The following is a 72,089-nucleotide window of genomic DNA, read 5'->3' as shown; positions in this document are numbered from 1 at the left end:
AAGTAGGCAAGAAAACCACCAGGGAGAGCTGTTATGTCTGCTCACTAATCCCTTATTCCATGAGTGCCTCAAGAATGTTCATAGCAACTGAAAGACCAGCAGCAAGAGTCCAATGCCTCATGCACCTATCCATGGTTACAACCCCAGGAAGATTACCGCTGCCGGTAATAGTGCTGAAAATCAGCAAAATTGCAGCAGATTTGCCCCCAACTCAGAGCTAAGGGTAAATCCGCCAATCCCATAATTTGGCAGACCTTTTAATGCAGCGGTAATAGCGTTACCACCGCATTTAAGGGTTACCGCCAAACTCATGATGCGGCAGTAACTTTTGACATGATGAACAATTACTGCCAGTTAGACTAAGCTATACAATACATAACTGATGGGCTCCTGAAAAGGAGACAAAACACTAACACTGAAAAAGCTGCCCTGCCTGAAGAGGGGGTTGAAAGAAATAGGAGAACCAGGATGTTGGGAAAGACCACACATGCTCGTGTAGGGCCATGTATACACAGAGTTGGGGTGGACAGATGGAGTAGTAGGAAGAAAAGCAAACATCCTAGTACAATCACCAGTGAACACAGTACAAGCACCCAGGTGCCTTTGGGCCAGGCGCGCTATACAAATGAAGAAACACAAATACAAGGAGAAAATGACAAGTGCCTGAAAGAATGGGATGCAAGTGCTAAAGTGCTCACCTGGGTAGACAATGAAACTGGGCCGATGCCCATAATACCTCTGAAGAAACCAGCATTATGCTACAAGAATGAAGCAGCAGTAACAGATGGAGATAACGTAGAATGTCGGTAAACAGAAAAGCATCCAGGAATGAAGGTCGGCACAGCAGTACTGATGGACCACTACTGGGCGTGTGGATCCAAGGCATATGAGAAGCTGCCACCAAAATGGGGAGGAGTTATCTTGTTGGTGCACATCACATCATTTGCGTTCTGTAATGCTTAACTTGTACCTGGTCTCTGCGCCTGGACCCTCGTGTGACTGATGCTGTGTGGGCTGCCGGTGTGGCTGCTAGAGCATCTCCTAAAAGGAGGCTACAGATAGGGTACAGATTTTACCCAAGGATACTCTGTGTGGTTGCCCGAATTCCCCCCTTAATCCCCAATTCCCTTGGTGTGTCCCCTATGGGTGCTGGGCTCACTTGCAGGTAAATGAGTCTGGGCTCTCCATCATGCTGTCAGTTGCAGGGGCGCTATCTTCAGTGTGCACTGCCAGTTACTTCACTGGTTTCATGGCCCAGACTGGCTGATGACAGTTTGTGCTGTATATGGTGGTTTTGCTAGTGTCCGGTGGCCTTTGGTCCCAAGGGTGTACTCTAAGGCCTGACTAATGTCCTTGTAGCTGGATTGCGCTGTTCCTTGATTGTCAGGATACAAGTTCTGCTTCCCAGTAATCTTTTCAGTATGCTGACACAGCAGTTTGCTGTGCGAGATGAGCCACGTTTTTCTGGAGTTCTAGCTGTCACTATAACAAATCATGAGTTGAGCCACGTGTTTCTGGAGTTCCAGCTGTCACTGTAGTAACACACACTGTTCTTTTACAAAGGTAAGCATAGTAAAAGAAGTAAACAGCCGTTTGATGTCTGAATGCGCTATGTGCTTGCCTTTGTTGGTGTCGTAAAGTTGTCTCCCCTGCTGCAGATGCTGGCCGGTGACAAGCGTCAGAGCAGTGAAGAATCTTGTGCTGGATTGAGGGATAAACTGGCGCTGATGAGGGATGAGCACTGGAGCGCAGAAGAGTCTGCGAGGATCCAGTGATGCCTGTGGTAAGCATTCAGACTTGTAAAGGTCTCTGTTGCTGCGGTTTGCTCCTCTTTAATGCTCTTTTCGTTTCCTTGCAGGTCGCTGGAGTTTGCACGTCGCTGCAGTTCACCAGTAAGCGTTAAGCTGCCAGTGCAGACTAAGGCGAAGCAAAGCTGCATGCATGGGAGTGGCTTTTATAGCTAACCATTCCAATTAGCTAGATGTGCACTTCCTAGTGATTTCCCTGGCCCGATAGTCGGCCATCTTGATGGAACCAGGAAGTTTGTTACCATTCTTGCCTCCTGAGTTTAATAAGCACATGTGCACCATAAATGGGTCCAACTGGCCCGTACACCAGTTATCCTGAATCTGGGGGCGCCCTTAGTGTGTAATTGAGTGGGCAGTGCTCACCCTCGATGGTGGGGGGGATGTGCAAGGGTGGGGTAGTTCTGAGAATGGTCATGACACCTGAACCATGATGGTTCCATTCAGATAGACATTAATGATTATCCTAGAAATGGCAAAGAGGTCAAGGAGGACCTCCCAGCCGGTGCCACCAGTAATGAGAGAAGTGGAGCAGTCAGTGCAGTCACAGAGTCTTTTTCCTGTTTCCTTGCTTTCCTGGAGGTGGAGCCTCCATTCTACAAAAATTTTTTCATCCCGCAGTGCGGGCTGCGGAGTGGGACTCGAGTGGAGCAGTCAGTGCAGTTACAGTGTATTTTTCCTTTTTCCTTGTTGTCCTGGAGGAGGAGCCTCCATTCTACAAAATGTGTTTCATCCTGCAGAGCGGGCCGCGGAGTGGGACTTGAGTGGAGCAGTCAGTGCAGTCCGTGCACGTTCGGGCCTAAGGGGCCGTGAGATAGACTGCATGAACTCTTTTTGATTTAACTACCTTGTCTACATCAACAAATTAGAGGTAACACACCGTTCGTTTTCTTTTATTTCTTCCTCATGTTTGCTGTGCTCCTGTTTGATTACTAGACGTTTTGATGTAATCCTTTTGAAACATGTGCTCCTACTTGTCTAAAAACCACATATCATTCTGAATTCTGATATTTGACTATAGTCGGGGTGCTTCTAAATGCTTCAACTCAACTATTGCATGTACCCGATTGATCCCGCATCAGAACCTGAGGCAACTGCGTGCCATCCTACGGCTTTCTGAATTACAGGGGCAATTAGTGCAACAGGTCTGTGCACTCCGCCGCTTTCTGGCTAATTTAGGAAAGGTCATACGGAGGAGCCTCAAACTGCAAGCGGACTAGGAGCTGGTAGTTTTTCCAGTGCAGAGTACAGTACCGACATTAGTGGGGAATTCTAAGTCGGTCTCAAACTCTCATCTCTGCTTTGAGAACTACAGTGCTGAGAGCAATACATTTTCAACTAATTGTCAGCACGGAACCATGGGGACTGCAGGCATACTGCCTTTGACCCACAACTTCTATATCAATTGAGTTGTGCAACCTCTGGCCAAAAATGTCAAAAACGTATAATCTACGGAGCACTCCTCAGGACCTGGGCACCTCTGTCTCAACCTTCGATTATACTATAACCTCAGCCCACTCGAACAATCCGGCAGAGAAAAGCACCTTTAAGCGCTAAAAGTCTAGGGGAGGCGTCTTTATTCCGCCTCAAAGTGTCTACCCCTCAGACTGTTGATCACCTCCTTGCCCTGGGCTTCCAGAGGCATTAGCTTCTGCAAGACAAGAAGTTGGAGCATCAACTCCGCTTAGTCACCCACTACGTGACCTGCTCCCAGCCAATTTAAATTATACTTTAACAATGTCCACATTGAAAAATACCATTGGAAGTCTGTTTCCAAGAGGTTTAAAAGATTTCCTTGAAATGGAACAGGAAATATCTAGCAAAGACCAGGGCACTGCATTACAGGGAGGAGAATCTTCACAAAAGGCTCACAATAATATCGACTTGCTCGACGAAGAACTTTTGGAACTTGAAAATCGAGCCATGATTGAATAATCATTTGAACTGAATGCTCTCCGTACGACCTCAGAAAAAGATGCCATTTCAAACCATCAGTTTGTTAAATCCCTGGTGAGAGTAATAAGCCCAGTGATGAAAACCAATCCACCTGGTATGAAGAAGTCACATGAACTTGTACCCACTACATAAATGGCTCTGAACTTCGTTTTAACTTCTTTGGTTAAAGTATTTGAACATTTTAAACTTGAAGTACAGCAGCAGGCAGGCACTTTGTTGGAAATCACAAAAGAACTGGAACTGAGTGAAATTACAATGGTGGCAATCAGAACCGACACAATGACCGAGATTTTGGGTGAAATGCACTTAGCTTTAAGAGCACAATCGTCCAAACTAGATCAATTACAGAAAAATGGATGGAGGCCAAGGAAGAGATTAGGTCTTTATCTGAGAAATTCGATAATCTCCCACAACATTCATCTGAAACTAGCCATGTGCCTCCTGAGAACATTACTTTGGTGGATGAGATGGCTGATAATCCTCTTTCAGTTCTGTAATGGAGGAGTTCCTGCGTCTAGCACAAGCTGCTGAGACTGCACCATCTTGTGATATTTCAGTTTAGGAGGTGGAACTCAATCCCTCTCTGGATGCAGAGTTAGCAGTGCAGCCCCACAAAACGAAATCCAATGGGAAGACCAAAAAGCAAAAGAAAAAGGCAAACAAGACCCTATTTGAATCATTAGCCACAGCTGGTGGCAAATTGCAGAAAACAAGATCAAAGATCCGGACGACAGATACAAATCGTTTCGTCAAAAATCTGAAAGGGAAATCTATCCCGGATAGGGGTGTAGATCGTCCAACAGCCCCAAATGTTGGAAAGGGTAAAAAGGCTAAAAAATATGCCAAAACCCAGAAACACCTTAAGGAAGTGCCTTTGGAGGAGGGGGCGAAACTTACAACTGCAGTGGCTATTCAATCATTCCTGCAAGCAAAATAGTCCCCATCTTCCTGAAGGCCGCCCTCAAAGCAAAACAGATTAAACCTACGTTAAAACTTGCACCAATTTTCTTGAAAGCAGTCCCAAAACGAAGCTTAAAAAAACTAAGCTTACTAGTATGGCTGAAATTGGACCAAAGCATTCTGCTGACATCTGAACCAAGTCAACCTGCTGGAACTGACCAACATCTTCCAGCAAACCTTGGAATTGTATCAGCTCCTTTACAGAGACTGGGGGCTGCAGGAGGTGGGCCCAGGTCAACAGATCCCAGCTGCTACCCATTTCCTAAAAGTAAATCTACGGATAATCGGCATACAGCTGTAAAAACATCTGTACAAGATTCGGAGCTTAAGGTGTATATTTCAAGAAAACCTGCGGATGACTTTGGAAAACCCCCTTTGAATCGTTCAGCTATTTTAATGGAAATGAAATCAATTTTTTCTCGGTGGCCGCCACTCAAGCCTGGAACACTCTACCCCCCTCCTTGCGTGATATTATTGATCACCTTGTCTTCCGCCGGATATTAAAAACTCTGCTTTTCTAACTATTTCCTGACAGCATGTCTCTCCCTCCTTAGCGCCAAGATGCCTCCGGGCGAACGTGTGCTTACACAAATGCCTACAACATAACATAACAGGTCGCCAATTTTTTTGACTTTCTGCAAGGATCTGTCTGATTTTTTAGTGGAATTTGCCTCCCAGTTCCCTTCAGATCAAATCATAATAGCGGGAGATCTAAATTCTCAATGTGTAGATGTCAAGGATAAGATATCGGGTAAAAATAAAACAAGCTCAAAGAATGGTAAAATCTGGTTAAACTTCATGAGGGAATGGGATCTCTGGTTGCTTAATGGGATTGTGAGGGGGGACCTTTCGAGTGAACCTACTTTGCACAGGGGAGGCTCTTTTTCAAAGTTAGACTACATTTTTGTTACCAGAAGCATCTTTGATGGATGTTTGAAATTCGTAGTCACCAAAGGGAACAGAGATGATCATGATATGCTAATGGATACGTTGTCCTGAGAAGGGGGTGAATGTTCCATCTGCCGATCATGATGAGGTCTCAGTAAATTCTGCTGGCAATCGCCTAAGAAAATTTGACAGAGGGGGCTTGACTCTAATTGATAATCTGAATGAACGAGTCAAGCAGCTGTCGAACTGTCAGCTCTCTCTCTGTTGTGAACCAGCTAGGTTTCAGGCTTTCTCGTTGGAGCTAAGTCCCCAAACACAGGTGTTCCATAAGCATTAATAGGACATTGAAATTCAAGAATAAAAAAGAGGCTGAAACGTTACCAGAGGGCAATATTAAAAAAGAAAGGCTTTGATAAAGAGCTACTTGAAATTCATCTTAGGGCTTTCAATAGCGCATATAGGAACTGGTTTCATTCTCATAGGCACCTAACCTACTAGCAAGATGGTGAAAATATGTTGAGTGCCCTATCTTTTAGAAACTCTAGAAACTTTTGGGTTCAAGCAGGCTCTCTCAATAATCAATCTGCTGATGGTCAGGAAAGGATACTACAGGAACAGGTTTCGGTCAGGTATTTCTCAGATGTTTATGGAGGTTTGGAAATCTTGGTTCCCAAGACGGAGGTGGGAGGTGTTTGGTCTCTATCCTTCTCCTGTGAGTCGATTGAATAAATGATCAAGAAGTGATCTACTTCCAGAGCGGCTAGCCCAAATGGGCTGAGTAATTACATTCTAAAAATGAACCCTGTGTCATGACCACTATTAAGGGCCACAAGTGTGCCACAAGCAAGCACCCACAATAGCCCTAAGGGCCTTAAAACGTCTGCAAAAGGGCTCCTAGAGCCAGTCCTGGCGCCTCTGGAGCCAGGCTCATATACTGTAAGGAAGACACATAGCAGGTTTGCTTTCAATTATAAACATGGGAACTTTAAATCCAACATGGAGGCCACCGCATAGCTCAGTTCTTCAGTTCTTAAGAACCAAGCCATGCGGTCTAGTGCTTTAGGTGTGGCTGGGTCTGGAACTACTTTGCCTGGAACTACTTTACCTGGGCTATTTAAACCACACCCAAACAGCAGAACACGCTTCGCGTTATTCTGCATCTAGCAGCGTGACTCTGTGATGCTGGAAATGCATCAGAGGGACAGGGCCTCTGAATCCTTGTCCTTTACTGCTTTTTATCGTGTGTTCTGTCGTGTTTTCTGCCCAGGAGTCCATGTGGGACTCCTGGCAGTGGAGCTCTCTCTTTTGGTTTGGTGAACAGACCCATGGGATACCCTTATGGCACCCATGGGTAGGGGTACAACCCTGTGCCCCTAGTGTATGTTTTTGGGCATCTGTGGGTGGCCCACAGAGCAGGGTATGGGCTGGTGGCAGCTCCATGCTGAATTTGACAGGTGCTCTGGGTGTCCTCCATTTTGGGATACCCAGGCCCTGCCATTGGGATCAGTTGATTCCTGATAGGAAACAAGATGGCCCCTGTGGCCTCTTGCTTTCTATTGCCTGTTACCTTGTTTTCCCAAAGTCCTGGGAAGCCCTGACTCTGTCCCTGCCCCCTGACTGGCTGTTGGGTGGAAGTTCCATATATGGTGTTGTTGTGAAGGCCAAGCTAGACTGACTGGAGCCTTCCCAGTGACTGTGTGTTGTGGGTACCTCCTGTGGGTGGGACCTGGGTGAATGGAGTGTGTGACCAATATACACTCCTTGTTGTGGTTGTCTGGTTTCTGGCATGAGAGACAAAGACTGAGACAGCCCTGCCCGAAACTGGCCTGAATGCAGTGTGTAGTGTTGAATGGCTGGGTACTTGTCCCAATCCACATTCCTTGTTGTGAGTGTCTGAAAGGGAGGAGTGTGGCCTGAATGCACTGTGTGCCTGATTGGCTGACTGCCTGCATGAATGCCCTTCTGTATGATTGGCTGCTGAGTGTGTGCCAGCAGTGTGAATGAGAGACAGAATAGTATATCTGGGGACCTCTCACCAATGGTAATTGTTCAGAAGCGTTCTGGAGTTGAGTCTCCACTCTAAGAGTAACTGGAACTGCTGATCCTCGACGTCCAGCTGGAAGAAGAAGACTTGCTGTTGCATTTGCTTCGACCGATCCGAAGGCTGCCGAAATCGTCGAAGACTGACCCGAGAGAGGACCTGGTAAGGCGCCCTCTTCCCGTGCTCCGAGGGACCATCGAGCACCGCTCCATTTTCGCCAAAGCGCCCTGGAAGTCAGACCCTCGAAAGGCTGCCGACCCGAGACGGGACCGCCAAGGAGATCGAAGTGAAGCACCCGGACATCGCCGCCGTCGAAGTCCATTGCCGTCGACCAGGGTTCGCAGGTTTGTGTAACCGCTGGAGGCCCGTCAAAGTTGTGTTGCCCAGCCTTGGGAACCACTTGACGCCGTGCCGCCGACGACCGGAGCCGTCCACTCCTTGCCTAAGAACATTTGAATCGAAGGACTCCCTCGTCCGCACCGTCGACCGCTTTATCCTGCCGGAGAAAGTCGAGGACGACCAACGCGCCGAGGAGAAACCTACCGGTGGGTTTCCCGCCACCCAAAGACCACAAAGACTCGAACGGCTCGACGCCCTTGCTGGGCCTCCGTCTCCACAATCTTTGCGGTCCAGAACTATTGTCACCGAGATGCCCCGCACGCCTCTGCCTTGCAGGACGCCGATGCTCCGACGCCGACGAGCACCGCTCGGACGAAGCTGCCGCCTCATCGACGCCGTTCTACCCTGTTTCTTGTCGGACGTTCGACGCCCCGTGTCTCCCGCTTGAAAGGGAAGGCATTCAAAAAGGACCGTCGATTCCCCGCCGCCGAACGCCGAGTTCCTCGACGCTTCTCGACGCCTCTCGACGATCCGTGACTCCCGCTTGAAAGGGGGTCGCTCAAGAAGGATCTGTCGACGCCTCTTCGAAGAACTCGACTCCACCAGGTACATTGGGGGGGTAAAAACATTATAGGAGGGAATAAGACTTGTAGAACAATATATGGACTGGGCTTGTGCTATATCTTTATTTTACAGGTTTCCCAGGTGGGGGGATCTCCACACAGAACTGTGTCTAGTGGTAGGGGCCAGTATTCTGCCTATTGCTCAACCATCTTATTTTCTCTCCTCTCTCTATTGCTGGTTTCACTCTATTGATCTGTGTGACATTGTTACAGTATTGTTGATGCACTTTAACGAGATCTAATACAAAGGGTGGTACCACTGTAGAATTGTATATATTTGCCATTGTTGATTTTCCTAAGTACAAAGTGAGTTATTATGATAAGTGTACATAACCTTGAATATTGATTATATAAAGACTGTGTTCTAACCGATACAGTGTGTGGACATTCCTTTGTGGGGGCTTCGGGACTACACTGTACTTAAGAACCAGCCTGCATCACCTCCTGAGAAGCTAGGCCTTGATTGCTCGTCCATTGCTACCGTAATAGAGAATCTTGGCTGGGGTCTTCTGCGCCTCTCTTCTACCATATAGAGAGCAGAAGTACAGACACCCCCCACCGGTCCTTTACAGCTGGTGGCAGCGGTGGGATGCTTATGGTTTTAAGAATCAGTGTATAACCGTGCCACTTACAAAATATCTGCACTTTATTAAATTAAGGTTTAGTTGTGTACAAGATAACTGCATTACAAACAATGGAGTCTATTGCAAATGGCAAATTGACTCGGATGAGCTTGGAGGCTCTCCAGAGTGCTTGTGAAGCCAGGGAGTTAGACTTTGTGGATACGTCTAGGGCTGAGCTGATAGCTGCCCTGGTGGACTACCAGACTGATGGTGAAACTCTTGATGAGGGGGGGAATGCAACCAATGAGGACTCTGCCCCTGGGGTTTCTGCTGAATCTGTTTCTGGGAATGCCGCCATTCCTGCTGCCTCTGTTCCAAACCCCAGCAATTCCTTGGAGCCTGAGTTATTAAGGATGAAATTGGCCTTTGAATACCGCAAGTTGGAAATAGATGCTGAACTTAAGAAAGAGGAGTTGGCTCAACAAGTGGAGCTCAAGAATAGGGATCTTGAACTCAGAAATAAGGACCTTGAACTCAAGAGCCAGGACACTGAATGTCAGAGAATCCAGCTAGAGAAAGCTAGAGTGGAGACTTCAGCTAAAACCAGTGAGAGTGTCAGGTCCCCAGCCACCAAGATTATGAAAGATTTGGTTGGTGTATTTGTGGAGGGTTCAGATATCCTCCAATGGATTGAAGCGTTTGAAATGGCTTGTGCGATTCATGATGTTGATAAAAGAGATTGGGCTAAGTGTTTGTTAGGCAGAGTGCCTCAAACTGGATATGACTGTATTCTGAAGCTGAGTGTGGAAGAAAGGGGTCAGTATGAGTGTATGAAGTCTGCTTTGATTGCCAAGTTTGGCAAGACACCTACCCAATACCTTAGAAGGTTCAGGGATTTTAAGAAAAGAGAGAATGTGTCTTGGGTTGACTGGGTGAGTGCTGCGCACATGAACATGATGGGGTGGATCGATGGATACAAGGTTAAGACTTTTGTTGAATTGTCCCACCTCTTGTTTTTTGAGCATTTTTCTGAAGCCTGTCCACCAGAGCTGCGTCAGTATGTGGCTGACCAGAACATTTTGGACCCCTTTAAGCTGGCTAGGTTGGCTGACAAGTGGGTCTCCCACCGAGTGTCCCCTAAGGACTCCAGTGGGAAGGACAAGGACAAAGAAAAGGGGGCCTCTCAGAAAGCTGAGGAGTCCCACAAGCAGTCACAGTCGGGTAAACCTAAACCTTCCTCTCCCAAGACCCAAAAATCTAGTGGGGATAAGTCATCTGTGGGTGGGAATAAGAGTAATGGTCCACCTGCTGCAAAGCAGGCTCCCAGTGGTTCCCGTACCGTACCCCGCACTCCTGGCACTTGTTGGGACTGTGGGGCTCTGGATCACAGAAGGGGTGACTCCAAGTGTAAAGGTAAGGCACTTGGAGTACAGGCTGTCAGCCTCACCTACCCTTACCCCGTGTCTGAGATGGAGGCCACTGTCCTCCCCTCCTCTACCGGGATCACATTTGGTGCTCCGGTAGAGATTTCCTTAGTGTCCCTTGGGGCCTGGGACCAGTATGCAGAAGTACTGGCGACCACCCCACAGAACACCCGTAGGTTTTTGAGAAGTGTCCTCTTGAATGGCCAGCCTTCTACTGGTTTGAGAGACACTGGGGCAAGCATGACAGTGGTGGACAGGACCCTGCTCAAGCCAGAGGACTATGTAGGTGCTCCTCTGAGAACCACCAGGTTAGCTGGTGGGCCTCCCAAAGTATCGCCTGTAGCCTTAGTCACACTCATGATTGGAGACAAGACAGCAAAGCTTCCTGTCCTGGTTCAGGACAATGTCCCTGCTAACATTCTGTTAGGAAATGATCTAGTAGAGTTGGGGTTGATCTTGGATGGTCTTCCCATGACTGCTGCTGCAGTCACTAGGTCACAGGTGACACCGGGTCTGGCTGTGAGTCAGGTACCCGAGCCAAAGGCGAGGCCTAAGGCAAGAAGAAGGAAGACCAAGAAGGCCACTTCTGTGGAGGGAACACCTTCTCTTCCTGCTGTTCCGACAGCACCCATTGGGATCCGGACGGGCTGGGTCCAGAGGAAAACCCAAACTTAACTCCTGTGGGAGAAGAGACAGAAGACTCTCCTGTGGGAGAGGTTCTCAACCCGGAGGATCATCCCGACCTTCAATGCTTGTTAGCTGAAGGGGGACCCTCCCGGGCAGACTTCTGTAAGGGACAGAGAGAGTGCCACTCTCTCGAGGGACTGAGGAAACAGGCCCTGTCCCAGGCACAAGGAGAAGTGCCTAGGACATTCCGGATTTATTGGGAGAGTGAGCTCCTTGTTAGTGAGCCCACTAAGCCTGAACCTGGTGCCCTCAAGAGGTTGGTGGTACCCCAGGTTTACAGGCCCTTCCTACTGCAGTTGGCGTATGAGGTGCCCTTGGCTGGTCATCTTGGGACCAAGAAGACTAAGCAGAGGCTCTCTGCCCATTTCTACTGGCCACGGATGGGAGTAGAGGTGGAGTCCCACTGCAGGACCCGCCCAACTTGTCAGTTGTCTGGCAAGACTGGAGGCAGTGTCATTGCCCCACTGCAGCCATTGCCAGTGGTTGGCACACCATTTGAGAGGGTGGGCATCAACATCGTCGGTCCCCTTGACCCTCCCACTTCAGGTGGACATCGGTTCATCCTGGACTTGGTAGATCATGCCACCAGGTACCCTGAGGCAATACCCCATTCGGACTGTTACTGCCAAGGTGGTTGCCAGGGCTCTCCTGGGCCTTTTCACCCATGTTGGATTCCCCAAGGAGGTTGTCTCTGACAGAGGATCCAAGTTCATGTCTAGTTACATGAAAACCATGTGGAAAGAGTGCGGGGTAACCTACAAGTTCTCCACCTCTTACCACCCCCAGACCAATGGTCTGGTTGAGAGATTTAATAAAACTCTCAAGGGCATGCTAGGGGCTTTGGAAGAACCCCTAAGGAGGAAATGGGATCTCCTTCTGCCATGCCTGCTGTTTGCTTACAGAGAGGTACCTCAAGAGGGTGTTGGTTTCAGCCCCTTTGAGTTACTCTTTGGACATCCCGTGAGGGGGCCCCTCGCCTTGATCAGAGAAGGCTTGGAAGCCACCCCTCCAGGTCCCACCAAGCAAGTGGGGGACTATGTGTTAGGCCTCAGACGGAGGATGACACAGATGATGGGTCAGGCAACAGCAAATCTCAAGGCCAGCCAGGAATTGAATAAGTACTGGCATGACCTTAAAGCCTCGCAAGTGGATTGGACTCCGGGACAGGAAATCCTTGTGTTGGAGCCTACCAAGCCTAGAGCTTTGGCAGACAAGTGGACTGGACCCTTCAGGATCATCTCCAAGATGGGCGAAGTCAATTATCTGGTTGACATGGGAGCCTCTGGGGTAGCTCCTCAGACATTCCATGTCAACCGGCTCAAGCCTTTCCACCGGCGAGCAGAAGTCTCATGTCTCTTGCTAGCTTCAGGGCAAGAAGAGGATGAGAGTGAGCCCCTTCCTGATTTGCTGCATAGCAACCCTCAGGATGGCTCAGTGGAGGGAGTACATCTCTCTCCGGATTTGACAACAGAGCAACAGAGGGCCTGCAGGGCTTTGCTCCAACAGTATGCCTCTCTGTTTACACTGACGCCAGGCCTTACACCGTGGTGTAGGCATGAAATTGACACTGGTGACAGTGTGCCTGTCAAAAGCAGGTGCTACCGTATGTCAGATACCGTCAAGAACCACCTCCAGGCTGAGGTTGCCAAGATGTTGGATCTGGGTGTTATTGAACCCTCAACCAGTCCCTGGTCCAGTCCAGTGGTCCTTGTCCCCAAGGCAAGTTCCCAGGCGGGTACCAAGGATTGGAGGTTCTGTGTGGACTACCGAGGAGTCAATGCCGTCACCAAAACTGACGCGCACCCATTGCCCAGGGCTGATGAGCTCGTGGACACCATAGGTGCTGCCAAATTTGTGAGCACCTTTGACCTTACCTCAGGCTATTGGCAAATAGCTCTGACGGACCATGCCAAGGAAAAGACGGCCTTCTCAACACCTGAGGGACTCTACCAGTTTAGGGTCATGCCTTTTGGGTTGAAGAATGCCCCTGCCACCTTCCAGAGATTGGTCAACCATGCGCTCAGTGGGCTGGAAGCCTTTTGTGTGGCTTACTTAGACGACATTGCCGTCTACAGTTCCACCTGGGAAGAGCATTTGACACATCTGGATAAGGTGTTACAGGCCTTGAAAAGGGCTAACCTCACTATCAAGGCCACCAAGTGCCAGATAGCTCAGGGGAAAGTTACCTATCTTGGTCATGAGGTAGGAGGGGGTCAAATCCAACCTCTCTCCAGTAAAGTACAGGATGTACAGAACTGGGAGACTCCCACTACTCAAACCCAGGTGAGAGCCTTTTTAGGCCTCACTGGGTACTATCGCAATTTCATGGCAGACTATGGAACCATAGCTGCACCCCTGACAGCTCTAACTTCACCCAAACAGCCTAGGAAGGTTAATTGGACCGAAGACTGTCAGAGGGCCTTTGATGGCTTGAAAGAAAGTCTGTTTAGGGCACCTGTGTTGTGTGCGCCTGACTACAGCCGACCCTTTATCGTCCAGACGGATGCCTGCGACACCGGAATTGGAGCTGTCTTGTCCCAGTTAGATGACAAAGGGAGAGAACATCCTATCATATTCATCAGTAGACAACTCAAGGGTAGAGAACTTAGGTGGGCTACTGTTGAAAAGGAGTGTTTTAGCATAGTTTGGAGCCTTAGGCGTTTTAGGCCCTACCTTACGGGGTCTACCTTCAAGGTCCAAACAGATCATAAGCCGCTGAAGTGGCTTATGCAGATGAAGGGTGAGAATCCGAAATCGCTCAGGTGGTCCATTAGCCTGCAAGGGCTAGACTTCACCATAGAGCACAGACCAGGGAAGAGTCACGATAATGCAGATGGCCTTTCCAGAAGGTATGTTGACCGTCTGGATGAGGGTGTCTATCCCGTGGGAGATTAGACACCCTCCACCTCAGTCTGGGGAGGGCGACTTTGATACTGGAAATGCATCAGAGGGACAGGGCCTCTGAATCCTTGATCTTTACTGCTTTTTATCGTGTGTTCTGTCGTGTTTTCTGCCCAGGAGTCCATGTGGGACTCCTGGCAGTGCAGCTCTCTCTTTTGCTTTGGTGAACAGACCCATGGGATACCCTTATGGCACCCATGGGTAGGGGTACAACCCTGTGCCCCTAGTGTATGTTTTTGGGCACCTGTGGGTGGCCCACAGAGCAGGGTATGGGCTGGTGGCAGCTCCATGCTGAATTTGACAGGTGCTCTGGGTGTCCTCCATTTTGGGATACCCAGGCCCTGCCATTGGGATCAGTTGATTCCTGATAGGAAACAAGATGGCCCCTGTGGCCTCTTGCTTTCTATTGCCTGTTACCTTGTTTTCCCAAAGTCCTGGGAAGCCCTGACTCTGTCCCTTCCCCCTGACTGGCTGTTGGGTGGAAGTTCCAGATATGGTGTTGTTGTGAAGGCCCAGCTAGACTGACTGGAGCCTTCCCAGCGACTGTATGTTGTGGGTACCTCCTGTGGGTGGGACCTGGGTGAATGGAGTGTGTGACCAATATACACTCCTTGTTGTGGTTGTCTGGTTTCTGGCATGAGAGACAAAGACTGAGACAGCCATGCCCGAAACTGGCCTGAATGCAGTGTGTAGTGTTGAATGGCTGGGTACTTGTCCCAATCCACATTCCTTGTTGTGAGTGTCTGAAAGGGAGGAGTGTGGCCTGAATGCACTGTGTGCCTGATTGGCTGACTGACTGCATGAATGCCCTTCTGTATGATTGGCTGCTGAGTGTGTGCCAGCAGTGTGAATGAGAGACAGAATAGTATATCTGGGGACCTCTCACCACTGGCAATTGTTCAGAAGCGTTCTGGAGTTGAGTCTCCACTCTAAGAGTAACTGGAACTGCTGATCCTCGACGTCCAGCAAGAAGAAAACGACTTGCTGTTGCATTTGCTTCGACCGATCCGAAGGCTGCCGAAATCGTCGAAGACTGACCCGAGAGAGGACCTGGTAAGGCGCCCTCTTCCCGTGCTCCGGGGGACCATCGAGTACCGCTCCATCTTCGCCGAAGTGCCCTGGAAGTCAGACCCTCGAAAGGCTGCCGACCCGAGACGGGACCGCCGAGGAGATCGAAGTGAAGCACCCGGATATCGCCGCCGTCGAAGTCCATTGCCGTCGACCAGGGTTCGCAGGTTTGTGTAACCGCTGGAGGCCCGTCGAAGTTGTGTTGCCCAGCCGTGGGAACCACTTGACGCCGTGCCGCAGACGACCGGAGCCGTCCGCTCCTCGCCTAAGAACATTTGAATCGAAGGACTCCCTCGTCCGCACCGTTGACCGCTTTATCCTGCCGGAGAAAGTCGAGGACGACCAACGCGCCGAGGAGAAACCTACCGGTGGGTTTCCCGCCACCCGAAGACCACAAAGACTCGAACGGCTCGACGCCCTTGCTGGGCCTCCGTCTCCACAATCTTTGCGGTCCAGAACTATTGTCACCGAGGTGCCCCGCACGCCTCTGCCTTGCAGGACGCCGACGCTCCGACGCCGACGAGCACCGCTCGGACGAAGCTGCCACCTCATTGACACCGTTCTACCCTATTTGTTGACGGACGTTCGACGCCCCGTGTCTCCCGCTTGAAAGGGAAGGCATTCAAGAAGGGCCGTCGATTCCCTGACGCCGAACGCCGAGTTCGTCGACGGACGTTCGACGCCCCGTGTCTCCCGCTTGAAAGGGAAGGCATTCAATAAGGGCCGTCTATTCCCTGCCGCTGAATGCCGAGTTCCTCGACGCTTCTCGACGCCTCTTGACGATCCGTGACTCCCGCTTGAAAGGGGGTCGCTCAAGAAGGATCTGTCGACGCCTCTTCGAAGAACTCGACTCCACCAGGTACATTGGGGGGGTAAAAACATTATAGGAGGGAATAAGACTTGCAGAACAATATATGGACTCGGCTTGTGCTATATCTTTATTTTACAGGTTGCCCAGGTGGGGGGATCTCCACACAGAACTGTGTCTAGTGGTACGGGCCAGTATTCTGCCTATTGCTCAACCATCTTATTTTCTCTCCTCTCTCTATTGCTGGTTTCACTCTATTGATCTGTGTGACATTGTTACAGTATTGTTGATGCACTTTAATGAGATCTAATACAAAGGGTGGTACCACTTTAGAATTGTATATATTTGCCATTTGATTTTCCTAAGTACAAAGTGAGTTATTATGATAAGTGTACAAAACCTTGAATATTGATTATATAAAGACTGTGTTCTAACCGATACAGTGTGTGGACATTCCTTTGTGGGGGCTTCGGGACTACACTGTACTTAAGAACCAGCCTGCATCACCTCCTGAGAAGCTAGGCCTTGATTGCTCGTCCATTGCTACCGTAATAGAGAATCTTGGCTGGGGTCTTCTGCGCCTCTCTTCTACCATATAGAGAGCAGAAGTACAGACACCCCCCACCGGTCCTTTACAGCTGGTGGCAGCGGTGGGATGCTTATGGTTTTAAGAATCAGTGTATAACCGTGCCACTTACAAAATATCTGCACTTTATTAAATTAAGGTTTAGTTGTGTACAAGATAACTGCATTACAAACAATGGAGTCTATTGCAAATGGCAAATTGACTCGGATGAGCTTGGAGGCTCTCCAGAGTGCTTGTGAAGCCAGGGAGTTAGACTTTGTGGATACGTCTAGGGCTGAGCTGATAGCTGCCCTGGTGGACTACCAGACTGATGGTGAAACTCTTGATGAGGGGGGGAATGCAACCAATGAGGACTCTGCCCCTGGGGTTTCTGCTGAATCTGTTTCTGGGAATGCCGCCATTCCTGCTGCCTCTGTTCCAAACCCCAGCAATTCCTTGGAGCCTGAGTTATTAAGGATGAAATTGGCCTTTGAATACCGCAAGTTGGAAATAGATGCTGAACTTAAGAAAGAGGAGTTGGCTCAACAAGTGGAGCTCAAGAATAGGGATCTTGAACTCAGAAATAAGGACCTTGAACTCAAGAGCCAGGACACTGAATGTCAGAGAATCCAGCTAGAGAAAGCTAGAGTGGAGACTTCAGCTAAAACCAGTGAGAGTGTCAGGTCCCCAGCCACCAAGATTATGAAAGATTTGGTTGGTGTATTTGTGGAGGGTTCAGATATCCTCCAATGGATTGAAGCGTTTGAAATGGCTTGTGCGATTCATGATGTTGATAAAAGAGATTGGGCTAAGTGTTTGTTAGGCAGAGTGCCTCAAACTGGATATGACTGTATTCTGAAGCTGAGTGTGGAAGAAAGGGGTCAGTATGAGTGTATGAAGTCTGCTTTGATTGCCAAGTTTGGCAAGACACCTACCCAATACCTTAGAAGGTTCAGGGATTTTAAGAAAAGAGAGAATGTGTCTTGGGTTGACTGGGTGAGTGCTGCGCACATGAACATGATGGGGTGGATCGATGGATACAAGGTTAAGACTTTTGTTGAATTGTCCCACCTCTTGTTTTTTGAGCATTTTTCTGAAGCCTGTCCACCAGAGCTGCGTCAGTATGTGGCTGACCAGAACATTTTGGACCCCTTTAAGCTGGCTAGGTTGGCTGACAAGTGGGTCTCCCACCGAGTGTCCCCTAAGGACTCCAGTGGGAAGGACAAAGACAAAGAAAAGGGGGCCTCTCAGAAAGCTGAGGAGTCCCACAAGCAGTCACAGTCGGGTAAACCTAAACCTTCCTCTCCCAAGACCCAAAAATCTAGTGGGGATAAGTCATCTGTGGGTGGGAATAAGAGTAATGGTCCACCTGCTGCAAAGCAGGCTCCCAGTGGTTCCCGTACCGTACACCGCACTCCTGGCACTTGTTGGGACTGTGGGGCTCTGGATCACAGAAGGGGTGACTCCAAGTGTAAAGGTAAGGCACTTGGAGTACAGGCTGTCAGCCTCACCTACCCTTACCCCGTGTCTGAGATGGAGGCCACTGTCCTCCCCTCCTCTACCGGGATCACATTTGGTGCTCCGGTAGAGATTTCCTTAGTGTCCCTTGGGGCCTGGGACCAGTATGCAGAAGTACTGGCGACCACCCCACAGAACACCCGTAGGTTTTTGAGAAGTGTCCTCTTGAATGGCCAGCCTTCTACTGGTTTGAGAGACACTGGGGCAAGCATGACAGTGGTGGACAGGACCCTGCTCAAGCCAGAGGACTATGTAGGTGCTCCTCTGAGAACCACCAGGTTAGCTGGTGGGCCTCCCAAAGTATCGCCTGTAGCCTTAGTCACACTCATGATTGGAGACAAGACAGCAAAGCTTCCTGTCCTGGTTCAGGACAATGTCCCTGCTAACATTCTGTTAGGAAATGATCTAGTAGAGTTGGGGTTGATCTTGGATGGTCTTCCCATGACTGCTGCTGCAGTCACTAGGTCACAGGTGACACCGGGTCTGGCTGTGAGTCAGGTACCCGAGCCAAAGGCGAGGCCTAAGGCAAGAAGAAGGAAGACCAAGAAGGCCACTTCTGTGGAGGGAACACCTTCTCTTCCTGCTGTTCCGACAGCACCCATTGGGATCCGGACGGGCTGGGTCCAGAGGAAAACCCAAACTTAACTCCTGTGGGAGAAGAGACAGAAGACTCTCCTGTGGGAGAGGTTCTCAACCCGGAGGATCATCCCGACCTTCAATGCTTGTTAGCTGAAGGGGGACCCTCCCGGGCAGACTTCTGTAAGGGACAGAGAGAGTGCCACTCTCTCGAGGGACTGAGGAAACAGGCCCTGTCCCAGGCACAAGGAGAAGTGCCTAGGACATTCCGGATTTATTGGGAGAGTGAGCTCCTTGTTAGTGAGCCCACTAAGCCTGAACCTGGTGCCCTCAAGAGGTTGGTGGTACCCCAGGTTTACAGGCCCTTCCTACTGCAGTTGGCGTATGAGGTGCCCTTGGCTGGTCATCTTGGGACCAAGAAGACTAAGCAGAGGCTCTCTGCCCATTTCTACTGGCCACGGATGGGAGTAGAGGTGGAGTCCCACTGCAGGACCCGCCCAACTTGTCAGTTGTCTGGCAAGACTGGAGGCAGTGTCATTGCCCCACTGCAGCCATTGCCAGTGGTTGGCACACCATTTGAGAGGGTGGGCATCAACATCGTCGGTCCCCTTGACCCTCCCACTTCAGGTGGACATCGGTTCATCCTGGACTTGGTAGATCATGCCACCAGGTACCCTGAGGCAATACCCCATTCGGACTGTTACTGCCAAGGTGGTTGCCAGGGCTCTCCTGGGCCTTTTCACCCATGTTGGATTCCCCAAGGAGGTTGTCTCTGACAGAGGATCCAAGTTCATGTCTAGTTACATGAAAACCATGTGGAAAGAGTGCGGGGTAACCTACAAGTTCTCCACCTCTTACCACCCCCAGACCAATGGTCTGGTTGAGAGATTTAATAAAACTCTCAAGGGCATGCTAGGGGCTTTGGAAGAACCCCTAAGGAGGAAATGGGATCTCCTTCTGCCATGCCTGCTGTTTGCTTACAGAGAGGTACCTCAAGAGGGTGTTGGTTTCAGCCCCTTTGAGTTACTCTTTGGACATCCCGTGAGGGGGCCCCTCGCCTTGATCAGAGAAGGCTTGGAAGCCACCCCTCCAGGTCCCACCAAGCAAGTGGGGGACTATGTGTTAGGCCTCAGACGGAGGATGACACAGATGATGGGTCAGGCAACAGCAAATCTCAAGGCCAGCCAGGAATTGAATAAGTACTGGCATGACCTTAAAGCCTCGCAAGTGGATTGGACTCCGGGACAGGAAATCCTTGTGTTGGAGCCTACCAAGCCTAGAGCTTTGGCAGACAAGTGGACTGGACCCTTCAGGATCATCTCCAAGATGGGCGAAGTCAATTATCTGGTTGACATGGGAGCCTCTGGGGTAGCTCCTCAGACATTCCATGTCAACCGGCTCAAGCCTTTCCACCGGCGAGCAGAAGTCTCATGTCTCTTGCTAGCTTCAGGGCAAGAAGAGGATGAGAGTGAGCCCCTTCCTGATTTGCTGCATAGCAACCCTCAGGATGGCTCAGTGGAGGGAGTACATCTCTCTCCGGATTTGACAACAGAGCAACAGAGGGCCTGCAGGGCTTTGCTCCAACAGTATGCCTCTCTGTTTACACTGACGCCAGGCCTTACACCGTGGTGTAGGCATGAAATTGACACTGGTGACAGTGTGCCTGTCAAAAGCAGGTGCTACCGTATGTCAGATACCGTCAAGAACCACCTCCAGGCTGAGGTTGCCAAGATGTTGGATCTGGGTGTTATTGAACCCTCAACCAGTCCCTGGTCCAGTCCAGTGGTCCTTGTCCCCAAGGCAAGTTCCCAGGCGGGTACCAAGGATTGGAGGTTCTGTGTGGACTACCGAGGAGTCAATGCCGTCACCAAAACTGACGCGCACCCATTGCCCAGGGCTGATGAGCTCGTGGACACCATAGGTGCTGCCAAATTTGTGAGCACCTTTGACCTTACCTCAGGCTATTGGCAAATAGCTCTGACGGACCATGCCAAGGAAAAGACGGCCTTCTCAACACCTGAGGGACTCTACCAGTTTAGGGTCATGCCTTTTGGGTTGAAGAATGCCCCTGCCACCTTCCAGAGATTGGTCAACCATGCGCTCAGTGGGCTGGAAGCCTTTTGTGTGGCTTACTTAGACGACATTGCCGTCTACAGTTCCACCTGGGAAGAGCATTTGACACATCTGGATAAGGTGTTACAGGCCTTGAAAAGGGCTAACCTCACTATCAAGGCCACCAAGTGCCAGATAGCTCAGGGGAAAGTTACCTATCTTGGTCATGAGGTAGGAGGGGGTCAAATCCAACCTCTCTCCAGTAAAGTACAGGATGTACAGAACTGGGAGACTCCCACTACTCAAACCCAGGTGAGAGCCTTTTTAGGCCTCACTGGGTACTATCGCAATTTCATGGCAGACTATGGAACCATAGCTGCACCCCTGACAGCTCTAACTTCACCCAAACAGCCTAGGAAGGTTAATTGGACCGAAGACTGTCAGAGGGCCTTTGATGGCTTGAAAGAAAGTCTGTTTAGGGCACCTGTGTTGTGTGCGCCTGACTACAGCCGACCCTTTATCGTCCAGACGGATGCCTGCGACACCGGAATTGGAGCTGTCTTGTCCCAGTTAGATGACAAAGGGAGAGAACATCCTATCATATTCATCAGTAGACAACTCAAGGGTAGAGAACTTAGGTGGGCTACTGTTGAAAAGGAGTGTTTTAGCATAGTTTGGAGCCTTAGGCGTTTTAGGCCCTACCTTACGGGGTCTACCTTCAAGGTCCAAACAGATCATAAGCCGCTGAAGTGGCTTATGCAGATGAAGGGTGAGAATCCGAAATCGCTCAGGTGGTCCATTAGCCTGCAAGGGCTAGACTTCACCATAGAGCACAGACCAGGGAAGAGTCACGATAATGCAGATGGCCTTTCCAGAAGGTATGTTGACCGTCTGGATGAGGGTGTCTATCCCGTGGGAGATTAGACACCCTCCACCTCAGTCTGGGGAGGGCGACTTTGATACTGGAAATGCATCAGAGGGACAGGGCCTCTGAATCCTTGATCTTTACTGCTTTTTATCGTGTGTTCTGTCGTGTTTTCTGCCCAGGAGTCCATGTGGGACTCCTGGCAGTGCAGCTCTCTCTTTTGCTTTGGTGAACAGACCCATGGGATACCCTTATGGCACCCATGGGTAGGGGTACAACCCTGTGCCCCTAGTGTATGTTTTTGGGCACCTGTGGGTGGCCCACAGAGCAGGGTATGGGCTGGTGGCAGCTCCATGCTGAATTTGACAGGTGCTCTGGGTGTCCTCCATTTTGGGATAGCCAGGCCCTGCCATTGGGATCAGTTGATTCCTGATAGGAAACAAGATGGCCCCTGTGGCCTCTTGCTTTCTATTGCCTGTTACCTTGTTTTCCCAAAGTCCTGGGAAGCCCTGACTCTGTCCCTTCCCCCTGACTGGCTGTTGGGTGGAAGTTCCAGATATGGTGTTGTTGTGAAGGCCCAGCTAGACTGACTGGAGCCTTCCCAGCGACTGTATGTTGTGGGTACCTCCTGTGGGTGGGACCTGGGTGAATGGAGTGTGTGACCAATATACACTCCTTGTTGTGGTTGTCTGGTTTCTGGCATGAGAGACAAAGACTGAGACAGCCATGCCCGAAACTGGCCTGAATGCAGTGTGTAGTGTTGAATGGCTGGGTACTTGTCCCAATCCACATTCCTTGTTGTGAGTGTCTGAAAGGGAGGAGTGTGGCCTGAATGCACTGTGTGCCTGATTGGCTGACTGACTGCATGAATGCCCTTCTGTATGATTGGCTGCTGAGTGTGTGCCAGCAGTGTGGATGAGAGACAGAATAGTATATCTGGGGACCTCTCACCACTGGCAATTGTTCAGAAGCGTTCTGGAGTTGAGTCTCCACTCTAAGAGTAACTGGAACTGCTGATCCTAGATGTCCAGCAAGAAGAAAACGACTTGCTGTTGCATTTGCTTCGACCGATCCGAAGGCTGCCGAAATCGTCGAAGACTGACCCGAGAGAGGACCTGGTAAGGCGCCCTCTTCCCGTGCTCCGGGGGACCATCGAGTACCGCTCCATCTTCGCCGAAGTGCCCTGGAAGTCAGACCCTCGAAAGGCTGCCGACCCGAGACGGGACCGCCGAGGAGATCGAAGTGAAGCACCCGGATATCGCCGCCGTCGAAGTCCATTGCCGTCGACCAGGGTTCGCAGGTTTGTGTAACCGCTGGAGGCCCGTCGAAGTTGTGTTGCCCAGCCGTGGGAACCACTTGACGCCGTGCCGCAGACGACCGGAGCCGTCCGCTCCTCGCCTAAGAACATTTGAATCGAAGGACTCCCTCGTCCGCACCGTTGACCGCTTTATCCTGCCGGAGAAAGTCGAGGACGACCAACGCGCCGAGGAGAAACCTACCGGTGGGTTTCCCGCCACCCGAAGACCACAAAGACTCGAACGGCTCGACGCCCTTGCTGGGCCTCCGTCTCCACAATCTTTGCGGTCCAGAACTATTGTCACCGAGGTGCCCCGCACGCCTCTGCCTTGCAGGACGCCGACGCTCCGACGCCGACGAGCACCGCTCGGACGAAGCTGCCACCTCATTGACACCGTTCTACCCTATTTGTTGACGGACGTTCGACGCCCCGTGTCTCCCGCTTGAAAGGGAAGGCATTCAAGAAGGGCCGTCGATTCCCCGACACCGAACGCCGAGTTCGTCGACGGACGTTCGACGCCCCGTGTCTCCCGCTTGAAAGGGAAGGCATTCAATAAGGGCCGTCTATTCCCTGCCGCTGAATGCCGAGTTCCTCGACGCTTCTCGACGCCTCTTGACGATCCGTGACTCCCGCTTGAAAGGGGGTCGCTCAAGAAGGATCTGTCGACGCCTCTTCGAAGAACTCGACTCCACCAGGTACATTGGGGGGGTAAAAACATTATAGGAGGGAATAAGACTTGCAGAACAATATATGGACTCGGCTTGTGCTATATCTTTATTTTACAGGTTGCCCAGGTGGGGGGATCTCCACACAGAACTGTGTCTAGTGGTACGGGCCAGTATTCTGCCTATTGCTCAACCATCTTATTTTCTCTCCTCTCTCTATTGCTGGTTTCACTCTATTGATCTGTGTGACATTGTTACAGTATTGTTGATGCACTTTAATGAGATCTAATACAAAGGGTGGTACCACTTTAGAATTGTATATATTTGCCATTTGATTTTCCTAAGTACAAAGTGAGTTATTATGATAAGTGTACAAAACCTTGAATATTGATTATATAAAGACTGTGTTCTAACCAATACAGTGTGTGGACATTCCTTTGTGGGGGTTTGGGGACTACACTGTACTTAAGAACCTGCCTGCATCACCTCCTGAGAAGCTAGGCCTTGATTGCTCGTCCATTGCTACCGTAATAGAGAATCTTGGCTGGGGTCTTCTGTGCCTCTCTTCTACCATATAGAGAGCAGAAGTACAGACACCCCCCACCGGTCCTTTACAGCCGCTCACCGTGTTCAGCTCCTGGTCTTCAACAGCTCCCTGCAGTCCTGCAAGAACAAGATTAATATGCCTTATCTGTGAGTACACGATCCAGCATCTCAACCATTCCTTGCTGGAAGACCGCTACCTGTGGAAATAAAGAGAGAAGAAAAGCATCAACATTACTCAGATGTGAGTACTAGCTTGAGGAATTGCTGCAATCCGCTGTTGCAGCCTCCGCTCGAATATCACAACCTGAAATAACAAGAAAGGGAATAATATTAAAATGTGCGCGGTTTCAGAACATCGAATTTCATTATTCTTACCTGAATTCCGTCGCGCTACGTTGCTCTTCCATCCAGAACACCACAGCAGCATCCTGAGAAATATTCAGGTTTGCTTTCAACATTTAACAAACCGCTGCGCTCTTTGCATTATTTACCATAGCGGATGCCTGGGCCCAGGTTTCATCGTTCTCTCATCCACTTGTAGCCTAAAGCTTGCATCTCCACCCGGCACATCAGCACCAAAAGACTTTCACACCTGTAAAGAAGGAAATAAAGACATTAATGAAACTTCTGCAAACCACCATATAAGAGCAGACAAAGACTGATGAAACATCAAACCTACCTGTCTACAGCAGACTTGGGGTCACAGCAGGCCTGGACCCGAAGGAAGGCGCACTGCACCAGTGAAGAAAACTCGGTCGGAGTGTCAGCAACCACTAAGCGCCCCTGCACAAGAAATAGCTCACCATACTCGAAAATAAGGTGAGAAAGACTCGGTGGGAGGGGGATCAGTTGGAGGGAGGTGGGAGATTCACCCACTAAAGACCGTTATTACAAATCCTCCCTCCTGTATTGCAGATTAATTATTTCCACGTTGGGCAACTACTTATCCAGGGTTCCAGACCTCAGAGCTTTCCAGATGCCCCCAGGGATATCAGATGAGCGTAACACGCTGCCCTGTGGGCGCGGGTCTTTCAATGACTCTTCGATAATATTCTACTGTACAAGGAATTCCCAGATTCCTGGAGATCATCTGTGGTCATTCTGATATATAAAAGGGGGACCGCTTAGCAGCCTCAAATTATCATCCAATATCCGTTTTAGACGCGGACAGCAAAAGCTTTGTGGGTCTGATTTTGGCAGAGATGGAGAGTTGGGCTAACTCGAAAGGTATTATTCCTAAACAGCAAAAAGGGTTTAGAAGGGGCTTGTCGATTTCCCTCAACGGATTGGTTCTGAGTTGTCTCAGTGCGCAGTCCCTGGGGAAGGGCGGCACTACACTCTTTAGAGCATGGATTGATCTTTCACAAGCGTTCAACACCATCAATAGAAATCTCCTCTGGAAATGGAACCCTTCGGGGCTCCGCCCAACCTCCTTTCCATTCTAATTGAATTTCACCAGAACTCATAAATGCGTGTTAGGCTATCCATAGCAGGCGCTCCGTGAGACCCATTTATGATCAAACGAGGAGTGCGTCAGGGGTGTCTGATTGCCCCCTTTCTTTTAATTCTTTTTATGTCTGGCCTGAGCTTATGGCTGCAAGACAAAGGCTTAATCATCCCAAAAACAGGAGATATTAAAACAAATTGGCTTCCATATTCCGACGATGTGGTTGTCGTAGATAACTCACAAGTTGGCTTGCAACGATTACTCTCAGCATTAGCAGGTTATGCTAAATGTAATGACTTAACAATGAATCCAAATAAGCTTAAGATCCTTGTTTTTAAACATCCAAAAAAGGTCCTTAAGCCGTCCATCTGGGACCTTGAGAAGCGTCCTTTAAAGGTAGTTCCCAGATCGTCTACCTGGGGGCTAGTACTGAAGCCTTCCCGACTATGGGCCATGTTCTTGCAGCGATTAATCTCAAGGTGTTAAACATGGGGGCGCAGCAGAAAAGAATCCATCAAAAATTCTGCAAGTTCTCTATTCAACCCCATGTGAGGTTTTATGTAGGCAAAGTAGTTCTGATTATTTGGTTCAGCCTGGACTCTAACCCCCTGTCTATAAATATAGAATGGGATAGAATTGAGGCCAAACTGTGGAAAAGGTCACTAAACCTGCACAACTGCGTGCATATCGGGTGTTTAAGGTATGAATTGGGCTTTAGCTCGATGAGGGCTATTATGGAGTGGAAATGGATTTCTATGTTGAGACTAATAGTAGATCCGCCTAAAGGCTCATTATATGAAGACGTGGCATTACTGAGACAGAGAGGAGTGAACATCTTTCTCAATAATCTCAACTCAAGATGCCAAGATATATTGCAAAACTCTGATTGTTCAATGGAACTGCTTATCCATAATCCTGTGAAAGTTAAAGGGGGTAATTCATAGAATTCAGTGCAGAAGTAGCGCATGCGGGCAGCACAGAGAGGGAGCGTGTGCCAGCGTGCACCAGCCGTGTGCGCTAAACAGTAGTCTGGTGCACCACGTATTAATGGATTTCCCAAGCCATTTGCAACCGTGGTGCAGCAAACATCCCACAGTGCCAGTTATGCCCCCAAGAACGCCCCTTGCACAAGGAAAAGCCATAGAAATCCCCAAAACGGCGCAAAGGGCTGCGCTAACCCTGGACCAGCTTACAGGTCACTTACACTGTAATCGTGTGAAAACATACACGTACCCGCTCACGGCAGACAAAACGTGTGAAAATGTACTTGCACACCCCTTTGAATACGCGTACCCTGCTCGCGGCAGCAAAAAGTAATGAAAATCTCCCCGCACACCCCATTCAATATGCGTACCCTGCTCGCAGCAGCCAAAATGCGTGATACCCTGCTCGCAGCAGCCAAAACGCGTGAAAATCAACTCCTGCACCCCCTTCAATACTCATACCCTGCCTGCGCCAGGCAAATTGCATGGAAAAAGTCCCCCCTGTGGTGTGGGAAGGGTACGGATCATGGTCAGGGGTGATGGACTGCCTGTGGGTCATGGTCAGGCTGGATGGGATGCCTGCGGGCATGCCCAGGGGTGTATGGTGATCTCCCATGGGATGGGCTGCCTGCAGGGCATGGTCAGGGTGGATGGGCTGCCTGCAGGCATGGTCAGGGTGGATGGGCTGCCTGTGGGGCATGCCCAGGGGTGCATGGTGGTCCCCCGTGGTGTGGACTGCCTGCAGAGAATGGTCAGGGGGGATGGGCTGCCTGCGGGGCATGGTCAGGGTGGATTGGCTGCCTATGGGGCATGCACAGGGGTGTATGGTGGTCCCCCGTGGTGTGGGCTGCCTGCAGGGCATGGTCAGGGTGGATGAGCTGCCTGCGGGGCATGGTCAGGCTGGATGGGCTGCCTGCAGGGCATGCCCAGGGGTGTATGTTGGTCCCACATGGTGTGGGCTGCCTGCAGGGCATGGTCAGGGTGGATGGGCAGCCTGCGGGGCATGCACAGGGGTGTATGGTGGTCCCCGTGGTGTGGGCTGACTGCAGGGCATGGTCAGGGTGGATGAGCTGCCTGCGGGTCATGGTCAGGCTGGATGGGCTGCCTGCAGGGCATGCCCAGGGGTGTATGTTGGTCCCACATGGTGTGGGCTGCCTGCAGGGCATGGTCAGGGTGGATGGGCAGCCTGTGGGGCATGCACAGGGGTGTATGGTGGTCCCCCGTGGTGTGGGCTGACTGCAGGGCATGGTCAGGGTGGATGGGCTGCCTCCAGGTCATGGTCAGGCTGGATGGGCTGCCTGCAGCCCTTGCCCAGGGGTGTATGGTGGTCCCCTGTGGTGTGGGCTGCCTGTAGGGCATGGTCAGGGGTGATGGGCTGCCTGCGGGGCATGGTCAGGCTGGATGGGCGGCCTGCAGGGCAGGCCCAGAGGTGTACGGTGGTCTCCCGTGGTGTGGGCTGCCTGCAGGGCATGGTCAGGGGTGATGGGCTGCCTGTGGGGCATGCCCAGGGGTGTATGGTGGTCCCCCTTGGTGTGGGCTGCCTGAAGAGCATGGTCAGGGTTGATGGGCTGCGGGGCCTAGAGACCTAAGCTACTCATCACTGATGATGCCCAACAAGGCTAAAACATGTCTGGGGATGCTTGTGGTCTTGTGCAGAAGGGATCTGACCTTGCAGTTCGGGCTGCACTGCCCCTTTTGGGGTAGGACCAAGCCTGATTTGCATATGGTTGTTCCCCTTCTGTAATGGCTTGGCAGACTGAAAAACAATGGTCTGGAGTGTTGCCCAGAGCTTTGTCCGTGGTTATGATTTATTGAAAACCTTCCAGCCATCACCTTTTCGTTTTCCAGGGGTGATGGGCTGCCTGCGGGTCATGGTCAGGGTGGATGGGCTGCCTGCGGGTCATGGTCAGGGGTGTAGTGGGGGGGGGCCTGTGGTGTGCGCTGCCTGCAGTGGGTGAATGTGGCTCCACACCACACTGGTGTGCGAATCTGGGGGTACGCGAGTGAGCAGTCCACGCGATTTCACTGGTGAGAGCGGGTATGTGTATTCCGAAGTACACAAGTGAGCTGTCCACGCAATTTCTCTGGCATGAGTGGGGTACGTGTATTCCGGGGTACGTGAGTGAGGTGTCCATGTGATTTCGCTGGCGCGAGCAGGGTACGTGCATTCCAGGGTATGCAGTGAGCAGTCCACGTGATTTTGCTGGTGCGAGAGAGGTACGTGTATTCCGGGGTACGCAACTGAGCTGTTTGCACGATTTCGCTGGCAGGAGCGGGGTACGTGTATTCCGGGGTATGCGAGTGAGCAGACCACGTGATTTTGCTGGCATGAGCATGGTACGTGTATTCCGGGGTACGCGAGTGAGCAGTCGATGCGATTTTGCTGGCGCAACCAGGGTATGTGTATTCTGGGGTACGCAAGTGTTACGGAAAATTCTCTTAAAAGACTAATTACCCTTACCGATAGAGTCCCCCAGCAGATTTGCTGGATTTGAGGGGTTTCTTTTTTTTTCTCCTGCTAAGAATGAGACTCTTTTTCATACTCTTAGATAGATTGTTGATGTGTGTTTTAGGCTATTTTTGTGCTTATGGTCTATGGGGTTTTTCTCACCCTCATAGGTATCATCTTTTTGCATGTGTGTTACACAGCACCCTCAGTGCAGTAACACAGGGGTGTCATAGTGACCCCCTAACATAGACTCCATACCCTGGGACTGACTACTGTCTCCCAGAGCATGTAAAGTCCCCATTGACTTTACTAGTCAATAGTTATGAACCAAACCAGTACAACCCATCTTACTATGGACGTACTGGAAAGGGTTAATATTTTTTCCCTAGTGTTCATTTTCGAGAGGCTACCGTCCAGTCCCTCTCGCCAAAGTTTCTGGCTGGTGGCAGTGGCTACTCCCATAAATATTCGACTGCAAATATTTTCTTATGGGATTTTCCCATTGTTCGAGGATACCACTTTTACTCACTGCCTCTAACAAACCGCTGGTTTATTTTATTATAAACTTTACTCCGGTAGGGTTTCATTGCCAGATCTTTGTTAATATTTCTTTCTCGTGTCTTTCTCTGAAATCCTAACCCAGGTCGGGGGTCCTTTGTTTGTCCTGCCTCCTTTCGGCGCCACTGAGTCTGGGGTAGACAGGATGTATGGGATGGGGAATAGGCACCCTGGACAGGGTTACCTAGGCAACCCAAGTTGCACTCTGCCCTGATAGGCTGGGGGGTTATCCCATCAGGATAACCACCCCGCTTTGTGAGTGACAGCTAGGTTGTATGAATGGGGGTTTTCTGCATAAAAGTAGGGCTCTGAGGACTGGAGGACAAGACGTTGCCACTGGACCTAAGCAATCTGAAGAGGAGAGAAGTCGAAGACATCTGCAACAACTGAACCACCGGTGAAGCCCTGCTGCAGATCCTCGCCACTTTTTTCCAACTACTCGAGAAGATCCAGAAGAACTCCAGAAGATCTTCACCTGCAAGAGTCTTCTTGCCTTGAGCTGGTGGGGCCAACCAGTTCACCAATCGCCTTCCAGGACCGGCCTTGGTCGAATCGCCAGTTCCAAGCACTAGGAGACGTATAGCCAGGCACCCATCCACCACTACAACGATTTAAAGGAGCGTTCCTTTTATTCCGTTTTGGCATCACCGCGGCTGGCTTCATCTCTGGGCAGTACAGTAACTCGAACCTTCCTCCACGACGAGAGCCTCTCTTCCTCTGCTGGATCTCCTGAACTGCAGGAACTGCCAGGAACTTCCAGGAACCACCGCCACCGCAGGAGCCTCTTCCACTTTCAAGGTACATTGTTCTGCCAGCCCTCCCGTTTCATGGGGTACTGCTAAAGGTGTTTTAAATCCTTTACTTGCCTGCTGGGTTGGCCACCCCTATCATCTAACATTGTATTTTACCTTCTGCAACCGCCTTTTCAAACGTTAAACAAAGACTTGACTGCAGCTACTAGAACAGTTTCATCCTGGGCACTTTGCCTTGTATCACTGACTCTGGCACAGGCACAGGCCTATTGACTCTGGCTAAATCTGTTATAACTGCCTTCTCTAGATTTCTTTTCATCAAGAAATGTGTTGGTGCACCTAAACTCTTATAACCAACTTTTCCTTCCCCTTTAAATATTGTGAAGTACTGCTTATGCTAAAGTACTGCCTTGCCTAACTTGTTCACAATCCAATTGGGAAGTGTTGCTGGTGTGTTTAGGAGTCTAACCCTGTATAGCTTGATATTTCCCTCCCTCGGAAGAAATTGTTAGAGTGCCATTTCTGCTTCGTTTACACTGTGCCATTTTGCTCAGTTTTCACTCTTGCTCAAACTTGTCTACAATTTAATTAGGGAGTTGTGTATACTTCTCTTGATTTTTTTAACTTGCTTTAATGATAGTGATTTGTGTGTAGAACTAAGAGTGTATCAAATAAAAATATATATTCTTTTTGATACAAAGCTTTGGTCAGTGTTTCCTTGTTCCATACTATTGTAGTCCTATTGTGTAAACCCTGAATACTGCTCATCTCCCTCTTGAGACAACTCTGACTGCTCAGCCACAGCTACCAACTAAATATGTGTGGTCAGACTGATACCAAAGGGGATTTATTGCATATACCTGTAGTCCTAATCTTCTGTAGTGCTCCCTAAGGGAACTGCATAGGATTCTGCCTAACAGCGAGTGTGCTGTCCACGCAATTTCACTGGCGGGAGCGGGGTAGGTGTATTCCGGGGTACGCAAGTGAGCTGTGCATGCCATTTTGCTGGCGCAAGCAGGGTACGTTTTTTCCGGGGTACGTGAGTGAGCTGTCCATGCGATTTCACTGGCGGGAGTGGGGTACATGTATTCCGGGGTACACAAGTGAGTTGTCCATGCCAATTGGCAGGGCATCCCTTCCTTGGTGTGCCCTCCCCCCTCCACATGCCCCACAGGTAGCCCACACCACAGGGGGCCACACTACACCCGTGGGCATGCCCCGCAGGCAGCCAATCCACCCTGGTCATGCTCTACAGGCAGCCCACACCACAGGGCCCTCCTCTACACCCCTGGTCATGCCCCGCAGGCACCCCACACCACAGAGGAGACACCTGCAAATCCTGACCATAGCCTGGAGGCAGGCCACATGGCACCATGAACTTGTGAGCCCAAACACCAGTCCCCCCCACCAGTGACGGGCGCCTGCCAGCAGGCCCCAACTCATGTCCCTCTACCCCACCCCATTGACGGGTACCTGCCAGCAGGCCCCGACACATGTCCCTCCACCCCACCCCCATTGACGGGCACCTGCCAGCAGCCCCCCTCTCATGTCCCCCCAAACACCACATCATAACAATACAGACCCATGGCCCTAATGACAACCCAAATCCCACCCCCCAGTACAAACACCCAACGATCCACTGCACCTACTCGCTAGTAAATTACCCATGCCATGAGAGTCTGAAAAGAACCAGCAAGCCCATTAATAAATGTCCTACAGACCTACACAGTGGCAACACATGACTGAGCCAATGCTCATAGAGACATGCACAAAATAAATCATAGTAAACCACACCAATAATGAAGTATTATGAAATGTATTAAAAAGAAAACCAAATGACAAAATGAAAACCACACATGCAAATGAAGAAATTATGATTGCAATATGAAAAAGAAAGTAAATTCCATGGAAAAATTAAAACCCAAAACACGAAAAAAGAAAAGTGGTCCATCCCCAAAGTCCATAGAAAGAAATCCTAAGTTGAAAAGCAAAAAAAAAACATTACTCCATGTGAAGATCTAAAAAATAGAGTATGTACATGTCCGGAAATATTGAAAATGAAAGTCTGAAGGGTCCATTATCCCAAAACAAACCTACAAAAAACCCTAAAATACAACTGTATACAAAAAGTGGAGCAAAGTCTGTGGACTCCAAATCATAAAAAAAACAAATGAAACCTAAACCTAAATAACTATATACAACGGCGGCAGGCTAGTCCAATGGCTCACTTTTTGATGTCCCGGGCCAGGGCATCATCGAACTCCATGTCGATGTTCTGGAGGTGGGCCTGTTCCCTGGCCTCGAGGTCTCGCAGGGACGCAGCCATGGCCTCTTCCAACTCCTTGCGAGTTGCCTCGAGGCACTCAGCCCACCTCAAAGCCCAGTGCATGGAGTTCTCTGCCCTGACCATTGTGAGCCATGCACTCTCTGCGTGCCGCCGCTTCGCATCTATTTGCTGGCCCAACCGCTGCCACCCGGTAGACACTCCCAATCCTGGGTCCTCCTGCCCGCCGGCCGATGCCTGCCCCCGGGATGTTGATGGCCCTGAGCCATGATGGCTCCCATGCTGAGCCTGCTGTTGCCTCAAATGCAACTGCCTCTGGCACCACAATGACATCCAGCCTGATGGAAACCTCTGGTGCCGGCATGCACATGTCCTGCTTGTTGATGCCTGTACATCATCCATTTGCTGGTGTCCAGTTGGTGGGGTGGCCACCACTGCTGGACCTCTGACTCCGACTGTGGCAGGGATGTGTCCTCTACCAGCCTGGCCGCTGGCTCAGGGGCAGCTCCACAGGGGGCCCAGGTGACACTTGGGTAGGAAGATGGCACGGAGGATGACTGGGTCATAGGGGGTTAAGTTGAGGAGGGGTTTGCAAGAAGATCCAGCACACGGAGGAACCCAGTGCCGACGACCTGTCCTAGTAGTGCGACGCGGCCAAACGGGTATTCGAAATGACGTGCATTGTCTTGACGAGAATCCTGCACATCATCCCGAATACCACGTTGGCGCAATGCCACACCAGCTAGGATAGGCTCAATCCAGTCACGTATTGTTACGTCCGCAGGGAGAGGAAGGCCAGTTGTTGATTGTGCATCCCCTCCCGGAAAATGGGTCTGGACGGAGGCATCCCTGCTGGTGCCAGATGATGCAGTCACAGGATCGGGGACAGGATTACACACAGGCACCTCCGCGGTGGCCTGTGCTTCCTCCTGTCCCTGCCCCTGGACTGCACCACTAGCACCAGTAGAATCCCCACCTTCCAGGCCCCGTGTGTGGGGCTTCCATGGCCTCCTCCTCAACCAAACCCCCCACCAACCCGAATGACTCCATGCCATCTTCCTCCGTAGGCCCCTGTGGGGGCTCAGCTGCCCCTTCTGCTGCCGAGGAGTCCACCTCCAACCTCCGCCTCTTGTAACTTCTGTCGGCAGCTGCGGCCATGGACGCAGCACCAGACTCTTCACTCCGGAAGATATCAGTACCTGGGAGGGGAGCTGGGCCTTGCGTCTCCGGATGGTGGTGGCATCCCTGCCGCTGTGCTCCACAGCACCATCTCTGGCCTCTTCATCAATCAACGCTGCAGACAGGGAGAGATAGAACACAGGCATCAGGGCACTGTACAATGGTCTGATACACACATGACAGTTGCACATGAGTGGCAGTGTCAAACTTCACAGATGGCATCACACTCCCGAACACTCATATCATTTGAACCCACACGCATGCACAAATAAACTGGTATCATGCAACAGGCATCAGCATCCATACACACATTACTGCATGAACAACCAAAGGTTGGCATAACATCACAAGCAACATGGGGAGTGCCAATCACATACACACACGCCACCAGACAGACATGCATCTGTACATCTCCAACGCCTGTCACAGTGCAATCATTGGCAACTAAGTCACATCTGCCAATCAGGCACCCACATGTCCAGGTCACATGCATCCATGGCTTATCACAGTTGCACACATGTCAAACACACACACACACACACGCACATGTATGCCATGCATGTACATGGAGGTGGAACAGCATGCGTCACACCCCAACCATGGCATAGCACATAAACAGAAATGCAAACATGTGTGCATCTCCACATGCAGTTGGGCATCATGTATTGGAACACATACATCATTGATGTGCATCAAACATGAATGCACTCACATGCAGCACGGGCATGTCCCTGCACACACACACATCCATACATGGGCCATCTCAGACATATGTCCAAGCTGCACACTCCTGCCACACCTCAACATGCACTGTGTGGAATGGGATAGCCCAGACACTCACCGCTCGACTCCAGTCGGGTCTGACTCTCCAGGACCTGGTGGTGAAGCACTGGGTTGATGCGTTCCAGGACCCTCATCTGGTCAATGGAAAGTTGGACCCTGGGTCCTCTATCTGAAGTCCTCCCAGCGCTTCTGGACATGTTTTAAGTTGCGAGTTGCCACCCCTTCCACCTTGATGGCAACCACAATGTCCAACCAGGTCCTCTTCCGTCTATCCTTGTCGGTGCACAGACGTCTGAAGAGGGCATCATAATGCCCCAGGACTTGCTCCACCAGGATGCCAACTTCTCTGGCTGAGAAGCTGACAGCCCTCTGCCTCTCTGGCTGGAGGTTGCCAGTGGTCTCAGATGGTGTTTGCCCCGACATGGCAACCACTGAGGCAGGTGTGGTTGGGCAACTGGGTCCTGGGGCTGGGCTGTGGAGCGATGGAACAGCAGTCGGGAGTCTTCTGTTCCAGCAGGAGTGGTCACAGCAACTGGACCCCTGCAGATGGGTGATGTGCAAGCAACAAATAGCAGGGCACGTGGTCAGCAGGCAGGCAGGCAGCAGCAGATGGCTTGTGGGAGGCGGCTCATGCCTCTGGGGGGCAGGAAAATGGCCTTCTGGGCGTGTCTTCCATGTGTTGTCGCGCGGCCAGCTTGATGCAGAGTGAATCCGCATGTGAAAAAACAGCCCTTCAGCGTGTAATTTGAGAAAAGGGCCTTAGCGCATAAGCGCATAAGTGACGTGATGCACGCAGGCGTTTCCCTCGGCACAGGTGCATAGTGAATCCACACGTGCAAAAACAGCACGTCCGTGTGCGAATGCGTGTAATTTGAGGAAAGGCCCTTAGCGCGTAAGCACGTAAGTGACGTGGCACGCATAGGCATTTCTGTGGACAGGCGTTAAAGGTCCGCGTAGGACGCCATTTTCTTGTACGTGCTTTTTGTGGAGAGTGAGCGGGTGATTCTTGTACTGCTTGTTGGTTCACACTTTACAATGGTTACAGTGCGTACTCCTTGTTTACTGAGGCAGAGCTCAATTCTTCTTTTGGCAGGCGTGTTGCCAATGCGCTCACGCGTGTTTTTTTCACGTTCATTTTCCAGGTAGATGGTGAGTCGCGCACGTATTTTTCCACTGTGGTTGCCCCTGTGTGTCGTGTACCCATTCAGAGGTCATTGTAGCCTGCGTGTACCACGCATATGCATTTTTTGTGTTTCTGGGTGCCACAGCGTACCGTGGGTCCTTCATTCCATGCATGTGGGCTACCAAGGAGTCGCGTGCATGTTTCTTTTTGTTTTTGGGGTGCCTGAGCATTGCGTGACCCGTCATTTTCTCCCAGGGATCACAGGCAGCCTTGAAAGAGCACAGGGGTACGTTTTCCATCTAGTACCCTGCCTCCTTCACCCCAATTGCCCAGGACAATTGTTTTCTGCACCTCCCATTCGCACAAGAACATCAGTGCCATGGTTGGGAGGCGGCCAAGTAGTAAGGGAGGCAAAGGTGGCCGACCTCCAAGAGGTGGCCGTGGTAGGGGACGTGGACAGGATGAGCAGGGTGGCCAAGATGGGCAAGGTGGCCCAAGAGGGCAGTGTGTCCAGGACCATTCCGGGACACCTATACCCCCTCCAGTGGGTCAGGGTGATGCAGCTGACACCATCCCAGTACAGGCCCTGCTAACCCGGCCCAGATTGGTCACTGAACTGGCACGGGATGACTCAAAGGCCGACTTCTGTTTCACAAAGTCCAAGCCACCTATGGCGGTGAAAGTTGCTGTCGCTAGGCCACGTGGATCTGGGGCAGCAATGTCATCTGCTGCCCCAAGTAGCCAGGGTGAGGAGGCTGCAGGGGCAGCTGCAGCTCACTCCATCCCTGCTCTGAGTCACCCAGCTGAGACAGTGTTGGTCCCGGACCCTCACACCAAGGCAGTTGTGCCACTTGGTCCTGGCAACAGCACCCAGCAGCCAATGCCTGCAGTGAGACCTTTGGTCATCGTGCCATTGCCTGCTTTCAGTGGCCAGTCTACCTGCGCTTCAGCCCCTAAAGACCAGAGCAGCGTAAGCCACTCGGGGTCCGCACCACCTCTCAAGAGGAAGAAGCGTGCTTTTGCAGAACAGGCTGGGACCCCAGACACGACTCGTCCCTCCGGCACATCATGGAAGTGGAGTTTCAATGATGTGGAACTAGACGCACTTGTGGGCTATGTGTCGGCACATGGCCGCGACATGCTGGTGACGGCAGGGTGTAAGACTATGACTGCTCAGCATAGGGCCCACTGGCAGTGCATTGCGGACCAGATTAGTTCCCTTAGATTTGTGAAGCGCACAGCTGATGATTGCTCAAAGCGTTGGAATGAACTCAAACGCTGAGCAAAAAACAAGCTGGCTTCCAATTACGCCTCTACTCTGGTGACTGCCAGTGGATCACCATCTGAGAAGGATGAACTCACAGAACATGAGGCAATCTCAGGAGGGTTCATCGCAGAGGATCAGATCAAAGGCATGCAAGACCTACCAGATCTTGAGACAATGTCCGGTGAGTGCCCATGCGTGTGTGTCCAGGCCATTTGTATGTTGCCTGGGTGATGTGTTCTGATTGAGTGCCAGGTCAGGCTGTGTAGTGATAACTGCTATATGTGACCCATGTAGTGCCTCCAAACCATCCTCCACCCTTGGGTTTGGTGTTCACTGTATCCCTACTGACCGCTGCAAACACTTTGCACTTAATGACTGCACTTGCCCTTAAAATGCCATCATGCCACGACATTGTTAATACAGTTTTTCTCTTTATTCTACCTAATTGATGAAATAATTTGCATGATAAACGCACATTTGTGTGCCGTCCTGCCCCAAAATCACCATACCTTTGACAGGGATTTTCCCCCAGAAAGCCCCACAAATGTTCATTTTTTACACAAATGATTTCATCAATCAGGCTGATTGACTGCTGTGCAGCTACACATGCACTGTACTCCATCACTTCTGAGCCTTGTTTGAATGTTCAACATGAGAATTGACTTGTGCAATGTCCAAGTGATCCACCATTGATGTATCCATGTGCCTCCCATCACTGTATTTCAACACACTTGCGTTGTTGCAGCGTGTGACACATGTGTGTTTTGTCATACTCTTTTGCATGTTCTGTTTGATGAAATGCCTTTGACATGGATGGGGGATAGTAGTGATTAACTCCCATCTGGGTGTCCTTGTCAGTTCTGGCTTGGCTATGCTACGTGCCATCTGTGTACTGGCATGTGTCATGTTTGTGGATGGTCCATGCCACTCACAGGCTAATGTGTGATGCAGATGCTATGCAGCATGCAGCACATGTGTTGCTTTTCCATTTTGGAGTCATCAGTGTCTGCTTTCAGGGTCCCCTTCCACTTCATTGCCACTGCATGCAGGCTGAGTTTGTGTCATGTGACATGTCTGTATTGGATGTGTACATTGTGATGCCTATGTGTGTCGGCTATGTTGTTCATGTGTGTCTTCATTACTTTTCTTTTCATTCTGTGCAGGTGATGAGGCACTAGATGCTGTGGAGGAGGAGGAGATGGCACAGGGGCAGGAGTATTCAGAGCCCCAACCAAGCACCACTGGAGGACAAGGGGTGGTGGTGCACGGAAATACATTAGTCCTACAGACCATCCTTTCCACGGGTGTCTCTGGGTACACCTCCAATGATCTCTATAGCTCAGGTGCTGAATCAGACATTGAGACAAATGTCCCATCGTAGGTGAGTGTTTTTGGCAGGGATGCTGTTCTGTCCAATGCACCTGCACTGGGGGTAGACCCCTCAATGGCACATTCAGTGTTGGAATGTCCACCTGTGGCGGTTACGGATGCAAGTTCACACTCCAGAAAATTTGCTCCTGTTCCTGCAGCCTCAGGCAGTGCCAGCACAGCAAGGTGCACATAACCTTGGGGCCAACAGGTGTCATGTCCGGCAATGTGGTATTCATGCGCCACCGGGCAATACTGTGTAGGAGAACTCCATTTATGCAATTACAGCACAACAGGGGGCATCATGTGAGATGATGACTCAGGCCGTGGATAGGGTGGCCACTTCCATTCTCCCCCCCAAAGGCAAGTGGAGCTCCAGCAGCAGGCAACAGAGTCCACGTGTCACTCACACAGGGAGGACATGTTGGCCGCCAACAGGGACCAATGGGCTGAACTGGAGACTCTGCGCACAGCCATATCTGCAGAGGCACGGGCCCACAGGGATGCCCTGAGGGACAAAAACAGCTCCCTCAGATCTACTCTGGTTGCACTTGAGGTGTCCCAGAGTACAAAGTCAGAACAGCAGCTAGAGCAGCTAACACACACAATCTCAGCTGAGCTCCAGGCAACCCGTGAGGAGATCTGGGCATCACGTGAGGCCTTGCAGGTAGAGGTCCGTGCTACCCGTGAGGTGCTGCATGGGGATCTCTAGACCATCATCCTGCAGAACCAAACCTTTCACACCTGCATGCTTGATGCCATGGAGGAGCATGCCAGGGCTTTGCGTGGTCTGCCTCCGATACTACGCACATCTTCTAATGTAGCACCAAAGGGTGACGACAGCGACGGCAGTTCTCCCACGCATGTGGGTGTTGGGGTACACCCTGCACCTCCTCCCTCCTGGGTGGTCTCCCCCCCTGGTCGACCCATGGCTATTTTTTATTTTACTTTTATTTTTTTTATTTTTTTGTCTATTGTGCATTCATGTTACAATGTGTTCCTTTGTGTGGCACCAGTAGGAATCCACTGTGTGTTCCAGCTGGGCCCATGCTGGCTTGTCTTGTGTTTGTGTTTGAAGCTTGGATTCCAGACACATATGCAATTCCTGCTTCCCCTTTCCATGGGCTCGCAAGGGTGGCACCATGTGACAGTAACTTGCACAGAGGCATTGGGCTTCCATCAGTTGTGTGTCCAGTCTGTAGTCCAAACTGTGTATACACCCCTAGTGGGGATTACTGATGATTTCTCCACTGCATGGTTGATTTGTATATTGCATTCCATATTGCTCATTATAAATATTTGCATGTTGCTTCTTCATGTCTTACCTTGCCTGTCTCCATTGCAGATGCAGTTCATGTTGTGTGCAGTAGCCTGCCACATTTACCTACCAGCAACACACTGGAGATGGAAGGGGTTGATGTGCTGCCTTTGTCAGGTTGTGACACTTGCACTATTGTGTTTGGTTACTGTCAGACGTTGCCACAGTTGGGTCCTGTATTCATGGTTTGTCATGCTGGTAAGTATATGTTCATGTGTGCTGTTTATTTTTCATTGGTGAGAGGGAATCGTCTGTGGCCTGTTTCTATTTGTGATGGTGCACTTTATGACAGTTGTGTCATGTTTTGTGCATTCATTTGGTTGATTTCACATTGCATGCCAAACCATGGTGTCTTGGGCGGGTGAGATGGGGTTTGGGAGGAGTTGGGTGACATACCAGTATTTGGGTGTGATGTTTTACAAGGGGTAGTCCTTCATGCAGCATGAATGTGTGCCTTTTACTGACACAGCAATGGGTCTGTTTAAGTAGCTAGGAATGCACACAATGTAGCACTTCCAGGGAAACAATCTCAGGGTGGTATGGTTGTGTCAATTGATTGTCCCTTTTGTCATCATCAATTGTCAGCTGGTATGTGCCAGGCCTGTGTGCATTCCGTAGGGGTGGGATTTTAGGTGAAAAAAGTTGCCACAAGCTGGGTACAGGCTGCTTCACCGCGTGCCCTTTCTCCTCCAATGCACAGCGGGCGTGCAAGTGGTTTGTTTGTTTATTTATTTAGTAATGCGCACCAAACCCTTAGGTAGCCGGGCGCAGCAGTACACAAGAAGTCTTATAGCTTAGTTACAATACGTAGCACAAATAAATCCAACGGAGGCATAAACACATATAAGTACAGAGCATAGCCTTGGTGAGCCAAGAGAACATCGACATGTATATGTGCACCAATACAACCATTCACATATACAACATCATACATCTGTAGTGCATGCATATATAACATAGTAGATAACCATACGTGCACAATTGTCTGAAGTACCGTGTCATTCAGTGGAAGCAAAGGTCAGGTAAGGGCCAGGAGTTGTAGGAGAGGTATAAGTCAGGTTAGGTGTTGTTAGTATGCAACCATTTGAGTACCATATGTCTAAATTTGGGGTACGGTTATTCTCATCTTAGGTCAAGTGGTAGCTTATTCCAGCATTGCGCAGCTTTAACAGGGAAGCTGGTTGCTCCCGCTGTTGATCGTTTGAACCTAGGGATCTCCAACATGAATGTGTTAGCAGATCTCGTAGGGCGGGTAGCTATTCTTCTTTTGATTTTTTCCACTAAATAAGGAGGTTCTAGGTTGTTCAGGCATTTGGAGGTGAGGGAAGATGTTTTGAGGAGGATTCTATCCGTTATTTTCAGCCAGTTAACCTCTTTCCTGAATTTACTAATGTGCTCCCTGTAGGGGATGTCCAGTGCTGCTCTTAGCACATTATTCTGCAGTCTTTGAAATGTATCTATGATATATTTGTTAGCTCCTGAGTACACGGCATTGCAATAGTCTAATCTCAACATGATAAGAGCATTGGCTAGTGTGATGCAGCTAGCACTAGAGAGATACGGTCTGGATGCTCGGATTAGTTTGCAAGTGTAAGTTGTAGAGGAGGCAAGGGAGTTAACTTGCTTTTTAAGTGTGAGAGAGGAGTCCAAGTAGAATCGTAGAGTTTTAACCACAGACATCACCTTGATAGAGTTGTTATCAATGTTGAAAGGTGCGTAGTTTGGGCTAAGTTTTTGAATGTTGGCTTGAGAACCTAGGATTAGTATCTCTGTTTTATCGTCATTCAGGCAGAGGCCATGGGATGCCATCCATGCCTGAATGAGGGTGTAGATCTTGTTTACCGAGGCTGAGTCTGCCTCGAAGTTGCCCGAAAGGGGTATGAGGATCTGGGTGTAGTCTGCATAGTTAGTGTTTGTGACACCCAGTCTGTCCAACCTGTCAAACAGAGGCTTGGTGAAAATGTTGTACATGGTAGGGGAGACACAGGATCCCTGTGGAACCCCGAAGTTTATTTTAATGGGGACAGTGGAGGCTGAGGTGGAGAAGACTCTCTTAGTACGGTTAGCTAAGAAGTATTGGACCCAAGCTATAGCATCTCCGGTGAAGTTGACGGCAGATCTAAGGTGGTTGCATAAGACTGCATGATCCACCAAGTCGAAAGCTGCCGACAAGTCCAGTAGGAGTAGCAGCGCTGTTTTTCCATCATCCTTTAGTTCTTCAATTTGTGTCTTAAGGTCTAGCAGAGCTGTTTCTGTGCCATGGAGGGGGCGGAAGCCAGATTGCCGCGAGCCAAGTAGGTAGTTAGCTTCCAGGTAGTCCTGGATTTGTATATAGGTAGCTCTATCTAGGATTTTAAGTAGAAATGGCACGGTGGTGATCAGCCTGTAGTTGGTAGGGATAGTAGGGTCCAAGGTTTGTTTTTTGAGTAAGGGGAGAACCCAGGAGTCTTTGAGATTGGTAGGTACCATATTTGAATTAAAGGAGGAGTTTATAAGCTTGGAGATAAAGGAGGCTAGGTCCCTAGCTGCATCCTTTATTATTTGTGCTGCGCAAGTGTCGACCTTACAGTTTGAAGGTTTAAGGGATAGTATTATTTTGTGTCAATTATGGAGATAGTCTTAAATCTAAAGGGTGTAGTTATCCTGGTCTCCAAGGGTTGAGTTATTTGTTGATCAGATGGTGGCAGCGTGGCCTTTTTGTTTGCAATTTTGCATTGGAGAGAGGAGATTTTGTTTGAAAGAGCATTTTGTATGTTGGTACACCATACTGTGTCCTTGGGGGCATTGTCTACCGGTTGGATTGGTGATTCCAGTTCGCGGAGGATGGAGAATTGTTCTTTAGTGTTAGAGTTGGCTTTCGCAATCCTGTCATTGAAAGGGTTCATTTTAGTTTTGGTTATTTCTTTTTTGTAAATTTTGGCAAATTCAGTTAGCTTGATTTTGTTATTTTTCCGAAATGGAGTGGCGCCAAATGGAATGGAGTTTTCTTTTTTGTAATCTTAAAGATTTTAGTTGGGGAGTAAACCAGGCACTCAAGTGTGCTTCCTGCCTAGCTTTACGCAGTTTGATAGGGGCGATCATGTCCAGTGCCTTGGTCATAGGATTATTGAAGGTATTTACTAGAGTGTCAGGGTTGTTACTTTCGAGTCTAGAGATAGCCGGAAGGAGGAGAGGGGTACGTTTTACAGCCGTAATATCCTTCTTGCTTCTGGTCGGGAGAGAGGGTACCATGTTGTTCGTTTTAGGGCTGAGAAGATCTAATGTGGTGGAGAAGGTTATTAAGTTGTGATCTGTCCATGGTTGTGGGACAATATTGGTGATGTTAATATTGCAGTTTAGTTCAGATATCCAGTCAATGGTTCTTCCTTTAATGTGAGTTGGGGAGATTACTTTTTGAGTAAGACCATGGTCATTTAGCAAAGCTGCAATTGATTCAGCATGTTTGTTGTCTGTATCATTAAATCCAAGATTAAAGTCTCCCATCAGTAATGTTTGAGAGTAGTCTTTTGTGTGGTGTTGCTGATAAGACTGGTTAAGTCGTCCTCAAAGGTGCCTAGTGGCCCAGGAGGTCTATATATCGAGTGGATTGTTAGAGTACGGTTATTGGAGAGTGGCAGATTGGCAGTGAGTATTTCACAGGATGAGTAGTGTGCTGCAGTGGCCAGTCTAATGGGAAGGGTCATTTTGAAGATGATGGCTAGGCCACCGCCTCTGGTATTCGGTCGGTCTGCTCTAAGGATCTGGTAGCTGTCATGCACCGCTAACATGAGAGTCGGCCCTTCAGCCTCATGAAGCCAGGTCTCAGTTATGGCCAATAGGTCCAAGTTATCATTGTTTAGGATTCTGCAATTTCAGTAGCATGGGCTACCACTGACCTGGCATTGATGAGGGACCCTGTTAACATTAAAGAACTGTTAGGTTTGGCTATTAGAGATGTTTTAGGTGAGAGGGTATTTTGGATTATATGATTCTTGGTGGGGGTTTGAGCATAAGTATTGGTAGTCTGCGTTGGTGTGGGAAGAGAGTTCTTTGGCTGGGTGGTAGTACGTCTATTAGCATTGTTGGGTTGGTTTCTTTTAGGTTCATAAATGCAGGGCAGTCTAGACCTAAGTCTCAAGTTTCTATCCTTAGGAGGACTTGTTTTAATAGTAGAGGCCATAATGGGGAGGATAGCAAGGGTGAATAGTAGGGTCTGCGCTAATTTAGTAAAGCAGGCAGGAGGCATTTTCAGACAATGCCGGACTCATACTATGTATTAACAACTAGGTATTATTTCAGTATGGCCGGCAGGGTACACTTCCGTGCTGTACGTAGAGTGTGCTATGTGCTAGTATCTGAGTTCAATTTTAGTGCTGAAGGCCAGAAACACTTATGATTAGAATATGCTGTGCTAATATCTGAATACAGTTATAGTATAGAATGCATAGACAATTCTGACATACTAAACCTGGGGTGTGCTAGCCTCTAGATTCAATTTTGGTGAAGAAGGCCAAAAACACTCAAGACTGGAATGTGCAAGCATCTGGGTACAGTAACATTTGAAAAGGCAGAAAGATTTGTAGTGCTATGTGAGCAAGCATATGATACAAAGAGACACTTATGACTAGAGTGTGCTATATGCTAACATCTGAATACAGGTGTAGAGTTGAGGATGTGGTTGAGGATGTAGGGGCATCACCATGCCCACCGGCATGCCCCGCCCGGATGCAACATTGTGCGGGAAACATGCTGCCACTATAATCCTCACACTACTGGGGGCGCATATAGCAGCTGGCCGCCAGTACGGTGAAGGGAGCGGAAACGTGACTTCAGCACTCCAAATGTGCGCTCCACTATGCCCCGGGTTGCTGTATGGGCTGCGTTGTATCTTACCTCGGGTGGTGTGGTGGGGTTCTGTATTGGCGTCATCATGTAGGTGCTCAGAGGGTAGGCACTGTCCCCTGGGGAGGTGATAATGGTTGTCATTAGCTGGGATTTGCCATTTCTCTGTGTCTGACATGCATGCATGTGTAGAGGCATTTGTACTCACCAATGAGCCATGTGTCACCATGCCTCCAAGCTTCCAGGTCCCGGTTTAAGGGTGACGTTATGAATATAACACTATCATGGCTGAACCCCGGATAGTTGGCAGATACAGAGGTGATGATTCCCTTGGCACCACATACAGCCTGCATGTTGATGGAATGCCAGTGCTTGCGGTTGTGATAAATGTGCTCAGTGGCCCTAGGAGGACGTAGAGCCACATGTGTGCAATCAATGGCACCTAGCACTTTGGGAAAGTGTGCAAACCCGTAAAAGTCCTGGACCACGGCCTGCCTTTCTGCGGGTGTTCTGGGCATGTATATGCACCTGCGGACTGAGGGGCGTGCAGTCATGATCGCCAACACCTGGTGTAGGCAGCGTGACTGGTGGCCTGTGCGACACCCCCAACTATGGCACTTGTCCGTTGAAATGACCCAGTAGCCAAGAAATGCAGTACATTGAGCCCCCTTTGCAAGGGACTCAGTGCTTGGGAGCACAGGGTGGGTGATGTGAGGTCATCCTCCCACCCAGCAACCAGTTCTAGGATGATATGGGGTGGAAACCTGTACCTGCCATAGACCTGGTCATCAGGCATCCCAAAAAGGCTGGTCCTGGGAAAAAAATGTGGAGCCTGGCTATCCTCCTCCTCCTGCGGTGTCCCACGACCACTGCTGCGAGGAACGGTATATTCATCGTAGCGTATGAGCTTGTTTGTTGTTTGCGTGCACTTTTATGTTGCACAGGGGCGCTTACGCCTGCTTACACCTGGCGTACGTGTTTCCAGATTAGCGCGTCTTTTGTGTTGTGCGGGTTTCCCCAGTTCGATTCCATGAATACTTGTTGTTAGTGTGTGTGTGGGCGTTGCGAGGATTTAGCAGCAGTACTTCCCCTGTAACGCCCACATTTTCACGCGTTGTTCCCCATTCCGCCTGTTCAGCCCCCTTTTTAGGTGTCTGCACCGCCCTGTGTGCACCTTCACTGGCCTTCTCACGCACATCCTTCGGGATGTCAGAATGACGTGTGCGCCACATGCGGATTCAGCGCACATCTCAGGTAAGCCACGTGCAGCGCCTTCCATGAATCGACAAACGGCTGCATGCGTGGCTTTTGCACGCGTGCGCTGCGATTTTCACGCTTGTGCCCCCATTTTCAGCGCACATTAATTCCATGAATTACCCTGAAAATCTGTACAACGTGCAGATTGGATTAGAACAATTGACAAAACGAGGCTGGCAAAGTTATCAGCATCGCATACTAAAACCGATAAACTGAGATCATTTTTGCCCCAATATCTAAATAAATCATCTGACTCAGTGATCAGATCAGTTTCTCTGAGATTTAGATTGACCTACTTCCTACGCGGGAATTCCTCTCAATTAGAAACAGAGAGGAGTATCCTACTGCTATCTGTAATAAGTGTGATGACATGGTAAATCAGTCACTTTATCAACTACTTTCAAAATGTCCAGGTACGTGGGATCTAAGAGTGGCAAGTCTTCATAAATTTGTCCATGATGTGAGGTGGTTGAATTCAGATATTTTCTAGGACAGATTATCATCAGGCAATGAAACCTTTCTAACTTTTGAAGTAGTTGCCGTGTTAAAAGAGTTAGATTTAGGGGGAAGAGACTCAAAATTAGAAAATATAATGGTGCTTCTAACTGAATTAATTGTGAATTGTAGATTTGGCTACTATTGGATATGTTCTTTTGTGTGCTATATCTATTTTATCTTGTTGCTCTTTTTCTGTTATTCCTTTTACTCTGTTATTCATTGTTACCCCAGAAGAGATGTTCTTGTTTTTATCCGTCTTTTTTTCTTTTTTTGGTTAGTTAAGAATGCACTGGGGTTTTGTCTGTTTGTTTTGTATTACTCTATTCACTATTTCCGTATGAATGTTATCATATTTGAACGTTGTAAGTGTTAAAAGTCACTAATTGGTTTATGTGTGTTTTTCTATGTATATGGCTATAACAGTATAATTAAATAAAAATAAAAAATGAGAGAAGTGGCGTTAGGAGAGAGAAAGGCGACCATGTACGGGGTCCATAGGTCTGGGTAGGTAACAAAAAAGAGGATGCCTGTGAGAGTCTCTCTGGCGGAAGCCATGAGATAGGTGTCGCCAATAGGAAGGCCTGGGTTGGAGCTCAGTATGTCCTTCTTAAATTTCTTACGGACGGGATTTAGTGATAGGCGAGGGATAGGAAATAGAGAAGCAGTTAGAGAAGATATGAGAGGTGGATAGTGACAAAGCTATCTGCAATAGTGAGGAGGACACTTACCAGTCTGATGTACTGAGGCACATGGGAGGGGGAAGGGCAGTGCAAAGGTAGGACATGCAGGACGTTAATGCAGGATGAACTCAGCAGCAAATGTTGTATGTAAAAAGGTAGTAAGTAACAGTGGTGTACCCAGCAAAAATGATTTTCACACAAGCAGCTGCTTCCAATGCAGGAAAGAGGCACAGCTAAAGATGATTTTCAGGCAAACAGGTACTTTCAGCGCAGCAACAGGTACAGCTAAAAATGATTTTTAAGCAAATAGCTACTTTCAGATGCAGAAACGAAGCACAGCTAAAAGCGATTTTTCCCACAAACTACTTCTAATTCCAGAAGGCGGCACAGTGAAAAATGAATTTCAGGCAAACTGGTAATTTCAGCACAGCAACAGGTACAGCTAAAAACAATTTTCAGGCAAACAGCTACTTTCAATGGGGGAAGGAGGCACAGCTAAGAACAATTTTCAAGCAAACAGCTACTTTCAACGGGGGAAAGCGGCACAGCTAAGAACGATTTTCAAGCAAACACAGACAGTAATTGAGGAATGGCACAGGAAGTGGGGCACAGCAATGCAGTAGTTAGAATCAGTGGGAATGAGTCAAAGAGAGTGGGTCAGAATGGAGAGTCACAACAGAGCAAGGGGCATCTGCAAGGTTGATGACTTGAGAGGCAGATGAAATGAGTTCTGTGGCGTCGAGGCAGAAACTGATTTGCAGTACTCACATGAAGAAACGCTTAGCGATGACACAGTTGAGAGTGTCGTTGAGTGTAAATAGAACATTGCAGAAATTTTTAACTGAAAGATTCTGGGAAGTTGGCCCAGAGCAAGGCAAGGCACTGACAGGAACAGACAGGGCCTTAGATGTGGGCCTTTGAGCAGGGGGCCAGCTAAAGCCTGCAGGTCCCCGATAGGTCTAATGAAGTTAGAATGAGCCAGTCATGAGGAGAGAGCCGAGTGAGAAGGGAGTCCGGGCCATCTCAGATTGCGAAGAAGGTGGTGGCCATCTTCAAATGGAGACATAGAGAGTGGGAGAGAGCCTAGTGGAACAGGAGAGACACAGTAACAGCAGTAATCGCAGTGGAACGGGGACCTAGAGAATGGGAGAGTGCCTCGTGGAACAGAAGAGGCATAGTAACAACGGTAACAGCAAAGGGGTGGGAACTGTAAGGAAATATGATGGGATTTTATTGCCAACATATAATATACAGCAGAGAAATACAGCCAGGCCCAGTGTAAGGACATATGTTAGATTCTATTGCCAGCATACAGTGTGCAGCAGAGAAATACACCCAGGCCCAGTTTTTCAAACTGCAGGCATTACGTCTGTAACAGCCAGTAACAGCCAGCAGGCAAGCTTTCAGAATACTTAGTAAAAAAAAAAATACATTTTAGCATGGTGAGCTGCCAGGTTAAAATAAGGAGGTGCACAATTTTATATTGGATGTTTCATGTGTAAAAACTGCATTAAAATACATAACTGATTAACCTTGTACTAACCTTACTAAAGTACTAATTTCAACTTCTCTAACATTATAATGCAGTCTTCTGTGCACAATGAAATACAGTCCATGTTTTGGGTGAGCTGTTTGAAATTCATTTTTCCATGAGGAAGTGCACACTAGCGTTTTCTTCATCTTGTGGAAATATGTTAAAGCAGGAAATGAGAAGAAACAGTTGCTTTGGCTGGCACAGGGCAGATTCTTGTTGTTCTGATTGGTAGGGATTGTAGGTGGATAAGCCACGTCAACAGAGGGCTAAATTACAAAATTCTTGAGGAATGAAGAGAAGGGAGAGTTCAGTTTGTGCTGGGACCAGGAGACAGACGGTGCCATATCTGTTGAACTCCAAGTGGGTTGAGCGCTGGCTACGAAAATAATCAGCTGGCAGCTCCCGCACATACGAGGGGGTTTGGCACTGATTCTGAGTCTGCGAAGACAGCAAGGTCCTGCAGGGACTTCAGATTTCACTGGCCTTGGTAGGATTAGTGCCAAGTGAGGAAAAAACAGAATGATGTACGTGTGTTGCTAGAATTTATTGGCAGTGCAGGGAGGTTAGAAAAAATTGTATCTTTATTTTTCTCTCTCTATGTTCAAGGTGTAAGAACATAAATTTGTGTTTGCAAAAATATTTGCTTGTTTCTGTTGTTCTTTTATATCTTGCAGGTGATGCTGTAAATGTCATGTGGTAAGATGTTTTGCGGTTTGTAACTGTCATGTAATACAAAGTGCAGATAAAAAAAAATGAGAATTTGGTGCCATTCATGCATCTGTGAATCATTTATATATATGAAGCACAGAGGTAATGTTTATTTCAGTGCAGTAGTGCATTTACCAATTTACCACTGTAGTTAAAATAGCAAACAAGAGCAAGTAAATAAATATCTACAAGGTAGGAAGGTGTGTGTAAGTGTAATGAGTGATTCCTTCCTTGCATGCGGAGGGGAAGGCGTGCTAGATTAGGCACATAGATTAATTGATGCACATAAACCAGTAATACCAGCCAAAAACCATAGGTGGCGTCTTCAATACACTCAATGGATTCTCTGAAGTGTCATAAGTCTGGGGGCTCTCTACAGGTGACTAGAATACATTCTAATAGAAAGGAAAGGTTTGTTTATGATGGGGTTGTAGTATAAAAAAACATGCTCACCACTATACCACAAAAATGAGGTAATTCTGAAAATACCATGAATTAAGACACCACTAAAATTACCACCAATACAAGCTAACAATATATAGTCACCAAAATAGAGTGATTTCAAACCCACTCTAAGTGTAAGGCCAATTTACTGCCAATTTACCACCAAGATTTGTGGTAAGGAAAATACCGCCAAATCCCAAATTTACCCCAATAAGACAAAATCTCTTACAGAAATGGTGCGTTGGCTGCTAAAATAGACTGTACAGCATCGACTGGGCGTGGCAGGTGTGTCTAACACTACCATACGTGCATTAAAGGGAACTCATTTTGTGAGAGCAGTGTGACACTGAAAGTGAATATCAGGATGTCTCAAATGGATGCCACATTCCCAGAGTTGGTGCAATATCTGGAGGCAAAATTATATGCACATGGAACATGGTCGTCAAATAATGCCATAGAGTGGCATGACCGTATCTATGGGGAAGTTCAGAAAGAACCATTGGACGATATTTTTGAAGAAGGTAGCATAATTCAGGTCTGTCTTGTGAGATTATTAAATGCCGCTGATAAATCTGCAGAGAAATATTGTCTGATACGGCTATGTGCCAAAACGTGGTTCATTTTAATTAGGTCTCTGCGAATGCAAGAAAATGATGCCAAACTAATTAGCAGACTAAAAGTTGAATTAGATGGAGCTAGTGAACAGGAGAAAAAGTTAAGAGCAGAACTGGAGGTATGTCAAAAGGACATGCAGTCAAAGTGTAAAGAATTTGAAACTCAATTGTCTCAAAGGAAAAAAAACAATTTGAGGACAGTGAGCAAGAATTAAAACACCTGAAAGGATTGGTAGGTCACATTAGACAAGATAAAGACGGGGCTATTTTGGAAATACAAATTTTACAAAAAGAAAATTTAGAGAAAGAAGGTGAGCTTCAGAATGTCGAACAAGAGATAGCTAAAATGTTTCAAGAAAGAGACAAGCGAGACATGGGCCCACATTACAACACCGGCGGTAAACAATGGTGCTATTAGCACCATGGTTGCTGCCGGTATTGTAACGAGTCCGCCATGGTGCAATGGGGAATCACCACCCCACTCCATGGTTGGCGGGGCGGTAATTCCCCATGCACCATTGGCCCTTCTTCATTCCCATTTTTGCCCCATAGGGCTCAATGGGAATGGGGAAGGCGGTAATTACGGTACCGCAAATTGCGGTACCGTAATTACCTTCAAGGTCCCTTGCGGGTCCCTACTTTAACGGCTGGTCCAGACCAGCCGTTAAGGTCGGGAGCCGCAAAGGGACCTCGTAATTAGGCGCTAAGGGGTTAACGGCGCCGCAGCCTTTTATGGCGCTGTTAACCCCTTAGTGCCAGGGTCGTAATGAGGCCCCTGGAGTTTAATGAATGTCAAATGCAAATGAGCGATATGCAAAATGTGATTAATAAGATGTGTGATGAAAACAATTATTTACGTAAGGAGGCAGATCGACTCCTTAAAAAGTGCAAGGATTTGGAACAGCAGATATGCACTTTCAGGTCCCAAGACAGGCGACAGGGCACCACATTCAATGGGATTGAGGTGAATTCCATTTCTACACGGGGAGATAGTGCCCCAGTGGCTGTGCCGGTATCTGAGCTCGGTTGCAGTGCCTTTGGGGGGTTTGTCACACGTATTGGGGGTTGCCACCAATCCCATACACCTGAGACAAGGATTGAACCACAAAGTAGTGCAATCCCAAACATAGCGCCAAGTAGTCCTATCAAAATAATGTAATCAATCAAGGCCCTGATCAAACCATTCAAGAAAGGAGGGGAGTGCTGTATAGAGGACCACTTAGATGTGGTGCACAATATATTTAAAGCCCTCCACATACCTAAGGGACAATATAGACAATACTTTCACCTAACTCTGGATGCCCCCACAGCGAGCATCATCAGGGGATTAAATGAACAGCAGAACATGACATGGGCAGAATTTAAAAACGAGATTAGACATCATTTTTCTCCATTCCAGTCATTACAGAGGCAAAAAAAGTTGCATACATGATTACAGCTGGGCCAAATATGTCTCCTCACCAATTCTGCATGACTTAAAAAGGGCTTTTTCTCGTTTTGATGTATCTTTTGATCCCAATTTCAATGGGCCTCATTACACGGAATATGGTAAGGGTTTACCAGTACCGGTAAGGGCACCGGTACCAGTAAACCCTTACCGCCTTACTACGAGGTCTCTTTGCCGGACCCGACCTCAACGGCTGGTTTTAGCAGCAGTTAAGGAACGGGCCCGCAAAGGGACCTTGGTGCTAATTACGGTACCGCAATTTGAGGTACCATAATTAGCTCCTTCCCCATTCCCATTGAGCCCTATGGGGCAAAAATGGGAATGGGGAATTACTGCCCCCGCTCACCTTGGAGTAGGGCGGTAATTCCACCATCCATCAAGGCGGACACGGTAAAATACCGGCGGCAACCATGGCGCTAATAGCAACATGGTTACCGCATATCGTGTAATGAGGCCCAATGAGTTTAAAACTGCCTATTTTTATGGTTTGCAGAAAGACATTGTATCACAGTTAGTCCGCGAATTTGATCGTGAGAAGTCACATGAATGGATTGTGCACCAAAGTACAAAACTATATGAAGTGCTCTACTGCCAGGGTGTAGAGAGTGATAAAATGAAAGACTCAAGATCAAAATCTAAAGAATCCTCGGCAACAGTAATGGAGATCAGGTCAGCTAAAATGTCACTTGAGTCTGCTCAAAGTCCAGGTAAAAATAATGTGACACCCGAACAGAGGGGTTCTCCACATAGGTTGCTGTCATCTGCACCAATGTTTCAGTCACATGATCCAAGTAATAGGGAGAGTTACATTAGCCCTAGGTACTTAGGAGACTGGCCCTGGGTAGGATACCGATCCGACATGTCAGGCATGAACAATAATCAGAGACAAAACCAAGATCAAAGAAGTAATGGTCCCTACCAGACAGTGGAGACACAGAGCAGATTTGACCCAACACCATGATATATGGTAACCAGGACAGACCCCGGTATGTGGATCAACTTACTGAAAATGGGACTCAGCATAGGGGACAAAACTCACAAAATGAGAGATAGGACATGAGGCAGAATATGAATTATGCTCCACGTCAATACAATCAATCACTGCCACCAGGGGATTACAACCAAACAATAGGTACACACTGCTCCCCGCCCCACATGAATCAAGAGTTCAGAAACAACTCAAATAGGAATCACTCTCCTGAGAGATACCAGAATAGATTTAACAAGGGGGAAAATAACCAATATCGGCATAGGCCGCAAAGAGAAGGTTCTAGAGAGATGGAAAGATTCCAGCGTCTCGAGGCCCCAGTAAAAATGTTGGCTGAACAAATAGGAAAACTCTGTACGGCTCAAAAACAGTCATCAAAGGAAGGGGCAGCAGGGCATAGAAGTGACCTGGTGGCTTCTGATAATATGTCACTAAATATTCATGACACCTACAATGATAAAAAGTCAGATTTCCCTGATCCGGTTTTGCATAATGACTCTGAGCTATTTAATGATTTAAAAACGAATATACCTGCAAATGAACATGAGGCAGAAATTGCAAATACATCTAAAAAAGAAGTTTGGTTTAACCTGGAGTTGAATCACACGTTGGAAATGTGTGCAAATGAAAAAGGAAAATGAGAAAAACATGAAATTCCAAAGGAACAAAGAGACAGATTTAAGAAAGACAACTCATGCATGGATAAAATAATTGATCAGGGAGTAGGTGTGGATGTTAAAACACCCTCCCTAGACAATCAAGATGCTAATAAAATACAGGCAGGAAGAATACGTACTAAAAAGAAGGGTACAGATCAATCACCTGAAGAGTTCTTTGAGCCACAGATTTTTGAGGAAAATAAAAAGACTGGCATCATGCCAAATATCCACAAATGCCCACAATTAGAAAATGACAACTTATCAGGTGATGTTTATACGCATATTCAGTTGGGGGATTGTAGTGTGAACTCTGATGAAACCCAGAGGGAAGAGTAAACGGTGGCCACGCTCCAAATTACCTCTGAATATGGGGAGATGAGAAAGATTTCTCAAATGAAAATGGACAGAAAGGAGGGAAAGATGTCCATCATTTACCGATGTGCTTAACAAAGAGTGAGAAGGGTCTGAGAAAAGTGAATCCTGAAATCAGTAAGAATTTGCACTTTTTGTGTGTATTAGAAGAAGTTGAAGACAGATATTATGCTCCCATTGCTTTGGAAGAGAAGTACAATACATTTGCCATAATTGACACAGGCGCACAGGCCACTAGTGTGTCCAAAGAATTGGTAAAAAGTATCAATGAAGGGAGATCTCCACAGAGTCAGATCAAAGTGAAACAGAGTGAAGGCCCGGTACATAACTTTAACAGTGAGGAGGTGCCTATCGAGGGTGTCACCGAAGTTGACATAAAGATAGGAAAACACAGAATGAAACAGGAAGTATTGATCACATCAATTTGTGAAATTCCATTCTTGATGGGAACAGATTACCTGAAAAGTTTGTCTCCTCTTGTTGATGGGGAAAATGGGGTTCTGTGGTCTTTAACCAAAAAACCATTAAGGTCTAAGAAAATAAAGTCACAAAACAGTAGTGTAAATGAATGCCATACTGTTGTCAAATCGAATGATGCAGTGGAGGTGTACCTCCAGAATAGCTGTGTGCCTAGTGTCACTATTATTTTGATGTGTCAGGACAAAATGGAAATGAGAGAGAAAAGCAATCTGTGCAGATTTATTTGGACCCTACGAAGAAATGGCAAACTGAAATAGATGAACACACATTGCACTTCTATTTAAAAGAGAAGTGCAAACAGAACACAATTCCTAAAGCAGACACAGAAAAACACATCACAACCCTTGCCGAAATACTTATGAAGGATGAGCAGCCATGGATTCACATTGGCATAAATGGCCATTCTAAAATGATAAAAGCCACTTTGGCGCTTGAACAGGAAAGGAGTTTTATTAATGAGAAACTACTGAAGAAAATAATGGAAAGGGAGGAGATCCCAAAATTTAGAATTAAAAACCAATACATCTCTGGTTTGGACAATACAGGTTTTGAAAATAGAATTGCAGGAAGGTGTATGCTAAAGATTAATGTTGGACAAAAACCCATCTACCAAAATGTGTGGATAGTGAATGCGACACAAAATGATTTTTATTTGGGCAATGATATCATACACAGGATGTGCAAGGTGTTACATTTCCTTAACCAAAAAATATGGTCCCGGCTTGAAGACAAAAGAAAGCCTTATAAGTGTGCACAATTGGTACCATATGCAATTGCATTACAGGTGAAGAAGGATATTAATATTCCTGCATTCACCAAGCAGGTTGCTATAACATTAAAGCGCAAGAATGGACAGTAAATGAAGGATTCTGATGCATTTGTGTGCTTGAATGAATCCATGAAACAGCAAGGGCTGGATTATGAATATACCCCATTGATAGATGTTGGGGAGGGGTCCGTCAAAATTATGGTGGATAATAAAGGATATCAAGATATTCATTTAGAAGAGAATTTCTTACTATGAATGGCCATACAAAAATCACATTATGCTGCAGATTTCAATAACATGGTGATTGGAAATATCTCTGAGAGATATGGAGATGCAAAGGGTGTATTGCCAGAGTATCTAGATTCCCAACCCAAAGGGATCTTCAAGTTTCAATCTGTGTACCCTTCTGATTCCAATGAGACAGTGTGTTGTCACCAGGAGAATTGTATAGTATTTGAATTAAATGAAAATGATACAGAAAATCAGCACATTGAAATGGAGGCTGATATGCCAAAATATTTAAAAGTGACAGCTTTGCAGAGAGATACAGCCACACAGTTGGAAAAAAGCACAGAAGTACCTCCACTGGAGGATTTCTGGAATTTTCAAAAATGGTAGAGGAGCAGATTCTGTTATCAGATGCCTGTGATAGCGAAGAGGATAAGAATTAATTGAGAAAAATATTTATGGAATTCAAGGAAATTTTTTGCCAAACACACATATGATTGCGGCCTAACTGATTTACATGTTGCCACATTACCAAAGGGGTGTGGTAGAAATCCAGTATTTGTGCACCAATATCGATTGCCACTGGCATGCTTAGAGTCATTGGCATAGATAATTAAAAACTTGAAGTCTAGGGGAATTATCAGACCCATTCATAGTACCTCCAACACTCCTATTTTGGGTGTATTAAAGCCAAATGGTCAATGGCGTCGACGTCCGTGTGCAGACCTGAGGGAATTAAATAAAAGAGTGCCAGTGTCTAGATGGCCACTGCCATTCATTGATCAAGGCCTTGCTCAAGTGCATGGGTCAAAGGTATTTACCACATTAGATCTTACATCTGGGTACTGGTGTGTGCCATTGGCAGAGGACATTCAGAATGTATTTGCATTTTCATCAATACGCTTGGTCTAGAACACCATTTAGGTATGTCAATAGTGTAAGAGAATTTTACATATTTTTGACAAAAGCTATGCCGGATGCAGCAGAAAGAGGAACCATAGTTTATGTAGATGATGTGCTGATGAAAAATGAAAATTTAAAAAGTAATTTTGATGAAATTAGGCATGTACTTGACCAATTGCAAAAGGTGGGTGGCAAAGTATCTTTACAGAAAGCCCAATAGTGCAAGAAAAAGGTGAATTTCTAGGCCATGAACATGGGTAAAATCCACAAAAGAAAAAGGTGGAGGCCATACAGAAATTAAAAGATCCTAGAAACATGAAAGGTTTAAAAAGTGTATTAGGAATGATAGGATATTATTGACATTTATTGAAAAGTATGCCGAAATCACTCAACCATTGACTAAACTATTGAAGCTGAATACACCCCGGAAATGGGAAAAGGAGCAATCTGAGGCAGTTGCTAAATTGAAAGAATGCCTCATACAGGCACCATGCTAGGCTTATCCCATAATGAACAAAGATTTCTTTATAGAAATAGGATTCATTGAGCATTGTATCTCAGCAGTGTTATCTCAAAAACTTGATTTGAACCATGAAACTATTGCTTATGCAAGTAAGGCATTTTGTCAGGTTGAAATTAAATTCAGTGAAAGTGAAAAGGCTCTTCTGACCACCACTGTGTGGGCATTGCAACATTTCCATCCCATTGTCCAAGGGGAGAAGGTCATCATTGAGACAAATCATCAACCATTGCAGTTTTTACAGAGTAAAAGGATTAGATCAGGCAATCTAGCTCAATCCAGAATTACTTTATGGACATTGGCATTGCAAGGCTTCCCTGTAGAAGTGAGATATAGCCAGAATAACACAAGCCCAATTGCTCAAGGGTTAACAGATTTACATGACTGTGCAGCTGAATGTGTATCAGATGAAGTAGAGGTGGAGTCCAGTTTCCAGGAGTTTGAACAATCACCACACAAAGCATTTGATGAACATACATGCAAGAATTGACCAACTGTATATGTTGATGGATGTGCTTTTTACATTGAAAATGACAGCAATAAACAGTTGTGTCAGGGATAGGAAATGGCTGGTTGAGATGTGAGGAAATTCCTAGTATAGGAATGACAATTGGGGCTAGAAGTAGCCAGGTAGCAGAGTTAGCAGCCATTTATAAAGCAATTACTACTGCAGTGGATAACAAATTCAGTGAAATTGTCCTGGTGACTGATTCTGATTATGCACGAAATAGCTTTGTAGAATATTTGCCTGGCTGGAAAGCAAGATGCATGCTCACATATAACAAAAATCCCTTAAACATGGGAAAATGATACAAGATATAGACAAATTAGTGTCAGAGAATGATTTAACAGTATACTGGAGGAAGATTCGTGGACATTTGAAAACACCAGGAGAGGATAAGGAGGGAAATGATAAAGCAGATCAATTGGCCAAGATTGGGGCTGTTATGGGAGAGTTGTTGCCCATTGAACACTTAATTGGTGAAATACAAATAGATGCAGTTACACGCTCTAAAGCTCCAAAAGAGGTTGAACAACTTGTAGTGCAATGGAGTTATGATACACCAGATCAAGATCTGATTAAGGCACAAAAAGATCATCCAATATTGGGGATCTATTATAATTATTTGATGGACCCAGAACAAAATCCTTTAAGGTAAAAAGTAGTACACGAAAAGAAGAGTTGAGGGTGTTATTAAAGAATAAAAAACAGATTAGACTACAGGATGGTGTGATGATCAGAGAATCCATAACAGTGCAGATAGAGTGGGTGGTACCTCTTTCATTCAGAGGGCTAATGTTACACCATGGACATGGTGCAATAACTGCAAGACACAGAGGTTCACAAAAGACTTTAGAGATACTGAAAGATTATGCTTATTGGCCACACATGTTCCAAGATGTGGAATTATATACCAGGGGTGTCTGGTATGTGAACAGTTTAAATCTGCTTCCCCAATGCATAGAGCACCATTGATGAAAAGAGGGTTGACTCTTCCATGGTCAGATTTACAAATTGACTATATAGGGCCTGTAAAGAGATCGAAAAGGGGAAACCGTTATCTTTTGACAGTGGTTTGTTTGATGTCGAAATGGGAAGAATGTTTTCCTGCACCAGATTGTAGTGCATAAACAGCAGCTACATTGCTAGTAAATCACTTTAATGAGCAAGGTGTGGCAGATATTGGGAGTAAAAAGGAAATTACATATCGCAATTTGGCCCTCGTCTTCTGGAAATGTTGAATGTTGCAACAGGTCTGTCATGGAGATATTAAAGAAGATTATAGCAGAGGCAGGTTCTAGTTGGGGTTTACTATTACCTCTGGTATTGATGGCTATTAGATCGACTCCTGCTAAAGCGACAGGTATCAGTCTTCATGAGGTGTTAACAGGAAGGAAAATGGTACTGCCGCAACATTTATTATACAGAACACATGAGCAGACACTTGTGAGTGCATCTACAGTTCACAAATATATGGAAGAACTGAGGAAGCATTTACAACATGCATTTGAATTTGTGCAGCGAAATTTAGAAAGAGCTGCTGATAGTGCAAAGTCATATTATGACAAAAAGACATCTGTGAAAGAGTATAAAGTAGGTTATCGGGTATATAAGTTTAATTTTGGAAAAGGTAAACATAAAAACTCAAAATTCCTGGTGGCATGGCAAGATCCATTTTAGATAGTGGATAAAGTGTCCCTGGTAGGCTATGAGATATTAAAGACAGAGGGTTAAATGGTGACAGAACAATTTGTTCATGTTAACCAAATTAAGCCCTGTCATCCTAAACACGAAGGCAGGAGACTTGAGCAGGAAGAGACAGGTTAGGTGCACTGATTACATGGAAAAGAAAAATGCAGTGACTATTTCATTATGTCTCACACCATGAAAAAAACGGATATATTGTTTAGTGCGGAGATAAATACAAATGAAAGTACCACATTTTGGAAAAGTGCGGTAATATACATTGATGGAAGGTGCTGAATCAGGTTAACTTACTATGGTACAATGTGCTAAAATGTTCTGCATGAAAATTGTTTTGATGTATAAAATGTGAAATGTATATGTTATTGTTTTCTCTCTAACATGTTCTTAGTTGCAGATATTCGGAAGAGTAAATCATAATGTTTTGGGGCCACATTTTGTTTTTGGCAAAGTAATAGAAAGGGTGAAATTGGTATTGTGCTATGCACTTAATCTGTTCCTTTTCTATTTGATTTAGAGTGAAATAACTAACATATTGGTTGGAGTCAGAGGTCGCAGGACCGGAGGACGTGATAGATGATGGAGTCCTGGAGTCCACGGGATGAGACCCAAGTATAGCCTCCGGACCGAAGTATGGAAGTGAAGACATAGAGACTGGGATGCCAAAAGAGGTGATTTCTATGGAAAAACACCCAAGAGCGCGGGATGAAAGAATTACACCGAATGATATAATGGAAGTTTGGTGATCAGGACATCTCAGAAGTGCGGTCATGAAGATGGTGAATGTCATCAAGGGAACATTAGTGAGCTGAACTTAATTCAGCAGCGTTCCTAATGAAGCGTAGCATTATCCTATGTGACAGAAAATGGGAGTAATGGAGACTCACAAGTTTGTTCATTTATTTATTTGTTTTAGTTAGTTATGTTGGTCATTTATTTTATCTGTTTATTTTATTTTATTATTTTGTTGTCATGTATGAAATGTTGATTTCACACATATATAAATACTATGATTGAGAAGACATTCAAACATACGTGGGCACTTCGGGTGGAAACATACGCGCACAATATTTCGTTATACATGCCCATGCACATGTGTATGAGGACTCATGGGCCCATTTGGGATCTGTTTTACTTTCTTTATGATTAAGCAGTGGTTTGTTATGAAATGTTTAAATGTTCATTTTATTAAGGTGCTATTATTTCAATTGTGATTCAGATGATGGAAAACGAGAGATGTACATTTTAAAAGGTTTCCTCCAATAGTGGGTTTGTTAGCCAGAATTATTGGAAAAAGGAGGGAATGTTTAAGGAAATATGATGGGATTTTATTGCCAACATATAATATACAGCAGAGAAATACAGCCAGGCCAAGTGTAAGGACATATATGGGATTTTATTGCCATCATACAGTGTGCAGCAGAGAAATACAGCCTGGCCCAGTTTTTCAAACTGCAGGCATTAGGTTAGTAACAGCCAGTAACAGCCAGCAGGCACGTTTTCAGAATACTTAGTAAACAAAAAAAAAACGTTTTAGCATGGTGCAATGCCAGGTTGAAATAAGGAGGTGCACAGTTTTATATTGGATATTTCATGTGTGAAAACTGCATTAGAATACATAACTAATTAACGTTGTACTAACCTTGCTAAAGTACTAATTTCAACTTCTCTAACATTATAATGCAGTCTTCTGTGCACAATGAAATACAGTCCATGTTTTGGGTGCGCTGTTTGAAATTCATTTTTCCATTAGGAAGTGCACAATAGTGTTTTCTTCATCTTTGAAGAACAGAAATATGTACAATGCAGGAAATAAAAAGTAACAGTTGCTTTGCAAATGAAGTTTTCATTGTCTTGAAAAACAAAGGATGGCACAGGGCACATTCTTGATGTTCTGATTTGTAGGGATTGTAGGTGGATAAGCCATGTCAACAGAGGGCTGAATTAGAGTTTTCTTGAGGGATGAGGCGAAGGGAGAGCTCAGTTTGTGCTGGGACCAGGAGACGGACGGTGCCATATCTGTTGAACTCCAAGTGGGTTGAGCACTGGCAACGAAAATAATCAGCTGGCAGCTCCCCACACATACAAGCGGGTTTGGCACTGAGTCTGGGTCTGCAAAGACAGCATGGTCGTGCAGGGACTTCAGATTTCACTGGCCTTGGTAAGATTAGTGCTAAGTGAGGAAAAAACAGAATGATGTACGTGTGTTGCTAGAATTTATTGGCAGTGCAGGGAGGTTAGAAAAAATGGTATGTTTATTTTTCTCTCTATGTTCAAGGTTTAAGAACATAAATTTGTGTTTGCAAAATATTTGCTTGTTTCTGTTGTTCTTTAATATCTTGCAGGTAATGCTGTAAATAGCATGTGGTAAGATGTTTTGCGGTTTGTAACTGTCATGTAATACAAAGTGCAGACTAAAAAAAACGGAGAATTTGGTGTCATTCATGCATCTGTGAATCATTTATATATATGAAGCGCCGAGGTGATGTTTATATCAGTGCAGTAGTGAATTTACCAATTTACCACTGTAGTTAAAATAGCAAACAAGAGCAGGTAAGTAAATATCTACAAGGTAGGAAGGTGTGTGTAAGTGTAATGATTGATTCCTTCCTTGCATGCGGAGAGGAAGGAGTGCCAGATTAGGCACATAGATTACTGGATGTACATAAACCAGTTTTACCAGCCACAAACTATAGGTGGCATCTTGAATAGACTCATTGGGTTCTCTGAAGTGTCATAAGTCTGGGGGCTCTCTATAGGCCACTAGAAGACATTCTAATAGAAAGGAAAGGTTTGTTTACAATGGCGTTGTAGTATAAAAACAAAACATGCTCACCACTATACCACAAAAATGAGGTAATTCTGAAAATACCACGAAGTAAGACACCACTAAAATTACCACCAATACAAGCTAACAATATATAATCACCAAAATAGAGTAATACCAAACCCACTCTAAGTGTAAGGCCAATTTACCACCAATTTACCACCAAGATTTTACGGTAAGGAAAATACTGCCAAATCCCGAATTTAACCCAATAAAACAAAATCTCTTACAGAACCTAGAAGTGGGAGAAAGCCTACTGGATACAGTAATACAGTAGCAACAATTTTAGAGGAGTAGGAACCTTGGCGCGGAGCAGACGTAGAACACAACAGGTAGCAAAAGCAGATTAGGGACACTGCAAGGAGTCTGAAAACACAATGGGCCTCATTATGGGTCCAGCGGTAACCCCCCGGTGCTACCGGCGGGTTGCCGCCAGAACTGTAAAAAATTACAAGTGCCTGACTTCTTGGTGCCACCGGGCTATTCTGAGTCTGGTGGCTGGGAAGTGAGGCACCAGTAATTTTGTTAGTCCCCAATCCCATGGAATCCCATATGACTCCATGGGAATGGGGACACAGGGGTGCCATTAACAATGGTGCTGGTGCTCCCGTGAGAAATCTGCGAGCGGCCGCTGTTCCCCCTGGCAGGTCTGACTCTGGTGGGTGGGACAGCACCAGCCCACAGAGTTGTAGTGTCCAGAAACAACAGCCCAATGTACAGCTAACCACAAGGGAGGGGACGCCTAGGGTTGCAAAGAGACAGGTTACAGTAAGTCAGGTGTATAGGTGGAAGTACGCAAAAAGGCTGGGCAGTTCGTAGAGAGCAGTAGTGGCTGCTCTCACTGCCCGCACCTTACTTACATTACAGATGTTGCTGGTTGATGACTGTGCAGCGTACTCGCACTCTGCGCCGCTATCCCTTCTGGTCGCTGCTGGTTGACGGCTGCACATCATACTCACACTTTGCGCCACTACCCCTTTATCACCAAACACCTGCAGCACACAACACAGCGGCCTTGACCTGCACAGGCTTTGCCGCAGAGGGTCCAATCCTCTGTTGTTAAAGAATACGTTGGTGGACATAGCGTGACATGCAATGTATCAACTGGCCAGCATCTCCTGCGGTCCTGCAGCACACAACACTGCAGCCTTGGCCAATGCAGACTTTTTACCATCAAGGTTCAAGACCATTAAGGAAGGGGCATGAGGTCCTCTGCATGGTGGAGGGTTATGGGAAAATGGTCAAGCAGGGTCAGAGTAGAAGGGGAAAAGGCGGTACCCTAGGACAGAGGCTATGAGGATGCATGTCCAGCAGTGGCACACACAATTCTACCTGGAAAACAAGTCCAATGACTTCAAAGAGGCTGATAGTTACTTGGCTGCCACCGCCACCTTCTCCAGAGATGGTGCGGACACCTGCACCAATCCAGCAAGTGGTTGTGGTGGTGCATCACTGGAAGTGCCCATCTTTGGGCAGTATCCCCATGGCTACATTCGCAGGCATGTAGACAATCACTGCCTCTATTCTGGGCAGTCTTCAAGGCTGGGGAGCTGGACATCATGAGAGTGGAAATGGCCTCACAGGGAGACTTCACACTCACACTCAGAAGAGTTGCATAGGTCTGTGGCATATCTGGAAACCTTTAGAAAATACTCTGTGAGTGAGTTTAAGAACTTTATTTGGTGGCTAAACTTGGTGAAAACAACCATGAACATTAGTGGACTGTGAAAAAAGCAAGAATATTAAGAGGTTGCTGTTAGCTATGGGAGAACCCCAGAACCTTAGTGCATGCCTGTGCATTATGAAATAAACCAAGGAATTTAGTGGGTAGCTGGCCAGGTTGCAAAAGCCCAAGAACTGTAGTGGGTGGTGTGACAGAATATGTGTCAGGTGAGCCTGGATTGCCCAAGCTTTTTTGAGAGAGGTCTGTTAAATAAAGCACCCTTTCATAAATTCTCGATACCAAAACTATGGTGCACACAAGTACCTTTGCTGAATAAGCCTCCTGGTGCCATCACCACAAGTCCTGCAGTGGCAAAGGGCAAGTTCAATGGTTACATGTACATTCCTGACAACTGATGCACCTCTGATTGAAAACATAATAATTGTGTACCTTAGTCTAATTGGTGCCAGGTTAATATTTAAATATAGGCCATGACTATTTGTGGCTTAGTGGCTACTGAGGCCATAGTAATCTGGTAGCATACAAGTATCAGCTCTGTGAGCAGGGCATTAACTGATGTGTTTTAAGCATCTGGCCTGGCTGTCTCCACAACATCTATGTGGTTCAATGGCCTGAATACTGTCTCTTTATTATCCCCAAGATGAATGCCAAAACCTTTCTCACAGTGCCTGAGAACCATCACCAGCATATATACCGGGTATTGGTGCTTTAAGGTCAAGCACTGACATAACACAGACACCTTCACACCAGGATGCTGACAATTAGAGTCTGTTTGAAGTCAGCAGACATGACAAGGGGTGTATTTAGAGTAGTCAGAGGGAGAGAGGTTCCAACATCATGGTTTCTGTTGGGGCTCTATGCCACTTCCTGTCCCCCGATTTTCTGCAGGACAAGGCACTATGTGTATCATGTCAGAAGGCAAAGGGCACTACCACAGCATGGATTAGACCCTTTACAACAGGCTTGCTTTGGCCCAAACACCTGTGACATTTGTACTTTATAAGGAGGAGGCAACCTCTCCTTCATTGATTCATCATTGGACTCTCAAGATAAGAAGTAGGATTCACTGGACCTTTGTTGGGAGAACAAATTACTCCAAAGTCCCCTTTTATTGAAAGTCAGCTCCTCTACTTGCACATGTATTTTACAAAATTCCATATCCATATGACATCCCCTACAATAAACAATCCTGATATAAAACCCCCAGAATGTTATAACCTTCCCATTCAGGGTGTACGCATCCTGCCAGGTTTCTATTAAACTCAAGGGGAGTAGCTAATTAAGCCAAACTCTCCCTAGGGGCACATGATTTCAAGATTACTTCTGTAAAGAGATAAACACACTTTCCAAGTTTTGCTCTTATCCTTATAAATAATCCAACATATGACTAGTAATAATTTCCTAAGAAAGGTGTTATTTTTGTTGTACTCTTATTAGCTGCTTGACTCTTCACTCTTGCCGACATGTGTTTTGACCTACGGTTGTTTTCAAGGCATTACTAAATACAGTCAATTATCACAATTCAGTTCAAGATAGATAATATAACCAAGTACATTGATGAAATAAGAATGAAGACAATTAAACATTCATTGGCATTACCATTCCATATCCCAGTTTTGTTGATTCACAAATGTTCAGAAGAAGTGGAGAAATGGGAGCAAATTAAAATAATAACATAAAATAATGACGAAAAAGAATATGAAACTCAATTAGTAATCTATTATTGTTACTCTATTGTCTACTATAAAATGTATGTTGGTTCATTAGATGCGTTAGCTTGCTACATTGCAACTCTATAATTTAATATCCTTATCTGTGACTTTCTGATACCCTGACAAAATACATTTTAGTATTCCTGAATCACAAAAATTAGTGAGTTAAAGACAAGTGGCTCACCCATGAAATCTATTGTTAATAAAGGACAATTAAGTCTCAATTTGATTGTCTACTGTGTGTAGTATATCAGGACACATGCATTTATGCCTGCATTCTCATTGATTTATTGCAATAACAAGTCATTCAATTGTCTAACATCTGGCATATCCTGTTTCTCATTAGGATTACCAGAGCTCTGGCATGTTAATTTCGGGTTAGTTAATCTTGTAGACTCACCATATATTTTTAGCTGATCTATTATTTCTTGAGAGGAATCATGAAATTCCTAAATATATATAATCAATTGATTAATGACGTTGCACAAATTGATGAATCATCACATTAAGTGATGTCAGCGTTACCACAAGATGTCAGACACTGTAAAGAACCACATCCAGGCAGAGGTCACCAAGATGTTGGACATGGGTGTCATTGAGCCCTAAACCAACCTCTGGCCTAGCCCCATGGTCCTTGTCCCAAAAGGTCCCAAGGAGTCGAGGTTCTGTGTGGACTACAGATGAGTCACTGCAGTCACCAAGACTGATGCACATTAATTGCCCAGTGCTGATGAGCTTGTGGACAAAATAGGTGCTGGCAAGTTTGTGAGCACCTTTGACCTCAAATCAGGCTACTGGAAAATAGCTCTGACTGACCAGGCCAAGGGGAAAACAGCTTTCTCAATACCAGAAGGGCTCTACCGGTTTTGGGTTATGCCTTTTGGGTTGAAGAACGCCCTTGCCACCTTCCAAAGGTTAGTCATTTTGCTCTCAGTGGGCTGGAGGCCTTTGTGTGTCCTACCTAGATGACATTGTTTTCTACAGTGCCACCTGGGACGAGCATTTGACCCATTTGGATAAGTTGTTGCCGGCCAAGAAAAGGGACAACCTCACAATCAAGGCAAGCAAGTGCCAGATAGCAAAGGGGAAGGTTACCTACCTTGGTCATGAAGTTGGAGGGTATCAAATCCAACATCTCCTAGTAAAGTACAAACTGTACAGGAGTGGGGGACTCCCTCTACTCAAACCTAGGTGAGAGCTTTTTTGGTCCTCACTGGGCACTACCAAAAATGTGTGGCAGGCAATGACAACATAGCTGCACCTCTGACAGCTCTGACATCATCCAAACAGCCTAGGAAGGTTAATTGGAGTGATGACAGTCAAAGGGCCTTTGAAGGCTTGAAGGAAAGTCTGTGCAGGGCACCTGTTGTGTGTGCCCCTGACTACAGCAAACTCTTTATTGTGAAAACTGATACCTGTGACATTGGAATTGGAGCTGTCTTGTCTCAGTTAGATGACAAAGGTAGAGAAAACCACATAATTTTCATCACTAGGCAATTTAAGGGTAGGGAACTTAGGTGGGCCACATTTGAAAAGGAGTGTTTTAGCTTAATTTGGGCACTTATGCATTTTAGACCTTACCTTACAGTGTCTGCCTTTAAGGTCCAAACTGATCATAAGCCCTTAAAGTGGCTTATTCTGATGCAGGGTGAAAACCCCAAACTGCTCAGGTGGTCCATTAGCCTGAAAGGGCAAGTCTTCACCATTGAGCATAGGCAAGGGAAGAGTCATGATAATGCAGATGGCCTTTCCAGAAGGTATGTCTGGATGAGGGTAACAATCTCGTGGGAGATCAGTTGCCCTAACCCCAGTCGGGGGGTGAGGGGGGCGCATGTGATGCTGGAAATGCCTTAAGGAGTGACATGGCCTCCTGTGCTTGTGCTACCACTTCTCTGTGTATGTTTACTCTATGTTTTCTGCCACTGAGGTCCCACCTGGACCTCTGGCAGTGCAGCTCTTCATTCTTATCTTTTGGTGAACATCACTCATGGGATACCCTTATGGCGCAGATGGGTGGGGTACACCCTTGTATCCCTTATGTGTGTTTTGTTTTTGGGCACCTGTGTGTTGCCCACAGAGCAGGGTATGGATTGGTGGCAGCTACATGCAGACTTGGCAGTGGCTCTGAGTTTCCTCCATTTTTGGGACACCAAGGCCGTGCCATAGGAATCAATGGAATCCTGTGAGGAGGCAAGATGGACCCTGTGGCCTCTTGGTTTCTATTGCCTTTTACCTTATTTGCCAAAGTCCTGGGAAGCCCTGACTCTGTCCCTTTGTCCTGAATGGCTGTTGGGTGGAAACACCATATATGTCTCTGTTGTTCCCTTTCCCCCTGACTGGCTCTGGGGCTGCCTCCTGTCAGACTGACTGGAGCCTTCTCAGGTGTTGTCTGTTGTGGGTACACCCTGGGGTTGGACCTGTATGAATGGAGTCCGAAGTGAACTCACATTCTCTGTTGTGGGTGTCTGGTTTCTGTGTGTGTGACACAATGAATGAGACATCCCTGACTGAAACTGAAATGAATGCAGTGAAGTGTGCTGAAAGGCTGGGTACGTGCCCCAATCCATATCTTTTGTTATGGGTGTCTGGGTGGGGTGAATGGCTTGAATGCCTGTGAGCCTGATTGGTTGCTTGCCTGCATGAATGCTCTACTGTGTGATTGGCTGACTGAGCCTGGCTCAGGTAGAGTGAATGAGGGACAGATGTGTATATCTGGGGATCTCTCACTTACCAATTTGTTCAGTAGCTGAAGTCGAACCTTATCAGGAAGTAGCTGCTCCTTGAAGCCCAGCTGGAGGAGAAGTCTGCTGCCTCATTTCTTCAATAATCCAAAAGCTGTTGTGTTTTCCAAGGACTGATTGTTATGGTAATACATGCACGGGTCTCTTCAGAACCTCGTGCATGTATGTTCCATTTTAGAGTGCCTCCACAGTTGGTGCTTCACTGCAATCTACAGTTGGTGCTTCACTGCGACAACCCCGGGGGCCTCGAATAAAGCTCTTACTCTTCTCCCAAACGGTGTGCCTCTTTATTACATATGGCGACGAGGCACCGTACCCCGAGGCCCCCGGGAGCGTATTATGCCACCTGACTGCGAACGCAGCCCCCCCCCCTTTTCGCTGCCGCCGACTTCTGCTGCCAGCGCCCACAGCGGCCTGCCTGTCAGCTGTGGACAGCCAAGAGAACAGCCAAGAGAGGCCTCGACATCCTCCCCCTACCTTTCAGTTCTCCACTGTAAAGGGTGCCGCTCCTCCCCGCTGGGAGTTTAGAGCGGCGCACATTACACTCCCACCCTACTACAACAGTGCTTCAGACAGCAGGAGCTGTCCATCCATCAGGTCAGAGGAGGGGGGAGGACGAAGTGAAACGTACGCTTTCTTTTTATTGGCATTTTATGGGGAGGACGAAGTGAAACGTACGCTTTCCTTTTATTGGCATTTTATGTGTAAAACGCTCACCGCCGCTCTGAGCAGAACCCTGCATCACTTTCAAAAGCTGCTAGCTGTTGCCCAGCAACACACACACAGCATTGGCAACATTCATTCTCTCAATGGCCACCCTGACCTTCCGGGACTAATTACTCACCATCTTGGTCCATTGTGACATCAAAATTGAACATTCCATCAGGTCTTCCCTGAACCAGCCACCCTGCGCTTCCAGCCCATTGTGAGGTCACAATCTGTACTGAAGGCCATCCATACACTGATGCTTAAAGTCTCTGCAGTACAGATACGCCTGGGCACTCTCTTAATCGGGTTCTAGCCCACCCTTCAGGCACTTCTATAAAGGCTGAATCCCAGCGCCTCTAGCAGTCAATAAGCCCACCTTATTGACTGCCAACAGTGCTACAAACCTCTGCCTATTACCACAGCAACTGGCGCCACTGAACAGCTGCCACATACCAATTGACACTCAGTCCTCACCATAACAGAGTTACCTTTCCACAAGTGCTTGTTGTTTGTCTCCTTACCACTTACAACCAAGAACCTACAACCAAGAACCAGGCACACCCACCATGCAGGGCGTTCCGCCTCCCACCAAGTTTCTTCCATGCCCTGGGAGCCCAAACTGCCCATGGGAACAATGGATCGATGGCTTCCACGTCTACCTCAGAGCCATCGGGGGCAGCAAGTTCAATGATGACCTCAAGGAGGCGACCCTCTTGAACTGTATAGGGGCAGAAGCACTGAGACTTTTCAGAACTTTTCCCGAACCCGGCAACATGGGAGGAGATGGCAACCGCAAGTTCGACATAGCATTGACCAAACTCACTAGTCATTTTGGCAACAAGACCAACGTAGTACTGGAAAGATACAGGTTCTTTTCCAGAAAGCAGCTCAAAGGCGAGTCTATTGATTCATACATAGCGTCCCTCAGGGCGCTTATGTCAACCTGCAGTTTCACAGGTGTCTGTGATGAGTATTTGAGAGACCAACTTGTGCTGAATGTGGCTGATCCACGCATCCAACAAAAACTGTGGCGAACCAAAAATCCCACCCTGGACCAAGCCACGGAGATAGCAAGGAGCATGGAATTGGGAGATCGATGTATGAAGGAAAGACCTGACCACACGACCAGTGTGGAGATCAAATGTGTCAGCCCTGAGTCCGAGCCTTACGAGCCTCTAGTAGCAGCATTAAGGAAGGCTCCGCCATCAAGAGGTTCGAAATTTGGCTCAAACAGAGCGAGGCCGTACAACTCCCAGAATCCAACGCGCTGCCAGAGGTGCGGATGGTACAAGCATGCAAATCCTGGTAAAGAATGCCCCGCCATCGCTGTCGAGTGTTATAAGTGCAGCCAGATTGGACACTTTGCCAAAGTTTGCAAGAACACACGGGGAAGGGCAACCAGATATGGCAATCTCACCAGATGACCTTTCATCAGACCGTCCTCTGTGAGAGTCATCGAAAGCGACCAAGAGCACAATGACATGTTATCAATCAGTCAAATGCAACAAACAGTACAAATACTCACTGTAACATCCCAACAACAGAGCAACGGTCCCTGGGTCAAAATGCAAATCAACGGCATATCATTACCCGTAATGGTAGACACCGGCTCCCCCTACACCATGGTGGATCTCAAGACCTTCTTGAGTGTACTCTCTGGCAAGATACATGACCTGCGGAGCACTTGTGTAAGAGCTACCGGTTATGGAAAAACACCCATCGATATAATGGGATATGTGTGGGTGAGCCTCAAGTTCCATGACAGAAATTCATATTGCAAACTCTTTGTAGCCAAAGATGGCTCCTCTGTTGTGGGATGGGAAGAACAAGCCGCACTTCGAGTAAGGATACACCCTGGAGAAGAAATCCCCGTGCTGAGTGTGCTCAATAATGATATGGACATCAAGTCTAATCTAGCAAAACAATTCCCCAAGGTGTTCTGCAACAAGATCGGACTCCTAAAAGGTTTCCAACACAGAATAATCCTCAAAAGAGGTGCTGTCCCAGTGGCCCACCGAGTCTGCGGTATTCCATTTGGAACAAAAGAGGCGTTGAAGAAAGAACTTAAGCGCCTCTGCGATGAAAATATCATACAGCCCATCGAGAGTTCAGAATGGCTTGCCCCAATTGTCTTAGTAAAAAAACCGGACGACTCCATAAGAATGTGCGTCGACCTGAGAGACCTAAACAAAAACATATGGGTTGACAGACACCCACTTCCCAACATATCTGAACTCCCATCGACCATGAAACCTGCAAAGTACTTTACAACTCTGGACCTCTCCTCAGCCTATCACCAGATTGCTTTAGAAGAGAGCTCAAAGAACCTAATATCTTTTGTCACACCTCTCGGTGCATTCATGTTTAACAGAATGCCATTCGGACTCGCTTCAGCCGCAGCAGTTTTTCAGAGACTCATGTCACATCTATTTGGAGGACTTGATGGCATACACTGCTTCCAAGATGATATCCTCATATCAGCCAGTACAGAAGAAGAGCACAACGCAAAACTTGTGGGTGTCTTACAGGTCATACAAAAAAGTGGTCTCACACTCAAATTGGAGAAGTGCAACATAAAATGCGACCGAGTTTCATACCTGGGCCATTCCATTGACGCCAACGGCATCAGCCCCAAGAGGAAACTCATGGACATCATATTGAATATCGCCGAGCCTCAAAATAAAGACCAATTAAGGAGTTTCCTCGGGATGACAGAATACTTCTCCAAGTTTATAAGCAACTATGCTGATAAGACCAAAAGCATGAGGAACATCTTGAAGAAGGCAGCCAAATTCATATGGTCCACTGAATGCAAGAACGAATTCGAAGAAATCAAATTCCAAATCAACCAAGCCCCAGCCTTAGGAATGTTCGATTGTAAAGCCAAAACCATCATATCCGTAGATGCAAGTAAAACCGGACTGGGTGGTGTCCTGGAACAGCAACAAGATAAGAACACTATGACGATCGCATTTGCATCGAGAGTACTGAGGGGAGCCGAACTAAACTATTCCACCATCGAGAGAGAAGCTCTAGGTGTGAGGTGGATTCTTCAGCATTTCAGGAACCTAATTTGGGGCTTACCCATCCTACTGAAACCAGACCATAAACCTCTAGTAAATGTCCTTCAGTCCAAAACCCCTCACCTTATATCACCGAGAATAAGACGTTGGTTCCTCAACATCATGCAATACAATCTCCAACTATGCTATACTCCTGGTCCACAAAACCAAGTAGCAGATTGCCTTTCCAGATTATCGACCAACCTTGACACTGAGATTGCATCTCCAGATGAGGACATCATAGCTGTCGTAAACCCTGCCATCTCGAGAGATGAATGGAAAATCAATGCCAATACCGACCCGGAACAGCGAGAAATCAGGGAAGCAATAGCCAATGACTGGGTAGAAACGGGAGAGGCTTTAACAAGTTTCATTCCCTTCAAGGAAGAAATATCCGTAGACGATGAGCACATCTTTAGAGGCGATCGAGTAATCCCACCCACCCAACTCAGAAAAAAACTACTCCAACTAGCACACGAAGGTCACCTAGGATGGAGCTTGACGAAAAACAAGTTGAGAAACAACTATTGGTGGCCAGGAATGTGGAAAGAAGCAGAAGAACTGGTCAA

The sequence above is a fragment of the Ambystoma mexicanum genome, chromosome 11 (assembly GCF_040938575.1).
Source record: "Ambystoma mexicanum isolate Mex_15411 chromosome 11, UKY_AmexF1_1, whole genome shotgun sequence".
In the NCBI taxonomy this organism is placed as follows: domain Eukaryota; kingdom Metazoa; phylum Chordata; class Amphibia; order Caudata; family Ambystomatidae; genus Ambystoma; species Ambystoma mexicanum.
Note: the sequence above shows the minus strand (reverse complement) of the source record.